Genomic DNA, 61192 nt, shown 5'->3' on the forward strand with positions numbered 1-61192 from the left:
TCCAATCATCCCGACGTCCAGGCGAGCCGAGCAGCCTTCTGAAGAATATCGAGTGAGAAACTCCACCCGCGCTCTCTACATTAGTACGTTTCAACTATACAACTCAGCGCAGATGAGCCTAACGTATGACTAGCAAGCATATATAAAGCACAAGAAGACCGTAGCAATAGCCACGATGCTTTCTCTGGATTCCAGACCTGTTGGGTCCCATATGCCCGCAATCCATAAACGCTGATTGCGCTCGCGAGCAATCAACGACCCTGGGAGCTCACCCGGCGATGCCTGTGCGGCTCCACGTGGCTGCACTGGGCGGGCGAGTCACGGAGCTCTCTCCTTGGTCCCCAGAGAGAGTCGGTGTCAGCGTGCCCATGGGCTGGGCTGGAGCGGGGAGCGGTGGTGCAGCGGTTAGCGCGCCGCGCTACGAACCCGGACACCCAAGTTCGATTCTCGCTCACGGCCCACATCGGTGATGGTAATGATCTGAACCGCTCCTGGGCCTCTCGTCGGTCGTCCCTGTTGTGGTGTGTATACATCGGTACTGGGGAGACAAAGGCGGCCGGGCGTGGTGTTGGCCACCCACCCTGCGTGTACCATGACGGCCTTCATCGCACTTGCCCCAACAGTCTGTCCAAGTCTATATGGGGAATCTTTGTCTTTCGTTCTGTATGGTACATTATTGATACAGTACTTAGTTTAGAAATTATACTGTGTGATTAGCCCCGTCTTGACGACTGCATTGCCACATCCCCCGTGTAATCTTGTAAATGTGTAGTACGCTGTACAGGACTACAAGTCCACGCTCCCACTCGATACGTGCTTAGACAGTGATGTGCTTCTACTGTAGCCTGAGGAGGGTGTGATGCTTAGTATTTTTCAATCAGGAGAGGCACAGATTATTACAATAATTCATTCTCCATTAGATAGAAACCTGTGGATGTTTAAACTCCTTGTGTGAACATGTGCAATGTACTGGTAATAATTCCCGATGCATAATGCTATGCTGAGTTAATATTTTCCAAGGGTTTCTAAGGGAGCTGTTATGTTATTTATTGGTGTCCATTACCCTGAAATTATGACGCATTTTCGAATTAACGACGCCCATTTCGCCTAAACTCCACGAACTCTCCCTCCCCCTGCTGGAGCCTCCCACTCGTCGTGGGGGCTGCTGCTGCTGCTGCCGCCGCGCGAATGGTCTCCAACTCCTCCTGAACGCCTTGCTGCTGCTGCTGCTGTACACTTAGCGTGGGATATAACTTTGCATCATGCACAAACAACTTCTAGACCGCTGAGCCGACTGCTGCTGTAAAACGTACAACACGATTTATACAATCTCATTTGCATCTCTATAGTTTTTTGTGTATAAAAAAACAAGTATGTACAAAAACGTGGGCTTTTTAAATATTCGGGCCAAGAAATTACATGAGGGCTTGACTTGAATGTGGAGAGGGGGTTGACAGCACGGACGGATGGGGAGAGGCAGTTTCAGACTCTGGGATCAGCAAAGGAGAATGAATGACCACCCACTGAGTGAAGATTGCCTGGGGGCTTCATTATAGTGGGGAGTGGAGTCGAGTGAGATGAGAGGGGAGAGGTAGGAGAGTGCGTGGAGGGGAGTCAAATGAGATGAGAGGAGAGAGGTAGGAGAGTGCGTGGAGGGGAGTAGAGTGAGATGAGAGGGGAGAGGTAGGAGAGTGCGTGGAGGGGAGTCGAATGAGATGAGAGGGGAGAGGTAGGAGAGTGCGAGGAGGGGAGTAGAGTGAGATGAGAGGGGAGAGGTAGGAGAGTGCGTGGAGGGGAGTGAAGTGAGATGAGAGGGGAGAGGTAGGAGAGTGCGTGGAGGGGAGTCGAGTGAGATGAGAGGGGAGAGGCAGGAGAGTGCGTGGAGGGGAGTGGAGTGAGATGAGAGGGGAGAGGTAGGAGAGTGCGTGGAGGGGAGTGGAGTGAGATGAGAGGGGAGAGGTAGGAGAGTGTGTGGAGGGGAGTGGAGTGAGATGAGAGGGGAGAGGTAGGAGAGTGTGTGGAGGGGAGTGGAGTGAGATGAGAGGGGAGAGGTAGGAGAGTGCGTGGAGGAGAGTGGAGTGAGATGAGAGGGGAGAGGTAGGAGAGTGCGTGGAGGGGAGTGGAGTGAGATGAGAGGGGAGAGGTAGGAGAGTGTGTGGAGGGGAGTGGAGTGAGATGAGAGGGGAGAGGTAGGAGAGTGTGTGGAGGGGAGTGGAGTGAGATGAGAGGGGAGAGGTAGGAGAGTGTGTGGAGGGGAGTGGAGTGAGATGAGAGGGGAGAGGTAGGAGAGTGGTGGTAAGTCAATAGAGGATTAACTGTATAAGACGACGGTGAAAGCTTACTAATATGAATTCCAAGAGCTGTATAATTTGTTGCAATACTGGAAATGAAATAAGTCTCAAATAAACAGTTTGCATTATGTTGTTTGTTTCATAATATGCTGTGAGTCGGTCCTCGCAGCGTGCACAGATTGCTTTGTGCGGTCAAAACAACCCCCAATCAACTGAAGCTCCCTCATTGTCCCGCGGCTTGTCCCCTCGTTATTTAGCAAGCCGGAGGAATGTGACGTCTCACGGGAAATATATTTGTAATCGAATCACAAAAATGTATAACGGCATATTGATCACCACAGTCACTCTGGGGCGAGATTTACGGTGAAGAGTTTTCATTAAAATAATAATGATGTGGCCAAACACAATCGTTTAAAAAACTAAACTAAACATTATTTTTATTAATCTACCAGGCAAGGCCCACTGAGCTATATAGTTCTTGTTCTCAGAAGCGACCTGGCTACACCAATGACAGCCAGATGACGTGGCTCGTGTGGAAATGTCCACATAGACGCGTGATGTTGATTCGAAACGTGGAGGGGAAAACCGTAGGACCCGGATAACAATCCACGCGACCACGGGGGGAGTGAGAGAGAGAGACACGAAACCTCAAACATACAGCAGCAGGCGTCAGGCTCGGGATTGAATCCACGACCTCCTGTAGACCAGGCGAGGGAGTCAACATCTCCCAGCCTTGAGAAAGCCACACACGAGGCGGCGAGATGGTGAGCCGACCTCGAGTGTGTGCCCGTGCGGCATTGCACTGTCATCACGTTCAGCCTGCCGCGCATCACTTATCACAATCCTTACGTGGGTATGGCTCGCTGTAAAGGAAAACTATGAATGTAAACTGCATTCTCTTATTGTTCTGCACACACGTAAACCGGATCAATACAAACCGCAAGTCGCAACAGTGAAATGCCGTGCGTCCGCGTGTCGGTTCGCTTCGAGGGTTTCCTGTCCCTTGCCCGAGTCGACTCGCGGTACCTCCACGACCCCCCAGACCGTGTCCACACACAGCGCGCAGCACGCAGACCACGCTGCTCCCCCGCACGGCCTCCAACACGCAGGACAAGTACCGGCGCAGGCCGGCACGGCACGCGAGGGGGCGGGTGGGGACAGGACCCCACCCAACCGCATTTGTCTCCCCAGTGCCAATGTCTACTACGCACCGCACCAGGTACTAATTTACGGCTGAGTCGACCTAAGGGAGGCCCATGACCGCTTCAGATGATCGTCACTAATATTGACCGTGAGCGGGAATCGAATTCGTGTCGCCGTTGCGCAGCACGCTAACCATTGCACCACCGCTCCTTAAAAGACAAATACAAAGATCCCCCTATAGCTTGCCACAGACGGTCACGGCAAGTGCAGTTAGTCAGCACCTTTGGAGGGCGGCCAGAGCCGCCCGCGGCCGCCTTCGTCCCGTGGCGACGTCTACGACGCATCGCGCCAAAGACCCATCCGCGGCTGAGTCAGCGCCGCTTCACATGCTCCTCACCGGTCGCCCGTCGCCGTGGGCGCGGGTCACGGACTCGCGCGCGTGTCCGCAGCGCAGCGCCCCAACCGCTGCGCCACCGCTCCCCCCCCCCACGCGGGGCTATTTAAGCGGCGCGGAGCGCCGTCGCGCGCGCAGAGAGCGGCAGCGTCGTGGACTCGAAGCGGCGTCGTGGGTCTCCACCACCAGCAGCGCCTCTGTCGGTGCGATGGCTGCGCACGCCGTGGGGAGATATCGGCCAGTGCTGTTGAACTAGACGCGAGTGCTGTGCTGTGTGCATGCACACGCGTGAGCACACACGCACACGCGTGAGCACACACATGCACAGACTCTGACATCGCGACGACCGTGCAAGGAAATCCGAGGATGGAGGCATCACTGAGCGATGTGTCGGTGACACCGTTGCCTTCGAGACCGGCGTCGTTGCAACTTTGATGCTGCTGCTGCTGGCGGTGATGCCGAAGATGATGACGAGAATGGCGATGATGATGATGATGAGAGTCCTGGATTCACCACTTACAAGTGAGTCCGTCGCTTCTAACCGCATCAACAACCCTCTCTCATCAACAACCCTCTCTCCTCAACAACCCTCTCTCATCAACAACCCTCTCTCGTCAACAACCCTCTCTCGTCACTCATCTCCATCCTCCTCCTCCTCCTGGAACGGAGCACTCCGCAGCGCGCGAGTCTCATGGTGCAGATCGACTCACGCAGCGCGTCGAGACGCCAGATCGCTCGATAGGTACACACAGTGAGTGTACACACACACAGTGTACACACACACACACAGTGTACACACACAGTGAGAGTACACACACACAGTGAGTGTACACACACACAGTGGTATACTGTGTGAGTGTGTGTACACACACACAGTGTTATACTGTGTGTGAGTGTACACATACACAGTGTTATACACACACACAGTGTTATACTGTGAGTGTACACACACACACAGTGTTACACTGTGTGTGTGTGTGTACTGTGTGTGTGAGTGAGTGTACACACACACTCCACACACACACAGTGTTACACTGTGTGTGTGTGTACTGTGTGTGTGAGTGTGTGTGTACACACACACTCACACACACGGGGCTATTCTGCGTGTCTCCTGCATCGCCTTCTTCTTGAGAGCGGCACGGGCCGTGGCTGCATCTCGCTCCCGCCGCGGTCTCCCACTCTGCCTCTTGTCACATCCACAGTCCACACGTCTCCTTCCACGCCACCACCATCCCACCACCACTACCACCACCACTACCACCATCCTATCACCACCACTACCACCACCACTACCACCATCCTATCACCACCACCACTACCACCACCACCACTACCACCACCACCACTACCACCATCCTATCACCACCACCACCACTACCACCACCACCACTACCACCATCCTATCACCACCACCACCACTACCACCACCACCACCATCTCACCCTCCCTCGGCCTCCCTCTGCTGATCCCTGCCCCGTCCCCGAGTAAGCTCGACAACCCGCAAAGTGGCTGCATCTTCATCACTTCTTCTAAAGTCCCGAAACCACATGCCGTAGCCCATCCTGTTGAAAGCAAGCTGCGCGTAAGATATGAAGAAACACATAACGCCGGCCAGCTGCCGGACTGGGTATAATGCACATCACTGGATGCCAGCTGATATCGCGGCATATGGTGGGCTCTGCGGACTCGCTATAGCGCGTCTGTCGAGGATGGCCAACGCGTCTCACCCGCATCGCTGTTGTCCCTCTTTGTGATTGCTCAGCCGCCGCCGTCAAGGACCCCGCGAGTTGCGTCACCCCGGGCGCTGGAGGCGCGCTGTGTCCGAGCTTCCGGGCGTCTCTACCCCGACGGCCGCGGTAGCCTCCGCCCCGAGGTCTGTGAGCAGCACGCTCCACCACTCGCCTGCGCGCTCGCTGAACACGCCCGCCGAGCGAGCCGCCGCCTGCCTGTCTGCCGGACGCGATGCTCCTGCTGCTGCTGCTGCCCAGCCTGGCCGCCGCGGTCGCTCTCCTCGCCGGCCGGGGCAGCCACGCGGCCGCCCCTCGCTCCTGCCCGGCTCCCTGCACGTGCGCGGGGGAGGTGGTGGATTGCAGTGGCCGAGCCATCGCCTCCTTGCGGCCGGGCAGCGTCTCCTTGCCTCGCTACGCCAGCGTGCTCGACCTGAGCCACAACCTGCTGCAGAAGCTGCAGCCTGGCTGGCTCTCGGGCTCGGCGGCTCTCAGCCGGCTCAGCGTGGCTCACTGCCGGCTCAACTTCATCGCGCAGGGCGCGTTCAGCGCGATGGGGCATCTGCAGCACCTGGACCTCTCCTCCAACCGGCTGGGCTCGCTGGAGGCGGACACGCTGGAGGGGCTGCCGGCGCTGGAGGTGCTGCTGCTCTACAACAACTCCATCTCGCGGCTCCACGCGGCGGCCTTCGCGCCCAGCCCGCTGCTGCGCGCCGTCTACCTGAGCCACAACGCGCTGCTCCGCGTGCCCGCGGACACCCTGGCGTCCATGCCGCGGCTGTCGCTCTTCGACGTCTCCTTCAACCGCGTCGCCTCCGTGCCCGTGCAGGAGCTCAACTCGCTGCCGGCTCCTCTGCGGGACGGGCTGCTCCTGCACGGCAACCCGCTCGAGTGCGAGTGCCAGCTCTACCTGCTGCTCGCCTCGTGGCGCAGGAGACGCTTCCGCTCGGTCACGGAGTTCGCGGACGGAGAGATGCGCTGCGCCAGGCGGCCCAACGGCACGGCGCCCGCCACGGCCGCCGTCGACCTCCTGCGAGCGCGCCCCGAGGAGCTGGGCTGCTCCCAGACCGGCGGCGACGTTTTCCGCGCCTCCTACAGAGCGCACCTCACCGACGTGCTCACCGTCCCGTGCGACGTCCTGGTCGTGGGCCAGAGCGGCACCGAGTACGAGTGGCTCACACCCTCCCGCACCCTCGACTCGGTCCGCATTCTCCCGGGGGGAGCTCTGGAAATCCGCGCCCTGGAGCCCGACAAGCTGTCGGGCGAGTACACGTGCCGGGCGTGGAACGCGCGCCTCCGCATCAACGACTCGGTGACGGTGAACGTCACCGTGCTGGACACCCCGCCGCCCGAGAGCTTCAGCACGGGCCTCACCACCCTGATCGCGTGCAGCGCCACGCTGCTCATGGTGCTCCTCTACCTCTACCTGACGCCCTGCGGCTGCAGGCGACACGCGCAGCACCGCAGGCGCGAGCACGCACAGCCGCGGCCACGCTGCTGCTGCAGCTGCTGCAGCTACTGCTGCTACAGCTGCTACAGCTGCTTGCGCTGCTGCGGTCACAACGATGACGACGCTGCTGCTGCTGGCTGTTATGGTCCGTGCAGTCACGGTGGTGGCGGCGGTGACGGTGGTGAAGGTGGCGGTGACTGTTGTCAATTTGGCCACTCGATGCACGCCGGTGGCAGCGGTGGTGGCGGCGCGCTCGCCGGTGGAGGCCGAATGCCGTCGCACGCCGCCAAGAGCCGGGCCCCCGGCCACTCGGCGTTGCTGGGGCCGGGGAGCTCGTGGCCCGGCACCGGGGCCAAGCACGTGGCCTTCCGGGAGCCGGCGGCCGCGTCGTCGCACAACGGGAGCGCGGGGGCGGCGCGCCTCGTGCGCACCAAACCCGACTCGGAGTCGGCGAGCTCCGAGCACTCGGACGCCGCCTCCGCCGCGCGCGACAGCTGAATCCTCCCGGGGCGCCGCCAGCTGCCGCCTGGCGCGCACGCGGCCCGCGCGTTCAACACGCGGTGACGTCGTCGTGGTGATGATGGTGGTGGTGGCAAGGCGGTGGTGGTGATGATGGCGGTGGCGGCAAGGCGTTGGTGGTGGTGGTGGTGGCAAGGCGTTGGTGGTGGTGGTGGTGGCAAGGCGTTGGTGGTGGTGGTGATGATGGCGGTGGTGGTGGCGGCAAGGCGTTGGTGGTGGTGGCAATGCGTGGGTGGTGATGATGGTGGTGGTGGTGGTGGCAAGGCGTTGGTGGTGGTGGCGGTGGTGGCGGTGGTGGTGGCAAGGCGTTGGTAAATGGCGCGGCGAGGCGCGCATCGCGCATTCATCAGCGGCTGCCTCGTGATGGAGAATGCGCAGTCGAGTGTGTACACTGGAGTGTGTACACTGGAGTGCGTACACTGGAGTGCGTACACTGGATCGACTTGCGTGTTGGGCAATGGCCACTGATTGGGGCTGTCTCGAAACGTCAGCCTGCCGTGTAAACTCCTCTTCTGGCATACGGCTGTGTTCATGACGAATGTGACGAGTTTACGGTGTGTGTGTGTGGTGTGTGTGTGGTGTGTGGTGTGGTGTGTGTGGTGTGTGTGGTGTGTGTGTGGTGTGTGGTGTATGTGTGGTGTGTATGTGTGGTGTGTGTGGTGAGTGTGTGGTGTGTATGTGTAGTGTGTGGTGTGTGTGTGTAGTGTGGGGTGTGTGTGTGGTGTGTGTGGTGTGTGTGTGGTGTGTATGTGTGGTGTGTGTGGTGTGTATGTGTGGTGTGTATGTGTGGTGTGTGGGGTGTTACGGAAGGCGCACGTGTGCTGGCGCACACGTGCCTGTAAATTCCGCGTCTTGAAGGCCAAGGGGTTGGTGGATCACCTCGGGATGTGAGGTGGGTAGGGGCTTGACAGGGAGCTGGCTGGACAGCCAGTGGCCTCGCGAGGCCGCCTGTGTGCAGCGGGTCACTGGAAGCGATTCCCCTTCGTGAGCGCAGTTTACAAACAACATTCATAATATCCATAAGAGTGTTTTGTTTGTTAGATCGCGTAAATATATAAATGCGTTGTTAAACCCGACACCGCCCGACACAGCTAACTAGTAAGGGTTGTCACGTCAACAGAACGTGGCAATTCGTCACCAGTACAGCATCACCGGTGTGTTGGAGAGCCAAGCCACGACATTTACAATCTGAGTACGACGTTTCGCCAGAAATTACAACCAGCTTCATCAGTTGGCATTTGCTCACCGCATTGGTCCCACCAGTCGACATCGGCTATACCGACATTGGGTGTTTGTCTATCGCCCCGAGTCAAGTCGAGTGTGTATGTATCAGAGAGCGCTAACTCGGAGTAAGCTCTCTCTCTCTACACATGGTATACACGTGTGAACTAGAGGTGTGTTTTGCAATCATCAGGTGCGTGCAGCGCGTAACGATGGGTTTCGATGAATCTTAATTTTAGAACTTTCGTGACTGCAGGAATTATTATTTGGTTCTTTCGGTTAAGTCACGTCTAAAGATAAAATAATAAATTAAATTAAATAATAGAATACGACGTTTCGATTGCGACTCGCGTTGATGCGGACAGCGCTGACAAGTCCTGCTCCCTCGCTGCCCCCTCCCAGTCCGCACTCACCGGGGCTTCATTCCTCACGGGTCGTCATACAGAGGAGGAGGGGTGCATTTACAGGGGCTCATGCTGAAATCAAGCCCTGGCATTAACCGCGCGGTTAGCATTGACAATCCGTTAGCGTGTAGCAGCGCAGCCCGCCAATTAGAGCGCCCGGGGACGGTCTGGTAATGGGGGAGCTCATCTCAATCAATACACCATTCCCTGCCATCTCATATTCATCTCATGGCCAAACAAAACACACACGCACACCGCGCGCGCCCGGACGTCCGGGCTCGCTGAACCCGCACCCTTCGCCACGGTTCGGCTCTCCGGGGCGACCAAACCAACCTCGCACCCTCCGGATGTGTGGAGGCCGCACCTCCGATGAGCATGGTTGGCTACGCACGGTGCGAAAGACGTTCAACGTGCACGCGCGCGTACTAAGCCACCCGGGGTTATTACAATCGAGTCACTTCATGTTACATTCCGCAAGGTGGGGCATCGTCATCATGATGGTGGTGCATGCCGGATGAGGGCTTCCCCACACCGTGCAGGTCGCGGCGGGAGGGGGGTCGTTTGACCATACTTCACCACGCTGGTCCTCGCGCAATCATGTTGCTGCACTGCCCCCTGCTGCCTGCAAAGCTGCCTGCAACACCTCTGATGTTGCCCCCTTCCACTCCCCGTGGAATCAGTGGCAAGAGTGGACGGCGACCCAGTCTCTTCTTGTACGACACTCGCTCATGATGACATCACGTCACTATCCGTTGTCCCCGTGCAGTTAGCTCTCCTGTCTAAATACAAGCATCATGAATACGCAGCAATGTCCTATGTGGGCGCGTGCACTGCATGGAGGCACGGCGCGGGGAGAGAGATTCACGGGAAATGTCGAGCAACGTTTCGCTGTGAACTGCGTTCGGCCGTGGTCCGATCTACAGATTCATTGACACGAGCGAAGACAGGACAATTGCCTTGGAGAAGACAGACCGTGTCCAGAGCCTTAAGATACGATGTGGAGATTCATGGGACACCGTCGGAAACCAGGGAATCACCCTGGCAGTCCATTCTCTCGCGTCTGTCAAGTAGCGCGCGCACAGCCATGAAGGATGTTTGGTCAGTATATCTAATTATCGGATTCATGGGACGCAAACACAAGAAGGCAGAGCCGCTATCCCGGTGCGATGGGCATCGTCCGGAGCCTGCCTCGCCCTCTCGTGTCGAACATCACCGCCGTTATCTCACCACTGACGTTCCAATTCGAGTGTTCTCTTTGCAAATCGGCGGCGCATAATGCTCGATTGGTAAACGTGAAATAGCGCGAATAGCTGGATGAGAGACGAGCTGTTAGGTTCTCAAAATCGCGAATATCCTCCCGTGCAAATGATAACATTGTACGTTGTGTGGCCGTGAGCGAGGTACGGTAGTCGCCAATGTGCGTTGTGTCGTAGCAGAGACATTGAGCAAGACGCATTAGTCACGCATTTGAAGAATGTTATTGATTACTTGTCTTTTCATGTGCCACGTGTTTGTGATGATGCTAATTTCGTAAGGAAGAGCAATTGACGAGAAACGCATCTCTAGCTCGTATATACCGAACAACGTTGGGATTGAGAACCAAACACACTTCATGACATTTGACACAATTCTTTATCAAGAGTGCCACGTCAGATACATTGTTCACATGGCCGCAAATTAAAATACAGCGAGTTCACAATTTAGTCACCATCCATTTTCAATGTGGCCATCTGTTCAAGACATTCGCAAGATTAACTACTTTTGTTAAAGTAACTACTTTATTAACTACTTTTATTAACTACTTTTATTGAAACTAGATTCGAAGCTTTTGCGACTGCAGGAATTACTCTTTGGTTATTTGGGTAAAGTCACGTAGAAAATAAAATCAAATAATAATAGATTACGACGTTTCGGTAGCAACACAAGCAACCATCATCAGGTAAGAATGAATGATAAACACAGACACGGGACAGCATAAGCAGACAACATGCAGAGAGAGAGACACACAAAGACACACCGAGCGAGACACACACCATGACACACAGAGAGAGACACACACCAAGACACAGAGAGAGACACACACCAAGACACACAGAGAGAGACACACACCAAGACATACAGAGAGAGACACACACAAAGACACACAGAGAGAGACACACACCAAGACACACAGAGAGAGACACACACAAAGACACACAGAGCGAGACACACACCAAGACACACAGAGCGAGACACACACCAAGACAAACCGAAACGTCGTATTCTATTATGATTTGATTTGATTTTCTACGTGACTTTACCGAAAGAACCAAAGAGCACTTTTATTCATAATAACAATGGCACAGGGTCTTCACGTGGAATCCACAGTTGACAGTGCACTCTGATCATTTACTGAAGCGAGTAGCTGGCCTTTCTCACCAGGGTGCAATCCCATTGAGAGAGGTGCAATCCCATTGAGAGAGGTGCAATCCCATTGAGACCGGTGCAATCCCATTTTCAAGGGAGACCCAGGATCCAAAAGCCAAACAAAGGAGAAGGTACAGCAAATAAGCAGGATACCAATTGCCAAGCAATACAAATGCCATGAACTCTTCAGTTTTGTGTGATATCAGTTCTAACATACTACAGTGGAATGTACTGACACAAGTGTAGCCTTGACGAGGTAGAAGGAATACGATTTATAAGAAGCATCACCATTCGTCGCAGGCTTATAGCCAATGACCGCACAAAAATCCCATTAGATTCAATTTTGGTTTTCACTTAATTTGCCTTTTTGCAGCTCTGGGACTTAACCGCGCTGCTTCCATTGACATTGCGATGCACAATCTCAGCAGGACATTACGAGGCGCCGCGATGGGGCGTATTGCACATCAAGAGAATACTCCACAAGTCGTTTTGGAACGTCATATTTCGGACCAATTCTCTGACACAACGTGCTTATAAATTAATCATAATCTCTTCAAATGACGGCGATAAAGCAATCACACTATACAATGGGGAAACAACAAAAGAAAAAGAGCCTTTCAAAATGCATCACGTGAGAAAGTGCAGGGCGACCTTGCGAACCCAACCGAAGACTGCCAAGCAAACTGGCCGAGTCGTGAGCGTACACAGAGCAACAACAACAACAACCATATTTCATATGGAGCCAACATTTCTCTCATTCCCATGTCGCTCAGCCAGGGGGCTCGATTCAGTTGCTAACGGAATCATTTTAACACGTGGGCGAACTGCCTGTTGAATGTTGTTCGCAAGGTTGTTGTCTGATCTGTTGACGTGGAATGTTTGGAGTTTGAGGACTCGAAGAAGCGAATCCAATTGGGACGCGGCCAGTGGGCGGATTTATTTGTCAGAGCTGCGTGCATTGTTGCACTCACCTATCGGAGCGCTGCGTGCGTGTGTGTGTGTGCACATGTGTGTGTGTGCGTGTGTGTGTGTGCACGTGTGTGTGTGTGTGTGTGCACGTCTGTCTGCGTGTGTGTGTGCACGTCTGTCTGCGTGTGTGTGTGTGGCCAGTCATCTCAGTCAACCCATGGCACCACCTGGTCTATCCCGTGACCTCTTGCCAGCGGGCCTTCGACACTTTCACGTGGCCTCACAGTGCACATGGCCTGGCGGAGACGTCGCCATACTTCATCACGCTGGTCAACGCGGGATGTTTTTTTTTTTTGGGGGGGGGGGATATCACAGAGTTGGCCTCGGCTGGGAATTGAACTCAGGTCTCCGGGTTCACAGTAGGCTCCGCCACTGCTTTACACCCCAGTCAGTGAAGAGCAACATGCAGAGCCGTCCCCAGAGTGCACGGCGAATCGGGGCGGCCGCCCCGGGCCCCGCGTTTTGCGGGGCCCGGCGCTTCGACGTCACGGTGGTGTCAGATGTGAGACTCGCGGTTTTAGTTTGAAGGCGCCGGGGGGGCCCACACGGTGGGGGGTTGCCCCCCCTCCCCCATGGACGGCCCTGCCGGCAGTATTCTGAACCCCTTTGACTGGCTCTTCGTATTCAGCACGAAGGATGACCGCGTGCTCAACATCCTGTAATGAGCACACCGCTGCAATGTGCACATTGATCGAATGCGCATCGGTGCACGTCCGCACCTTGTGTGCGACGCGAGTCAGCGCAGCGCACACCACATCCACGCGCAGGGTTTGTGTGCGGTCAAGAAGCATCTCTCGCCTCGATGTGAATATGCAGGCCGAGCCAAATAATACAATGCACACACCAACGGTAGCATATACATGGGGCACCAGTCTGTGTATGGTTATATCATCATCACGACTTAGGGCGCGTTGTCGATCTGTGGCTGGATGAAGGCTTCCCCACGCGCCGCCTGTCGTGTGCGGGGCTTGTTTGACCATTCTTCACCATTCCGTTCAGCAACGGGTCGGTGTCGAGGGTTTAGATGTCACTCGCCACTGATGTGAGTCGTGGCTGGGGATCGAGCTCAGGTCGCCGGGTTCGTAGCGCGGTGCGCTAACTACTGCGCCACTACTCCCACCCATATCTGTGTATATGTGTGAATATATACCCACAATGTAACAATGACAATGTCCACACGAAATAAATCAGTGATATACATCAGTCTGGCCTTGAACGTTTTTCTATTAAAGTCACAATGCTCACGCGTTTGGCTCTTGACGTCTGTACCTCCGTGTCCACTCACGGCACGCGTGCAGCTCGCTCGTTAACCCACGACGGGCGGTGAGCACTGCGCACTGCTCGGCCATTCTTCACCACACGGGTCCCGTGCGGGCCGCCTCGCACGCCGCTCGCCCCTGACCATCGCCGTTGCCTGGGGATCGAACACCGGAGTGTGGCTAACCGCTGCGCCACCGCTCCCTACACTCACACACACAATGTGCTAACCGCTGCACCACCGCTCCCCACACTCACAAACACAATGTGCTAACCACTGCGCTACCGCTCTACGATGATGTCCCGATTCGTTTAATGTGAGTCCAAGGGGATTCCATGCTTAAGGTGGCGCTAACGTCTTGTCGTCAATCAAATCCGCTGCTAGATGAGAACCACCCCCACCCCGCCCCACGCCGTGTAAGCAGCGAGGGTCGTTTGACCATACTTCACCCCGCTGGTCAATGCGGGCTCGTGGTGGTGGGGCTGGGCGACTGCACCGGGAGGGTCCCCGTGGTGGCCTCCACGCCGCCTGTGGCTGCCGAGGTGGGGGCGGGGGGCGGGGGGCGGGGGGCGGGGCGGGGGGCGGGGGGCGGGGGCGGGGGGCGGTGGCGGGGGGCGGGGGGCGGGGGGCGGGGGGCGGGGGCGGGGGGCGGGGGGGTGGGGGCGGCATTCCGTGCGAGCTGTTTGCAGGCTTCCTCTGTTCTCACGGGGGGTCACCTGGCGATGCTGTTTGTCCAGCGTATCGCTCGGCATCTCTTGCAGGCCAGGTGCGGTTATAATTGTGACACCTGAGCGTGCTACTGCTGCTGCTGCCACCTGACAGTGTGGCGCCTTCTCAGCTGGCGCGCATTTCTCACCACGCTCGCTCCCCCTCGCCGACACAGCGGCGTCTCCCTCACGCGACACTGGGACACGAAGCCATCGGTGGCGACAACTCAGAGAGAGAGCGCGCACGTGGGGCCTTGAAGCCCGTCACAGCGTCTGTGAACGTGTTCCGAGTTGATGGTGAAGGCGCAGCCTCGCAACTGCTCGCCTGTGGCACAGCTGGCGGAATGGCCTCGCTAGAGGGAGCCAGAGAGGTTCTCTCTCTCGCGGACATTCTTCTTCTTCGTTGGCCAAGGCGTCTTGGGAGAAGTGGGAGTCGCCACATTTTACCCCACTATAACCAGCACCTATCAATCGACTAACCCCATTAGGACTGCCGGGTGACCAGAGGCGGAGGGGGGTTAAGAAGACGACCCCCATTGTCGAGCAGCGAGAGCCACGTGCCCATGGCGGCAGTCGTCACGAGTCGGTGTGCGCCTCAACTCACTCGCTGGGCCCCGTGGGTCAATCACTAGCAACATCCTGCAGCGCTTTGGAAGTCGGCGGTGACGTCTGGACGAGGCTTCAGCTGGAATCCGGCGACACGCGCCTGCTGATCGTGCTCAAGTGCACAGACGAGCCGGTGAGTCGGCGATGCTCATTAAAAACAGATCCCGCCGATGAGTGAAGTGTGCTGACAGACGCGCGTTCTCTGTGTGCACTTAGATGAGTTCCCGGTGCGATGTTGTAAACATCAACAAACAGCGGAGAGACACAGGGGGCCGGGCAGGGTGCGAGTCGCACCAAGCCCTCGTGTGCCATGCCGGCCTGCATAGGTAGGCGCTCGCCCACAGCACTTGCCCTGCACGAACTGCGCGGGGGACATTTGTCTTTGCTTTGCAATGTGCGACATTCCGTAGTGGCACTGGCTACGTGTGCACGTGTTTACCCATTTTCATAAGGACATATTTAGGTTTGTCGATATCAGAAAGATCATTTTTTTGTCGGCCTTAAATAACCCCGTTAAGCTGGGCGCAATGGCCAGAGGCTTTGTAGTCCAGCGTCTCGCGGACGAGGGTTTGTCGATCTTCAGAGATGGGCAGTACAACCAGCGTCCTTACACGTTCTAAATCCATCTGTGCGCAGCCTCTCAGTGTCGATACGAGCTTGCATGCGTGGGTTCTCTCTGGGTATTTAGAGTTCCTGCAACAAGCCAAACACTCGTTAATGGAATTGGCCGCAGAATCCGAATGCGGAACCCTCCAGACAGAGTCTTGCGATGCAGCCAGCCCTTCTCCTGGATAAACAAGCGAGTTACTTATTTATATTATCCCCGCCGCTAGTTGCGAGCCAATTAGTGTGTTTGTAAAGTCAACAGATGGGCAAAGAGCACATTATGCAATTAGCATATGGATGTGGAAGACTGGTACGAAACAATCGCAGATGTTGAACTTGGGTGAGATATGGAATGTGAAACGGCGCACTTTAGACGGTATTTCATGTTGACTTTTGACAGTCGCCAACAGATGTAACAAATGTATGTTGGTTGGTGGAAAACAGAAAGCCGATACTTGCATGAGAAAATAAATTTAGTTCAAATCCTGGTTGAGAGTTTACTCGGGCGATCATCCACCCGAGGTCGATAAAGTCAAGAGTACCACTTTGCGTTGAAGTCAACAGTGGTTGTCCTGTGGATATACTTTCCCCTGTCATATTAATGTGGAATTTCCACCACTGCCTCAGGGCTGTAAATGGAAGATGAGCACTGTCTCAATACTCTATTGGAGCGAGAGATCACGTTTGACTCTGCTGCATCCTTTATGAACACAGAACAATCCTCAGATGGACCTCCACGAGTGGGGCTCGCGTGGGTGTGTGGGCTCACTCGCCATCTCGAGACTCGCGGTGTCGCATCCGATCGGTAATTATGCCCCATTAATTGCACGGTCGTGAGTGTGTTCGAGCAAGTATCTGCATCGTGACCGCCACACAGTGGTTACCACGGGGTAATGCGAATACCAACATCACGTGGACGCGACAAAAGACTGATCCACAATTGGAGAGTGAGGACACTCGCTACTCCACCGGTACGAATGTGGCGAACAACATCAAACAGTGGAACATCCAGGGAGAAATCTCTCGGAGATTCACGCCACGTGTGGAGAAGCTCCTTGACTTGAGATCAAAACCCGATGCCAGGCTGCAACAAGTTGCAGCCGTCCGCCCCTCTCCGCCATCCACGCCTCTCTCTTCCACAGCGAGGCGCCCCCATCACGACACCCAGAGCCGCACTCCTCTTGCTACCCACACCTCCTCGGCTACCCACGGCGCTTGCCAGGCACGTGCTGCAAATAACAACCGCGTGCTGGTGGAGTAACCTTCACTACGACAACTATCAGCATGCGCCCGTGTTCATAATAATCATCAAGATGACATTCACAGATATCTGTGGATGATAAAACCTTCACCATGCTTAGGTGGACATAGGTGGCCGGGGGGGGGGGGGGTGACCATACTTCACCTCGCTGTTAACGCTGGTTAGTAAAGGGGCGGTCATGGAGGGGCTGGGGGGGTGCAGGGCTGGTTGAGATGTCAGTCGCCACGGTTAGCCGGTCACTGGGTAACCCATTGCATCGCACACTAACCACCGCTCCACTGTACATCATCATCATTGACTGCTGCCATGCGATCACGGACATTCACAGACATTCACAGGCTGAGGACGAGCACCCAAGGTTGGTGGGTAGGCGTCTGGCTCATTTCTCATGGAGAGCCCCAACGGGGCTGCTGCTGCTGCTGCTTCTTCCCCCCGCGTGGTCAGCTCCAATCCAACAAATGGCTTCCAATTGCTCGTAAATATTTGTCTCAGTACGATGAAGAAAACAAAAACACCGAGAGTAATTTATATCGTGTCGTGTCTAAATGCAATTGCATCTCAACGTGAGTGCCGGTGAGACTCCAATGGTGTCGCGTGGGAGAGGGGGCTGAGAGTCTCACTCTGGATGAGAGGCTCTCACTCGAGAATGGCGACTCGTTTCCCGAGGTCGCCTTTGAGAGTTTCTTCTCGATTTGAAGAGTCGAGATCGCCGTCCTTCCTCCGCGCACCTCCAATTGGCGCGGCGAAATAAGTTCAACAGGAGTGGAGCACATTCCCAAAGGCGCAAAGACAAAAACAAACCGCCAGTAACAAACGGCACTCTGAAAGATGTAACAGATGAGAGTTGTGGCGCGTGTCTTGCGTTGGGCACGGTGTGTGGGAGCTTGCGGGAGTGACAGGGGCTGTGCATGCGCTCGGACAAAGCACTCCGCATGACGCGCTGGGGTGTCAGGGTGCCAGTGAAGAGGGTGACAGTGAACAGAGTGTAAATGAGCTCTCATCTGATTGAATGATAATAAATCACCGATTCAACCGCTCACACAGTCGTACTGCAGTGCACGGTTTTTATATTAGTTAAAATTCTCCACCACCGCCAGCATAGCCAAGAAGGTCATTATGATGATGATTATGCTCACTGTGTGGGCTATCATCAACATAATTGAGTTGCATTCCACGCCGGTGCCATTAAAATGCATTAGCCTACTTCGCCAGTGATATACCCCGAGTGAACCCAACGGTAATGCGCTCCACACAGCAGTGGAATCATCGCCAGCATCACTGCCTTGATCATCAATAACAAATCATGTGTGGACTACTAAATGAAAGTACAGCATCAGCATCCACTTCTTCACTAAAGAATTAAGGCCACACACCCATCATCACCACCACCATCATTATCAAATTCATTGTCTGCTATTGCTTGAAACCTCATCATTATCATCATCCAATCCCCTACTGGTGAAAGATCATGGTCGTGAGGGTTTCATTTCAGTCCGGTTTGTCTGGATCAGCGACCCAGAAACATATTCCCGCGACCGGCACACCACATCTAGTATCACTCTCACGATGGTTTAGGCTTCAACGAGTCACGTGCTCCGAGTTACCTCTCGCCCTGAGTCCAGCGGGTCGCTGTGTGACAGGAGTGTGGTGACTTCCATGCCACGCCTCCCACTGGAATATTCTAGAGCTGGGGACAATTAGTCTATCGAGTTGATTTACCGACCCAAAAATGTCATCGATTCAATCTTGATTTGAAGCTTTCGTGACTGCAGGAATCCATACTCTTTGGTTCTTTCGGTAAAGTCACGTGGGTAGACAAAATAATAGATCACAACGTTTCGATCGCAACACAAGCAATCGTCCTCAGGTGTGCTTCAGCAGTGTTCTTGCTGTGGTTGTCTCACCTGATGAAGATTGCTTGTGTTGCGATTGAAACGTCGTGATCTATTACTTTGTTTTATACCTACGTGACTTTACCGAAAGAACCAAAGAATATAGTTTAATCGATTTTTTTTTGGTCGATAGGACTCATTTTATAAACGTTGGACACGCCCACATTCCGCCTCCCGAAGGCAGAAAACCCCTACAAGCCACGCCCAGCGTGACGTGGGATGATGATACCGATGACATCAGCAAGCACTGCCCATCGACCGCCCATCCAGCGGCACGTCGATGACGCAGCAAAACTAAAATAAAACGAGAGGTTTCATTTTCCCCTCCGATTAGAATCGATCGAGTAATGGAAGTGGAGCCTTCCGAGTTGGGCTGCGTGTTGAGGAGTGGCCTTCTGCCAGGGGCACAGCGCAGGCCTGCACACAAAGTCCACGTGTTCACTTTAAGATGTATTTTGTTCATGTTTTTGTTTTTTGTTTGTTGCGGTTGCACCCGATTCAAGAGCCGAATGGCTCACAGGGCTATACCTAATAAATGAACTTGAACTTGCTTGGCTGCTGTGAAGACTGGCGCGGTAAATCGGTGGAGTCGCCAATTACTCTAATTCATTATCCGAGAGGCCAGCGCTGGGATCATTGCTGCTGAAAGTGATAAGTGCGCGTCGGGAGAGCGCCTGCGTCACGACCCCAGCTGGAGATTCAGCCCCGCAAAGATGACGATCTTGCTGCTTTGGGCGCCGCCGTTTTCAATAACCTCTCTGGCACGGGACGTTTTGTCCGGCAATAAAATGTCACCGCGCATTTGCTATCAACTCAAATAAGATGCCACGTGAAATGTATCGCTCGTGCGTCAAAAGGAAACATTTGCCTAGAATTGATTCATTTGATACGCATTTCAGAGTGATGGCGTCAGCCCAAAAACACGCTGAAAGACCTTGGTTTCAAATAGCTCATCTGTTATCTCTGACATATATACATATATCTGTATGTATGTATTTACGTATAAAACCTCTACATTAACCTTTTAAAAACGTCACACTCGTTTACTGACTTCCACGGTCGGACCAGGTTGATGAACATCGATATTCAGGATATCTCTGGGACATGCATTCACGGCACTCGTACCTTTGAGATGCGATGAACACGTAGAGCTCGGTGATTACACGGCATATGCTCATCATTTACAATGTTCAACAAGGCTAGGTGTGTTGAACAGAAGGATTGTATATATGTTGACCTTCTTTCGCACCGTAAGTAGCCAACCGTGCTAATCGGAGGTGCGGGGGAAGGACAACAACTCAACACAAAATGCAGTTCTCAAGAAATGAGCTTTCAATATAGATGTAAAAGTGCATAGCTCCAGTAGCTTGCTAACATCGGAAGGCAGAGCGTTCCAGACGGGCGCATGAATTGAGTTGTGCAGCAGCGCTTTGCGTGGTGCAGCAGTGAATCACGTGGTGCAGCAGCGCTTTGCGTGGTGCAGCAGTGAACCACGTGGTGCAGCAGTGAACCACGTGGTGCAGCAGCGCTTTGCGTGGTGCAGCAGTGAACCACGTGGTGCAGCAGCGCTTTGGGTGGTGCAGCAGTGAACCACGTGGTGCAACAGTGAATCACGTGGTGCAACAGCGCTTTGCGTGGTGCAGCAGTGAACCACGTGGTGCAGCAGCGCTTTGCGTGGTGCAGCAGTGAACCACGTGGTGCAGCAGCGCTTTGCGTGGTGCAGCAGTGAACCACGTGGTGCAGCAGCGCTTTGCGTGGTGCAGCAGTGAACCACGTGGTGCAGCAGCGCTTTGCGTGGTGCAGCAGCGCTTTGCGTGGTGCAGCAGCGCTTTGCGTGGTGCAGCAGCGCTTTGCTTTGCGCGCTGCGTTGTGAACCAGGCGACCGAGTTCCGTAGACTCCCAGCCACGGTGAACATCAGTAGCAAGTGGTCACGGCTGACCCGGTTCTGCATGCCATCTGCACTAAATCGCGTTGACCAGTGTGGTGAAGTATGGTCAGACAACCCCCGCGACTGACTCCGCATGGGGAAGACTTTAATCGAGCAGTGGATTGACAAGGTTGTGTAAACGATCTTTGTTATAAATCAACTCGTCACCGTTAGCAGGCTTGTTCTGCTTCATGGCATTAATGTAACACTTCACGGGAGGAAAATGACGCCCTTCACGAATAATGGGGGACCTGTGCTTGCAAGTGCTGGGCGTGGGGCTCGAGGTGACACTCCTCGGGGCTCTGAGCCTGCAACGCGGTGACCAACACCGACAGCGGCGGAGCTACGGAGGAGGAGGGGGCGGGGGGGCATTGGACCCCCTCCCCACGCCAAGCCACGAGGAATCAATCTCTGCGCTCTCCATTTGAGAGGGCCTCATTATTTGTGTAATGTATTTCGCTGGTAAGAACCATCAACTCGATGATATTGTGCTAATGTCATCTCTCTCTGGCCCTTTTAGAAGCTTGCCAACATGGACACGACTCGGCTAAATAGCACTTATAGAACATTGGCAGAATGTGTGCACATCGCCGACTCACGAGTTCGTACCCTTACGATCACCGGCCTCTTGGATGACAATGGCACAGGGCCGCACCCCGAGATATCGCCACGATCATCGTCACGAGCACAGCGGCACGACACCGCGCAGTGAAGCTCTCGGCATCCGCGCTCGTGCGTTGAGCGTCTTTCGCACCGTACGTAGCCAAACGCGCTAATCGGAGATGCGGGGGAAGGAACGTGTGGGAATACGTTCCAGTACGTTCCAGTAAAACTGACTGTGTGCGCACCACGAAACAACGACCGCGTGCACCAACAGTCCCCAACAAGCCGGTGCCTGTTGCTCGTTGAACCCCGGAGATCCCAGGAGACGAAGCGACGTGAAAACAAAGGTTGCTCGCGTCTCTGTGCTCGCGTCTCTGTGCTCGCGTCTCTGTGCTCGCGTCTCTGTGCTCGCGTCTCTGTGCTCGCGTCTCTGTGCTCGCGTCTCTGTGCTCGCGTCTCTGTGCTCGCGTCTCTGTGCTCGCGTCTCTGTGCTCGCGTCTCTGTGCTCGCGTCTCTGTGCTCGCGTCTCTGTGCTCGCGTCTCTGTGCTCGCGTCTCTGTGCTCGCGTCTCTGTGCTCGCGTCTCTGTGCTCGCGTCTCTGTGCTCGCGTCTCTGTGCTCGCGTCTCTGTGCTCGCGTCTCTGTGCTCGCGTCTCTGTGCTCGCGTCTCTGTGCTCGCGTCTCTGTGCTCGCGTCTCTGTGCTCGCGTCTCTGTGCTCGCGTCTCTGTGCTCGCGTCTCTGTGCTCGCGTCTCTGTGCTCGCGTCTCTGTGCTCGCGTCTCTGTGCTCGCGTCTCTGTGCTCGCGTCTCTGTGCTCGCGTCTCTGTGCTCGCGTCTCTGTGCTCGCGTCTCTGTGCTCGCGTCTCTGTGCTCGCGTCTCTGTGCTCGCGTCTCTGTGCTCGCGTCTCTGTGCTCGCGTCTCTGTGCTCGCGTCTCTGTGCTCGCGTCTCTGTGCTCGCGTCTCTGTGCTCGCGTCTCTGTGCTCGCGTCTCTGTGCTCGCGTCTCTGTGCTCGCGTCTCTGTGCTCGCGTCTCTGTGCTCGCGTCTCTGTGCTCGCGTCTCTGTGCTCGCGTCTCTGTGCTCGCGTCTCTGTGCTCGCGTCTCTGTGCTCGCGTCTCTGTGCTCGCGTCTCTGTGCTCGCGTCTCTGTGCTCGCGTCTCTGTGCTCGCGTTCTTCATCCTGCAACTCGCTGCCTTCCATTGGGCTCCCACCTCGTCCTTGGGCCGGTGTCGCCAGACGGACAAATGACGCACTGTACCGAGTGACAATATGTTGCACAACGCGGTTTATTCTCTACAGCCGCGGGGATGGAGACATCGCTCCTGCCTGTTAACACATGCATAAGTGGGCTTAGGGAGGGAAACGTCGCGCTTCCGATGAGCGGGGTTGGTTACGTACGGTACAAAAGAAATTCAATTTACGTACAGAAGAGGTGATGACCGGCGGTCGAGACTAATTAAGGAGTGGCAGCCAAAGGAGGGGAACACGCCTGAGAGGCAATGAGATTATCTCGTGTGCAGACGATAGGATGGTTGTATCAAGAGACGATCAGCGATGGTGATGGCTTTTGGGAGGCCTTCATTCACAAGTAGATAGAACATGACTAACAATGCTGCTGATCATTAGGGGATGGAAAAATGTATCCTCCCACCTCTGTCCCATCGGCGATTCATTGCCACGATTCAGGGTTGGTAATTGAATTCAATAACACAATTATATTAAACGAATGTAGCGCCACGAGGGCTGGCTGCAGGGGTGACACGAACTCCTTGCAACGGCTACAAAGCCCAACATCAAAAGTCACATATGATGCGCAAATTCATGCACGCATCACGAGTTCAAGGATGTATATGCATTGATGCTCTGTTCCACCACATCTGTTGGCCGATTACCGTCTACAATTGCATGATGCAGAATAAGCAGTCGGCGCATGCGTGCAGCTGATTAAGCAATCACGCACGAGACAGCTGCCTTCGCTTTTGCCTGCTCAAAATCCCACTCGTTTCATTTCCCGCATCGATTTTCATGACTGGTCCAATCAATTGTCCATTCAAAAAAATCGTTGCCTAGAAATAAATCTCGAGCGTGGGGGCATCGGTGGCACAATGGTTATCGCGCGTATCCTATAAACCTGGTCCTCGAGTTCGATTCCCGGCCACAGCTGGCATCGGTGGGGATCGATATCTGAACCGGTCCTGGGACCCCCACTTCACCAACCCGCACTGTCCAATGTGTGGGGGAGTATGGCCAGAGAACCCGTGCCCACCGGCACAGTATGAGGGTCTCATTCAGTCGTGGACTGACAAAGGGACTTTGCTTGTGCAAGCAGACCATGCAACAGGGTTTTGAGAATGATGTGCTTTTTTTCCTGGAAGATCTATTATTAAAATGATTTTTTTTAAACATTCCTTTCATTCTCCAACATGCTGTGTGTGTGCCTCTGGCAGGGTTAAATTGTAGGCCTGAACCCGCATTGTCAGATAAGCCTTTGCCTTTAGGAGGAGCTAATTTAAATTCCACGTGAATACAGGTGCGGTATATACAGGCCCTTCAGGTTAATGGCGGTCACGCCCACCCTGTTGCGAATTCTTCGTGGAAGGACGTTGCACGTGTGAACGTGTCGATGAGCAAAGATTACAAAAATTCAAACCAACAAAAGTGAAACTATATCCCGCTCAAGCAAACACTGAGGCGGCGTTCCTCTCTTGTTTACAGCCCAAGGCCGGTGGTGGACATTCCATATTTCTTTGGCAGGGGCAAGTCAATCCATAGGCCAACCACTGTCGACTTCCCCATGAGGCGGTGCTCAAGGAGACTTGTCTGAATTCTAGACCCAATACGAGGCAAAGGTGTAGCCCTGAAAGAGCCTTGCTCGCTCCGCTGCTGGCGGAAGGGCATCTTCGTCGCGATGATTTTGGTGAAAATTACGGAGCGATTGGGGCCTGGTAGCCGCTGCTGCTGCTATTTGTGCCACTTCTGATTTTGTTTGTTCTCCAGTGGACGGCAGACGCATCATGTGTCCAGATAGCAGCCCCCTTACACAACTGTGTCAACGTAGTAGTGTAGTAGACATGGACAGCCCATTTGTTTAGTGCACTGCTGGATGAGGCCGTCCCTCCGCCGTGCGGCTCGTCAGGGCGATTGGACGAAGGACGGCCACCGATGTTGTACTGTACTGCCCCTTGCTGAACACCGCGTCGCTTGGTGCGTACAGCTCGGCCCCACAGCTGCCTGTGGCAGCCTGGCGTGCACGCTGGTCACCCATCAGACGCGTGAGTTGTGCTGGAGGAGTCAGATGAGCTCCGAAGCTCTTCTTCACAGATGTCCACGCACCACGCAGACTCCGTCGTGCTCAACTCGCGAGATCTCCTCGTGACACCAGATTGACCACATCGCGGGCGATCCTGCCCAGAGGCCGACACGGATTGTGTCAATCCCTGCTGCTTGACAGTCTCCCCACGCTACCATCGGTCATGGTGGTTGTTTGGCCGTGTTTTGTTATTTTCTTTGAACATATCTACGTGACTTTACCAAAAGACCCAGAGAATATGTTTGACCGTACTTTAACCTGGCCACCCGCTATGGCGTGGATCAAACACGTGAACGCAGACAGCACGATGAACAAATACTGAAAAAACACAGAGCAACGTGGAGAGAGATACGTGTTGAGAATTTACGTTGAGAAAAAGCATGAATTTGAGAACGGACACAAACCAAGAGGCAATGGTATCTGCTAGTAAAGTTTGCTCGCTGGCGAGACAGATGGCTGGCGGGGAGGGCTGATCGTCGATGGACGAGGCTGGTGACGGAATAGCAGCGCAATGAGGGCTCATGTCTGACAGATTGTCTGCCATTGACATGGAGTGGTGATGGTAGGCGATGCACGAAGTCCGCAGTGAGACGGCGATGGTGCGTGGTTCGCATCCAGTCGCGGGTGATGATGATGGCTCTTGATTGCACGTGTGCACACATACTGTGCACAGCAAGATGAATGTAAACATGCATTATGTAATATCGTCGTCACGTGGTCATCACGCCATACGGTTGTGACGAGTTTCTAATTTCATGGTAATCTAGACATGCCAAGATATGTCAAGAAAATTGCTGTCTTATGCAAAAACACGCAACACTTTGTCAGCACATTTCAGACGTTATTACAAATCACGCCACGCTCGCGTTCCCATTCCTCATCAACGGGAACACGCGCTCGGTCCCTTGGCTGGCAATACCCACTATAACCACCCAGGAATGTCCTTAACGCTCGTGACGTCACTCCACATCGAACAGCCTCCTCATTAATACTCATGAGCAGGTGACTGTGTTACATTGCGTTATATTGCCAAGTTTACTAGGTTTGTTTTCTCATTCATTTGTACCTGATGATGGTTGCTTGTGTTGCAATCGAAACGTCGTATTCTATTATTATTTAATTTCTTTCTACGTGACATTACCGAAAGAACCAAAGAGTAATTCCTGCAGTCACGGAAGCTTCGAATCAGTTGTATCCGTGTTGCTGACGTGTGGACAGATGAAGCTGATGGCCCGGCTCTCGGACCATGTCCGTGACGCAGTCACGTCGAGCCTGTTGATGGTGGCCGACGCGGCAGTCGACTCGTGTGGACGAGCTGTGCACCACGATGCTGCACCACCACCACCACGTGGTGTACACGATGCACCACCACCACCGTGGTGTACACGATGCACCACCACCACCACCACCGTGGTGTACACGATGCACCACCACCACCACGTGGTGTACACGATGCACCACCACCACCACCATGGTGTACACGATGCACCACCACCACCTCTCAGCGCAGTCGTCGTCCTCGCTGCGTGTCGACATCGCGGAGTGGCACCGATGTCGGAGCGAAGTAAACCCCTGGACAAAATTAGTGTCCCAGAAATAAAGTATTTAATTGCCTCGGTCATTTAGCATTATGTGGTACCCCGGGGTAACGCCATGAGGATCAAATGTGAAAAAAGAGCTTAATCACTCATCTGATTCCTCCAGTATAAATACATTCTGATTCTGACATGCATGTTTGTGCTCTATGTAGCATGCACGGAACGTCCATTTCATGAACCTAGAAAGACTTCACATCCCAGTGGCGTAGTACAGCAAGCGTGGCGTGGCTAGCGTGAGTGGGATGGTGGGTGGGGGGGATGGTGGGGGATGGTGGGTGGGAGGGATGGAGTGGGATGGTGGGTGGGAGGGATGGAGGGGGATGGTGGGTGGGAGGGATGGAGTGGGTGGGAGGGATGGATGGAGGGGGATGGAGTGGGATGTTGGGTGGGAGGGATGGAGGGTAGACCGTCCACTCACGGCTCATTAGAATCATTATCCGACCTGATTACTGCCATTTAATCGCCTCTTGAGAAAGGGTGTGGGTGGAAAGGCATTCGCGGTGGCTAATTATAAAAACACAGACAGGAAGCTCGCAAGCAAACGCACCACCACCACTATCCCCACCTCGCCAGTGAATGCAAAATATCTCTGGGGTTCACGTCTACTCTCTCGCACATTTCCATCAATTTGTGTTCCATTCTACGATATGTTCTAAAACTTGTGGTCGTCTTTTGGTATTCGTTCCTTGTGACATATGAGATGTGCTCACCGATGGGCAGATACGATTGCGTGTGGTGGGGTACAGTGTGCGTACTCCCGTTCTTCCGAGATGTCTTACCAGCGTGGAAGAGTAGACCAATACAGTACAGTGCACCTTTTACAGGAGCTCTCCAGAGCTCCCTCCCGTGGAGGCCCTTCCACCAGCAGTGGCGTGAGCCAGCTATTGCAGGGACTGCGCCTTCACCTTCATCGAGTTCACATCTTCCAAGTTGTAAATCCCCAGCACGCCATCCAGCAGTAGACGTTCATGCGAAAGCCAAGAGAAGCTAAGTGCCTGGGAGGGATGTCGACTGCGGAGACGGTGGAATTCTCCCTAAATATTAACGCCTCTGAAATCTCGCTACATAAGGTGTTGCAATTTGCACTGTGAAACTATCAAGGGAGCTTAGTGTTCACATCCCTCACTGGTTTATCCGTAAAATCGACTGAGTAATTCAAATATCATTATTTATGTTTATTATTATTTGTACAAACCTGAAGTTAGCTTTGCACGTGAATTGGCAGCATTTGCTCATCTGTTGCACAAACGAAATCAAGCGACTTGAGACCCAGAGGCGAACAGCAGCTCTCTGCTGCTGCCACCTGCCTATCGCGAGCGGAGCAACGTGGAAGTTAAACGCGCAATGCAACACCCGGGGTGCTGTCATGCTCTATGATGAGAATAATTCACTGGTCAACACACTTTTTCTGGCATAAGGTATTCCAACGGTTTTAAGGTAATTTTGGGGTACTGATTCCAAATCTGGCATCAATTTTTGTCTATCACATTAGGTTTTTGAGATATCAAATATTGCATTTTCAATAACTGCAGAAGAAAAATATTAATTAAATGTGGATATCTACATAAAATGATATTATAAACACACTATCCTAAAAATACAGCACCATATTTTAACACTAAAGAAGTCACTGACTCGCAACAACTTGCAATCATAAGTGACAGAGTTAATTTCGGGTAAAATCAATGAAAATGTGGTATGCCGATAGCATAAAAATGAGATGTGATAGAGCTAATCTGAGATCAGATTTGGAATCAGCACCATTAAATTAGTCTAAAACAGCTGCAAAAGTCCAGGCCAGAAAAAAAGTTTTATTGTTGACCAAATAATCTGTCTTGAATGTCATAAAAAGCACGACTTCCCACCAGCGGTGACGTCACCGCCACTTAGTGGTGAACGGCGGTTGATGTTGTTGTGAAACTCATCTCTGTCATGATCTGTACATCATGTTACAAACAAGTTGTTAGTCACGCACACTAAGCAATCCACAGACCTTCCTATTATCCGTACATTACATTCCTAATTATCCGAGCCATCGCACGGACATGCGGGAGAGACGTGGAAGTGACGACATCTTCCCACGTTTGTTGCGCTTCGCCGCATTATATTGCTGTTCACTTTCACACATCTTGCCCAATCCCCTACCGATGTTCTCAAGAGGTGCACTCGGGGGAGAGGAGGGAAGCCTTTGGCCCCCTCCATACGTCTTGAGAAGGCCGTTGTTATGCAATAGGCCATTTTTAAGACAATTCACAAATGTGAAAATTGCAAAGACACAATGAATAATTCTTCACGTGCATTTAATTTTAGATGCATTTTGTACAACATTTTAAAAATGCTTACGCCATCAATTTCTCTTCCCAAATTTTTAAATCGCCTTCTCGGAAATTTTAAAATTGATACGCCACCACCGAAATTTACGGGCTTCTGAAAAAATTGACCCCCTCTGAATTGCCACTGCGCCAGAGCGCGTGCCAACCGGCCACACGCCCCACGAGCGCCGGCCCCGCCGCCCCGCCGGCCCCGCCGCCCCGCCTACATCATGCTGTTGCCCTCAAAGGGCTTGCAGCGCTCGGAGCGAAAGTAGGCGGCGAGGCGAGGGCGCGCCGACACGCGCGCCTGGAACGCTCGCAGCAGCGCCGTGACCTCCGCCGCCGCCGCCCACTCCTCGGGGAACTGCGCCGCGGTGGCACGCAGGGCGTGCAGCAGCGCCAGGTCCACGTACGTCAGCGAGTCGCCCACCAGGAACCTGCAGCGCGACAACGACAACGATGGCAGGTGAAGGTGTCGCCATCACTTGATCGCACGGCTGCTGGCGCAAGGAACTCCACTTGGGGGAGCTCCAAAGAGCCCCTGTGGAGGGTATTTGGCCTCCTCTTTCATGCTGGCTAGACATCTTTGACGAGGTGGGAGTAGCCCACACGAGACGTGCCCACCGACTACCTGGGGTGTACACATTTACACCGCGAGGTGGACAGAGGTGAAGGAGATTCTAAAAAACACTTGCACCATTGTTTCAAGTGTCGACCTCGGGATTGAAAGTCTAGTGTGCTAACCTTAAGCCATGGCAGCATTCCAAATTATTTTTGAAAATGCCAACAGTCGCACAGCCTCATTTGTACAACCTGTGCACAGCCGAGGTGCAACGCCTGGCACTTTCATCGTGTGCTGGACAGGTCAGTCTAGCTTACCCACCTGGTTTGGCCACGCTGGAATCCAGCGGGTAGCGTCAATACGGCTACCGAGTCTCAAGATTCGTTCTCATGAGGGGCCTGCATTGGGATGCTTTGCCAGTTCCACCAATGGCAGGAAACCAAAGTACCCGGAGAAAACGCTCGCACACGAAGAGGGTGACAATCAGCGCTGCCATCTCCCGGCCACGACGTCGCCCCACCCATACAACACCTCACGGTCTAGGCCGTGGTCGCCCAGGTTTAAGCCTGCTTAGCTTCCCACACCTCACGAGGTGCACTCACAGTGCAGTGCGCTAATCGCTGCACCACTGTGCAGTGTGCTAATCGCTGCACCGCCATTCACCATATGTGAACACAAAAAAATAATTCTTGCACCACTTGATGAATGCACATCGAGCAGAAGGCTCAATTTCAATCAATGCAACAATATACCGTGACATGCCTAACGGCTAAATCACACGCCCCTATTATTGTCGCAGATTGTCAACGAGTACTCGTTGACAATCTGGCGAGACAAAAGGTGACCAGGTCGAGCATAATTCTATCCTTGCCATCCCACCGTCATGTTCCTCGGGACGTACTTAATAAATGGTCACGAACTGCGCTTGCATAGGCAGTCTGTAGCACAGAACGGCTTGTCTCTGTGTACACATATGACCAGGAATGTGCCCAATCTCACCACATCTCAGAAGTTGAGCAGATTTCAACTTGCACAGTGCTGGGATGGGTGACCACCATGCACAAAAGACGGTGCAGCATGCAGCGGGCAGTGCCGCAAAATCCGTTCTTCCGCCCTTATCCCCGCTTCGCCAACCTGCGCGAACCAGCGTGGTGAAGTATGGTCAAATACCCGCCACGGCTTGCCGGGCGTGGGGAGGTGTCCTCCTCCGGCACGCACACGTTGACAGTGACAAGTCAAATACACACCCTTGGCCTCCATCGTTGGCCTTGAGGGTGGCCTCAAAGTGTCCGAGAAAGCGGAGCAGCCGTTCCTTCACGAATTTCTCGATGTACGGCTTCGTCTCCTCCTGCTGCGTGAAGTACGACGCATGGAAGTCCTTTCCGTGGAAAGCCAGACGCCCTGTGTGAGACACGGAGGGGTAAAAAATTAAACGAGAAAAAAGCCTTCAAATGACACCTGCAAATTATGGGTTGACCTTAAAAAAATACTTGCACAGCGTGCATGTTTAGGTACATTGTAACCTGGCGTAATGAGTGGGGCACACTCTAGAGAGTCTTTAATCGGTTACCTTCTGGCTATTTAATTCGACCAAGCCGTGCAGTTTCTCTTGCTTGCGCATCAGTTGGGTTTTTTTTATTTTGCAATCACAAAACTGCATCGGTTTCTTATCGTCGAATTTTAACGGACAATCACTGGAAAAATGTAACGATTATATCCCACGGCACACATCTCGCGACATCATTACGTGGCCTCACCCCAAGAAATCTTTAACAAATCATATTGGCCGTGAACCTCCACGCTAAGTGTAACGATTGTCACATCGTCACACGATCCCCGCAGCCCCACCGAGGCACGGCTCTCGTGAAGACAGAGACGGCCGTGGCGACGCTGCCGGGGCCAGCGTTGGTGGTGTTGCGGGAGGACGCACCCTCTGCGATGAAGTCGTGGATCGTGGCGTTGACCTGATCCGCGTGCCACTCGTCCTCCTCGCTCTGCGGCCACAGGCCCAGGCGTCGGCCCAGGTAGCGGCAGATGACGGGCGTCTGCGACAGCGTGAACGATCCTGTGGGACAGCAGGTGCGAGGACACCCATTGACAAGATACAGTACTGCGTTCATATCTACTTTAGATCGCGTAAGAAGGGCTCACAAGTGATGTCATCACATCTATCCCTCTAATATAAGGAACGATACAGGAGGATTTCTTCAAAAATCTGGCTATCGCCTGATGAAGCTAGTTGTAATTACTGGTGAACGTCGTACTCAGATGGTAAATGTTGTGGCTTTACCCTCCAACACACAACCGGTGTGCTGTACTAGTGACGAATTGGCCACGTTCTGTTTACGTGACAACCCTTACTAGTTGGCTGTGTCGGGTGGTGGCGGGTTTAACGACACATTTATATATTTACGCGATCTAACCAAAAAAAACCTCCATTATGGATAAACCATTTAAACTAAACCCAGTTTCCAAAGTTCAATTCTTGGCCACAGCTAACGTGGCAGTGTCACTGAAATCTGTACCGATCTTGGTTCCCACCGCATCTTGATCAACCTGCACTGACCTGTACCGTAGGTCAAACAACCTCCATCGCCGTCACGGCAAGGGGAGGCCTTCACCTAGCAGCGGGTTGGCAATGCGCCGTGTGCACAGCGCTGTACTGCGTCCACTCGAAGGGTCGGGGAGGTGAGCGCTGCGGGTTTGATGACCACCGGACCTTTGCGGATGAGCGGGGGCGCAAGCGCAGGGTATTCTTGGTGCTTGCCCTGAAAGAACATGGCCTCAATGCCATCGTTGACCTCGGTGTAAGGTTCACCGGCCTCCTCCAGCACAAGGCGAACGAACTCGGCACGGCCCGCCAGCTTGGGCCAGTAGTAGAGCACCCATCCCTCGTCCTGTGCAGCCATGGCAGTGCAGACAACGATGGAGTTCCCCCTAGGGCACGGGTCGACAGCCAAAACCACAAGAGACGTTTTTCTTCTCGAAATACGTGAAAAACGAGTCTTCTTCAAGAGCCCCAATGCACTGCGTGGTGAATACGAGACGGCGCATCACCATCACCACCACCACCTAATGCAGTGCTGCTCATCATCATCATCATGCAGTCATGCTGCATCACCGCATGCGGCATACAGTCTACATGGCCAACGCACTGGCTGGACTCTCGTCTCTGACTTGAGAAGCTACGCCGGCTTCGGCCTGGATAGGTGTCTGGATAACGAGTGAACAGGTGCTATAGGCGTTGTTGGCTGTGCTGTGTTGTGTTGGGGCCCTTGGGGGTGAGGCACCGCGTGAGGTCAGACGCTGCAGGATGTTGGACTCTGCACGGCGCCGTAACTCGAGTGTCGAGCGACACGGAACACGCGACAATACGATCATTAACCCACGTGACGAGTTGAGGCGAGGCCTGGCGAGTTGGAGACTCTGCAGCAGCCGCGTGAACCTTCCTGCTGCTGCTCTTAGAGTCTAAACCGTGGCGGGCAGACAACCACCGACACCCCCGTGGCATGCGGCAGTGCTGCTGCTGCTGCTGGGGCAAGTGCTGTTGGCGAGCCGACACGGCACACGAGGGAGTGGGTGGTCAGCACCACGCCCGGCCGCCTTTGTCTCCCCAGTGGCGATGTTTACACTGCACCGGGTACTCAATTGAGGCCGAGTCGACCTAGGGGTAGACGGAGCCCTGCCTGCCGTGCTCGCAGACTCTGTCGGGACAGCGACACGATGCACGCGAGAGACAGCCAAGAAGCACTAAACTCTGTACTCATACAAACATCGTCGTGTTTTGCCTTTTGTTTCATAATAAGTGTTATTTATACAACCCATTTGCTGACTTGTAAAGTGTTACATCAACAGGACAGGTGTTAACATGTAAAGCAACCACAAACACAAGACCTCGGTTTACAATCTGTGAGTAAAACTATCCACGCAATATGCACAGACGTGGACTGTAAAAACTTCACTATCTTAGGAACAGTAGCAATCAGCACATTTCATCTCTGAAGCGGACGACGACTAAAACATCGTGGAGCTGCGTGGTCGGCAACGGGAATCGAACCCAGGTTCGTAGCGCACACACACACACACGTGTACTCACACACACACACGTGTACACACTCACACACACGTGTACACACACACACGTGTACACACTCACACACACGTGTACACACACACACGTGTACACACTCACACACACGTGTACACACACACACGTGTACTCACACACACGTGTACTCACACACACACACGTGTACTCACACACACACACGTGTACTCACACACACACACACGTGTACACACACACGTGTACTCACACACACACACGTGTACTCACACACACGTGTACTCACACACACGTGTACTCACACACACGTGTACTCACACACACGTGTACTCACACACACACACGTGTACACACTCACACACACGTGTACACACACACACGTGTACTCACACACACACGTGTACTCACACGCTACTACTGCTCGATGCCAATGAGGCTCAGTTGACGCAGCACGAGAGAGCAGGAGACCTCCTTCTCCTACTACTCCTACTACCCCTACTACTACTCCTACTACCCCTACTACTCCTACTACACTACTACTCCTACTACTACCCCTACTACTCCTACTACTACACTACTACTACTAGACTACTACTACTCCTACTACCCCTACTACTACACTACTACTACCCCTACTACTCCTACTACACTACTACTCCTACTACTACTACACCAATACTACTACTGCCCCTATTACTACTACTACTCCTCCTTGCCGCGCTCCTCGCGACTCCTCCACTCGGCACGGGCGGCGTGTGGTGGTGGTGGTCACCGTGTGTGGTGGTGGAAAACATGGTGGTGGTGGTCACGGCAGGGGCGGGCTGCCAGCTCACGCCCAGCCCCCTCGCACTGCCCACACAAACTCTTCTGGACACGCACACACACACAACACACACCACACACACACAGCACACACACACTATGTACACACACACACACCACACACTATGTACACACAAACCACACACACACACTATGTACACACACTATCTACACACACTATGTACACACCACACACTATGTACACACTCACTATGTACACACACACAACACACTATGTACACACTCACTATGTACACACACAACACACTCACTATGTACACACACTATGTACACACTCACTATGTACACACACAACACACACACTATGTACACACACAACACGTGCGTTTGCTATGGACAGCTCATAATTCGTGTGACCGTCGCCCCGTGCAGAGCTCGCGTCCCTCGTCATGCGAAGAAGAAGAAGAGGGCTCTTTGGTGAATGTGGCTCCCCTGGGCTTCACGAGACGTGCCGCTGCTGCTGCTACCGCTGCATTTACAGTGGAGACGATATCAGCCGCGGTGTGGCGAGTGCGCACGTGGCTCCCTGGTGGTCTAGTGGTTAGGATTCGGCGCTCTCACCGCCGCGGCCCGGGTTCGATTCCCGGTCAGGGAACTCGTTTTTTTTTTTATAAATTTCAGTTTGGATAATGATGAACCAGGACAAAACTGACACCTTTATTCAAGGCATCATGTTTGCAATAACCACAACACAAGTAGTCAAAAAAGCAAACAAAAAGAAGCAACTCTGATAATGATAATAATATGCACTGTCCTTGAAGTTGATTGGTCCACACCCGAGACGGCTTTCTTTAGAGCCTAGTCCCCATTGGTGTTGGACCAGATGACACCAGAAGGCGTACAACTCAAACACAGTGCAATATCAGAGTATTGAGAGCTCAGGGTAAGCATTTACACTATCAGTTTTGTACCAGTTTAAAAGGGTAAAAACCTACTACTAGATGAACCAGGAGTCGCACTGAGGTTGCCCCGGTTCATGGTGCTATTTGCGTAATCGCTTTGGCGCATAGAAACCACTTTGTATGCATGGTAATGTATTACTCATTGAGGGAAAACGTGCTTTGATGTTATTGCTCGCGTGTTCGTTTTAGTTGGGTTATTCATTTTTTTTACCCAAGTGTTATGAAGAAGGTCCACTTGAACGAAACGTCGCCTATTGCATATACTGTTTTCATTTAAGGGACAGTCTTATTGATGAATGCGATTAGTTTATTTTCATTTCACTGGGGGTTTAGCTTCGTAATGATAATTGCAGGCATTAGAGGCCGCTATTTTTACGATATTGTATTGACAGTACTATACTGTAGTCGTTTTTTGTAACATTTTAATAAAAACTTGACATTTGTGAACTTGCGGGAAGATTGGGTGACTCGTGACGCAGATGGCTTCGTTTTCCATTGAATATTTTCCGGTTAAAACGAGGCCCTGCCGTCTCCTCACCGAAGCATTGTTAGACGGTAGATTGTGTCTATAGTTCATAAGGAAGATGTTTTATGAACTAGACCTGTTCATCATCTTTACTCAGAGTTCAGTATTTCCACTTCCAGGAGAAAAGTAGCGAACCAAAGAAGAGGGGGACAAAAATCAAACTTTTAAATAGAACAGCCACCTTCTTGCTGTACTGCCTCCATGCGGGCAGCCCTCTGCTGGCCCTGCGTGTGGAGGTGATTCTCTTGCGTGATCTGATACCCAACCAACACCTCTGCCAAGTTGCTTTATCACAGATGTGCAAACATGTTTAGCTCCACGATTAATGTGTGTACGTTGACAGTATGAATGAAGCACGTCCACTCGTTCTGCTGACGGAGGCTTCCCCACATCATGCCCGTCACGGAAGCCCTTTGACCATACTTCACCATACTTCACCATATTTCACCATACTTCCCCATATTTCACCATACTTCACCATCATCAGCGTCGACGATAGCAGCTGTTGTGTGGCGACTGCGCACGTGGCTCCCTGGTGGTCTAGTGGTTAGGATTCGGCGCTCTCACCGCCGCGGCCCGGGTTCGATTCCCGGTCAGGGAACTCAATTTTTTTTATTTTTTTTTCAGTTGGGTTAATGGTGAACCAGAAATCGAACTGAGCTCGCCCCGGTTCATGGTGCTATTTGCTTTATCGCTTTGCACATAGAAAGCACTTTTAATCATGGATAATGTATTACTCATTGAGGGTCTCTGCAGTTTACAGAGATGGCACGGCTACCCTCTCTATCAACAAAGGGTTTGAACCCTCGGTTGCTGGCTTGGGGTTGAGAATACAGGACAGTAAATCATTGTATTGGTGCCACAACAGTGTGAAACGTGAGCCCTGCTGGGCGAAAGGCGGCCAAAGGCGCGGCCATGCAATGTGTTGCTCCCACCACTGCTGGCGGAAGGGCCACCACTGGAGGGCGCTCTGGAGACCCCCCAGACTCCTAGAGGACGCGTTGACTCTTCTCGCACGCGGGCCAGATGGCTTGAAGCCGCGCTCTACCCCCACCACACACGCCACCTGCCGATCGAAGGTGGAGTTACACGCCGTTCACGATGCTGTGTGGACAAGGAGCTTTCCGATCATTCTCAGAAAACGTTTCCATGGCCCTGAACAGAACCGGCGACCTCTGAACTTGCGATTCTATTTGCGCAATATTCGGAGTGTGAAAGTGGCTCCTGCTGGGGATTTCAACGAAACCAAAAAGAATGCAGCACTGTGCTCTTACTGGTACATTGGGAATTTTATCATTTGATATTATACACCACTCGATATGTGCACACTCCCTGTAGATTGTATCATCTGTGTAAATATCGTGCTCAATGTTGCATTTTTACATGTTTGCCTTCCGCTAGAACTTGAAACCTATTTTGGGGTTTTAAGAGACAAATATTTAAACCAAGAACACTGGCATCATTACTCGACGTCGCCTTTTCACATTTGCGAACTTGTCCTGACATATCGGTTGGATGTGTCAAGCATCATACATGTTGTCATTTGCCGATTTCACGTTCATGACTGTTGCCTGCTTTCCATGGGCAGTGCAAAGCATGCCGACCCCCAGTGCCTGCCTCAGGCTGCATGTCGAGCTGATGATTGATGATGTCTCCACACACCAACCCAGTGGGCTACACCAACCTCTTTGCGTTCCAAAACGAGCTCCCCAAGGCAATGCCGTGGTTTGTGTTCCCACGACCTTCACTCACCCACGCACCCACGTCTCCACCCATGGTGATTACTGTCGACGAGACCGGCACGCTAATAGTGGCACGTGTTCCCTTTTAGCAACAGGCAAACGGTTAAGACGATTCTATAACAAATTTAAATACGAAATGCTTCGACAAGCTTAACACACCAACCATAAATAAGTTTACAAAGTACTTATATACGATGAATTATGGACAAGAATCGATATTAATCCCATAATTGACGCATCGTTAGGTGCCTAAAATATACATGGTAACTATATAAATACATGGGATGCTGCCACAATGTAATGGTTAGCACGCTGAATTGCATTACAGAGGTTGCTCCTTCAATATCCTGGCAGAGCATTTAAAACAATGAATACGTTTCTTAAATCCTCCCGCCTCGATCCACCGAGCACTATAAATAGGCCCACGAGTCCAGTGGTTGTATGTTGGGTCCACTCATCTCTTCTGAGACACCAGGCCAGTGTGAGGTAGGGCAACGTACCCGATAGAGCAACTCTCTACAGATCCCTTTGCACATCCGATTACACGCTTGGCTACGTACGGTGCGAAAGAAAGTCAACATACAGTGGAGGCCCTTCTGCCAGCAGTGGCGTGAGCAAGCAATTGCAAGGCTCCACCTTTACCTAGCTTTTACAATGTAACACGTAAGCATGTTTGAGCTGAAATAAATGTTCATGGTGCATCCACTGCAGTGTTTTCTTTGAAACTTTACCTGAAAGCCAGCGATTAAATCGTCAACCATGTTCTATTACCACCGATGTTATATTTTCCAGCACCAGAGAGTAATTTAAAACTTCAATGAACATAACTTGAGCTGCAGTACAAAGTAACCGTAGCTTAATAGAATATACAAAATGCACATTTAAAAGACCCCTGGTGCTATGTCACGCAGTTTAAAAATCACGATATACAGTCTGAATTAAATGCATTTATTAATGGATTTGGATATGCTTACAGAACATCACCAGCGCTAGTGCTAAATGTGTTAGATAATAGGCAAACAGTAATGGCTACAGCAAACACAGCAACGTACATGTGAAATAAAACTTCTAAAAATAGACAATACATTGCATTAATTATACTGCAATAGACAATACATTGCATTATTTTTAAACTTTGTCCCATCAAATGCATTGCAAATGGAATTGATGACCACTTTGTGCTAATGAAATTCATAAAATACCATGTTTTCTTTTTCTACATACACGTTCAAAAGTATACATTAGAATCTGCATTTTTACATATGATACAATCACATCAGACTTGCCCATTCAGCTCGGTGCCTTTGGGAATTTAAATGCTACTCCATCACAGTATACGATTATTGTTTTTCTCAATATGTACAATGGTGACGGATATTTTGAACTATATTTAAATGGGGCCGTCTAATTTATCAACAAATTGAAATGTTCACAAGTTTGCTGAATTTGTTGAAATGGTGACACATTTGAATTTTAACTCCAGTGTATAACACGAGTTATACTATTTATGTAAGTGATGTTTTCACTGGAAAATTAGCTTGCATGCCAGTTTCCCACATTCACAATCTCGAGTGACAAGGCAGGAAGTAAACAGGCAATCATTTGTGCATTATACAGATCGTAATTGATACTCCAACCAGTTACTCGATTTCCATTCCTTAAATCCCTCCGTAGAGTCCAACACTTGTTAATGGCTTGCGGTTGAGGAACCAATTGCTTAAATATTGCAAACTTACAACACAAGACTTGTGATTTTTTAAGCTTTTAAACTGTGTTCAGTGCTCACTACACCAACCGATAAAACACTTGATAAATTGTATTTAATAAATAACAAACGTGATAACTTGTGTTTTAAGTGCACAAAGCTTGAAGTGAACTAGTGGATTTGAACTTTGGGATCCGGTAGTTAGTGGCTGCATGTGACAATGTTGTTGTCACCAGAGCTGACTGCAGTGCAAAATTCCAAGAAACTTTGTGCATTGTTGTTGTCAGTGGCATGTCTGATATCTAAGCACACATCCATAGACCAGCAATGGTTCAGTGGGATAAAAATACATTACTGCAAATATATTTATATGTATATACACACATATACATATAAAACACAAAACACACACATCAGCGATTACATATTTTATATATTCAAATCAATGCCAGCACACTGAAATACACAAGATATGTTCTGCATAAACAACACGCTTGTATAGGCCACAAATGTGCAGTAAAATATTCTGGGGTTTACCATCAGTGTGTAAATAGACGAGAGAAATTAAGGAAGATTTATTATCAGATTAATCAAGGGCTACATATGCTGTATGTACCTATAGCTAAAGGAAGTGAAATTAGCTACTGCATGTTTTAAACTATGCAGATATTTTACAAGTGTTACAATTAATTGCAAGGTTAACCCCAATAATGTGATACACTTCTTAGGGTTGAAAATGCTGATAATTTGCTTTCGTCTTACAGGAAGTGTAACAATATGTAACAATGCACTTAATGTTTTTAGATCGTAAAGTATGTTGTAGGCAACACTTGTTTCGTAACACGAGTGCAAAATGATCATGTATATAAACCACACCAGTCAAAACGAGAGCCATTAAGAGTAACGAGTCAACGGGAAGAGAAGAGAATAAAAGCATTCCACAGCTCGATATTTGTAGATTGGTCCTTGCGTGGCCCCCCTCTGAGGGGCTCTGACATGAAGCCAAGACGACGCGGCACGCTCACGAGAAGAGTCTCAACACGGAGGGCTCGGACACTACGCCACGTGACGTCCGGCTGGATTGGCCTCGATTTACGATTCACAATCGCTTCAACAGTAATTGACAATCAATTTCTACAACCAATATACATCGAGCGAAACATATCAAAGTAACACTATTTCATAAATCATACACATCTAAAATTGTTTTTACCAAAAGCATAAAAAAACACGTATATACTTTCTTAATTTCCGTCATTCAATAATCATTCGAGAAATGCTCCTTAGAATGAATTGCATTTGTATAGTACACCCCAGCAGCTAAGACAACATCCACGTCTGCTGATACTTTGAATGCGACAGATCCGTTTCGACTTTCGGGGCTATTTCTAGAGAATGAAATGTCCAACGAAGCCACGAATTCAAGTGAACGCATCTATTTCGAAAGGGAGAGTGAAGAAATTACACGCACAAAAGTAATCAATTGCAAAATGTAAGCGTAACAACTCAGACTCAAGAGACAGGACCGTTTGGTGAAATGAATGCTGTGCCTCCATGTTGACACGCCCATGAGACAGACGCTCATCTTCCAGCATTCTCAAGTCATTCAATAAAATGTAGAATATGAATAAGTGTACTCTCCTTAGTCTCCCGACAGACTTTGAGCGTTTTCTCCAGGTCGTGAAGAAAGCTGCACCATTGTAGAACACGTTAGATATATATACGGATGTAGTTTCCTTGGTCCATTACATTTTTCCCCACCCAACTTGTCCTCTGAGTGATATAAATATTGCGCATTCCGTACGATGATGTAGGCTCTGAGTGGTGCCAAGAAGCGCGTTGGAAATATACATAACCACTAAACACTTACAGTTACTGTATTCTTAAGTTGCAACACTGCATACGTTTCACTTCAGTTGAAGACGTCCGCCAAAAAATTATTCAAAGCATTGTCGTCATTCTTCTCGCGTTTTAAAATTAAATCAACTCAATGGTGTCTGGCAGTACAATGATTCAAATGCCCTTTGAATTATGATCAAAATATATAAATTACCCATTACAGGATAAACAGGTTCCTTCTACACTGATGTTCTTGAATATTTTGAAACTCAAGAGTAGGCATTTAATAGTGCATAACATTTTAACGTAAAGCTCAACAGCACATATTGGCCTGGAAAAAAAGCATAAAAACTACTTAAAAGACCTCTTAATAAAACCCAACAGTTAACGCTTAGCAGTTTATATATTTAATCCAATGAACATTTCACCTTTTCAACGATGATATAAAAATGATTGATTTACCAGGAAATGTGGCACACAAAACATTTCCATACTTTGGACCGTAAAGAAAAAAATCCCTTGTAAACGGGGAATTTTTTTAGCAAAAAGTTCAGCTTAATCTTAATACATAATTATTTTTAGAAACTTACAAGTGATGTCACACGTAGCTAAAGCAAAACTACATGACAGTGCGTGTTATAAGAAAATAATCCAGTGAAGCACTTGAACGAAACTAGTCAATCAATTAACAAGCCTGCAAGAGGACACGTGGCCCACCTGCTATTGGCCACATGTACAATGCACTCCACGACAACTTTGCCAATCAAATTACCAGGTCACCATTGTGTCAACCATTCGCCGACTTACACAAACGCCTTCAATGCGAGCTGAAATTGACTTATACGCGTTTTAGATTCGTCAGCACCGCAGAAGATATTCTAAACACAATGGACGCGTTATCCTTATGGCCAGTTAGGATGTATGGATGTTGAACTTATTTCGCACCGTACGTAGGCAACCGAGCAAATCGGAGATAATACATTTCATATTTACCAGGCGCAATACATGTTGGGTCAATTACAGTAGAGTACGTGCCAATAATATAGTTTAATAATCGCACAAACTAACTGGGTTAATGAGAATGCAGGGGAATCTTGACTACAATCGTGATGTTTCATTAATCAACACATTGTGGCATACAGCATGACGTGGAAAAGTCCCCAAGAGGAAAAGTTAACAGCCAAATTTCAAATCAGCTTATTCATTGACCGAAAAAATTGTAAATTTTTGGCCGGGAGTGGCAGTCAAACCATAAGAGGGGGGTGTAGTACACCAAGGACATTCCGTTCTAGGTTGAAGTGTGAGATGCTTGCAACTCAGCTATTGAACTTTACACTCAGGGTTAATTGAGATCTATATACGGTAATATCTCTGTTAAAGGGAAGCAGAATGGGCTAACCCAGGCACCACGTTCTAATGCCATTATTTAGGCATTTCAAAGAACGTGTGTCATCTTATTGGTGGCTCCTAAGCAATAATTGTTTGTGTGCCAGTCTCTGGGTGAACCGTCAGACACAATCCGTGTGCCACTGGATCATTTAGAACTCAATGGTTTAGAGAACATAACGACCCTACACACTAAACCCGTGATGTCATCATGAAATGCACTCCCTACAGGTGAGCTTGAAGTATAAAAAAAACAGCTATGCACTTGCTTTTCACAAACACTGCACACTTAAACATTAACATTGTCATGCAGACATTCTCATTTGTATTCCGATTGTCTAAATGCTTTTCTAATAGGTGCATGATCAAAGTAAAACGTTTAAACAATTGTGAAATACTATACGAGTGCAGGTGAACGAGAGCTTGTGCATTGGCACGTGCAAAGTGCCTTGCAAATACTCTCAAGCATCGCAGTTCTGAACACACACAGGAACTAATCACTCCTCACTTCGAATAACAGACTGGGTATTCAAATGCTTGCATCATTCCTACATCAAAATAAACCACTTCAATATGAACTACCCCACACATTGTACAGCCACTCCAACATCTGCATATTAGCATTTCAGTGAAAAAGTGCATATGAACCAGAACATTTACAACATATGGCCATAGCACAATCTGTATTTATACAGATGCCTATTTTTTATTCAAACAACACCCATCCAGAGTGAAATTGTGAATTTGCAATGATCAAGGTGGACAATGATCAAGGTACCTTCAGATTTTAACTAAGGTCCAGCAATGTCATAAAAAGTAAATTAATACCTGAACCTCCATCTACCTACCACCAATGGGCAGGTGCTTAAAGCTGTCATTCAGATACACTTATTATGACTTGTTATTCCTGAGCATGACAATTGTGTTGCACTGCTAGTTCACAAGAACAGCTAATATGATATTGCTTACAATAACCACATCACCCACACCGGTGCATACTCTTATACTTGCCAAGTACAGTACTAGACAACGCAAAATGTGTGCGGTGACATGACGCTCCGTGAAGATGCTCAACACTTTTACCAGTGGGTTGAGACTTCCATAACAATCAGAAAAGAGCATCTGTTGCCTAAAACAAATATGCGAAACAGTTAATGAGGGGTTGGCTGCATACATTTAGAAACAGTGTCAATAATTGCATTAAAATAAACTTGACTATGATGGCAGTGGTGTATACGTACACGCAGAGAGCACACACAATTAACACTGCCTTGCAACTGAAAGTAAAAACACACAGCTCATAATTCGGGCAACAGCCCTCAAGAAGGAACAATGCCAGAAACTTTACAGTTAAAAAGCAGTGTTTATGACAATGGTGAGATTAATTGTTTTAAACGCCTATCAACGTTCTAATCTGTAAAGCGAAACTAATGTTTGAAGCAATCTGCCAGAATAACACTTGGGCTGCGGTTGACAACTGCTATAAAAAATGTCTTGGAGAAGTCATGCATTGCCAAAGCAGATGTTCTTTTGGGAACCATTACATTTACACAAGCCAGATATGTCAGCTAAATACGTTTTGAGCCACACAGCCCATCTTCACAATGTGACTTAACCAGTGCGCAAAGCTCGTCAATCCCAATGTATAAAAACTTCTGTTATGTCCATAGCTGGTACAAAGGAAACAATGTTTGGTAAACCTCATCTGTAGTGACGATCAACACGTTTTGACATCAGACACCTTCTTCTAGTGCTTTGATTGATAACAGGGAGGTAAATGTTTACAGATGAGTTTCAATACAGTTTGCTTGTGTTGCGAACGAAACGTAGTGATATTGTTATTATTTAGAAAAAAGATTATATCTACGTGGCTTTACCGAAAGACCCAAAGAATAGTTTATAAGATGTATTTTATGAAATTGGCCAGGGCTAAAACACTGCCATTTTTGCAGCTGAATAATTATTTGGCAGTAAAAAAGAAGACATGCCTTCAAATAGAAATAACCTTTTGGGTAAAGGTTACTGAAACTCTTCAGTTAATTTAAAGTAAAGTTTATTACTTTAAATTGCTTGGCAGATAACACAACCGAGAATTCGAAGGTCATTCCCATCCGTGCTGCAAATATTGGGGGGAAATGCAACAAATATTGTTTTTATGCCAAGTGGAAAGGTACTCACATGGAAAAACATTTTTGCGAGTGTTGTCCATGGTAGTTATTATGGATATGCATATTGAGGATGTGCTTACCATTTTAGAATATGAAAAAACCCGAGATTTTTAGGGGCATACATAGCAAATGTCAGGTGATTGAGTTTTTATTCTGATTCCAAAACGTAAAGTGATGACACCAAGGTGCCACTTCTGCCAACTGCCACCAGCGTTGAGTGAAATCACTTTGTGTGGCTGTGAAGATACACATACAAAACAAGGTATATGATCCAGAAAAGCCAAAGAGATCAGAGAATGTCCTTAAAAATCCAGACATTTATATCCTAAACGCATCCCGAATGCATATGGCCGGCATGTTCACAAAAATGTAATTCAATGGGAAAGCTGGTCAAGAACTACAGAAAATCCTGTTGCCTGCTTACCCAAATATCGTGTAGCATTTCAGCCAAAGTTGTGCAGACTCGACATCAAAAATAATGAAATACATCTTATACTAATGATTTCAATAATGAATGTAAAATCAAGATTGATATGTATGCAAATCTAATGCTCATATAATTTTAGGATAACAAAATAACCAAGAACAGGCAGATCACAAAAACGAGTGGGTCCACGAGAATCATTACATGCAAAGGACAGCGGGGGGGCAGCACGAATCACAAGCAATACTGCAGCGCTGACCTTTGTGGGAACAAAGCACAGACCAATAGCTGCATAGCAATACTTTGCCCTATTGTATCCAATTAGGACTGTGTTGTAATTTCCATTTTGTACGGTTCACAATTCTCACAGCATTGAATGTGTGTATCTTCAGAGATCACAAATGCATGAATTTTGTTTATACTTAGCCTTGTATTGAGGACATTTTAGGATGGTTCATACTTTCTTGTAAATTACACAAACATGTACACAGATCAATAAAAGGTCCTGTGAATGACTTGATTAAAATAGGCTTGTTATTAAATTCCTTGTAATCATGTCTAGGTACGCAATAATTTTGAAAACATTTGGCAATTTAAAGGTATTTTTATTGCAGACCGACCAATTTTACAATATTAACACTTTGCTGTGCCAATGTTATAGTTATTATGTCGTTATATTTTGCCTCCTAATTCTTTTCAGAAAACCCATTGGGGCTTTTGATGATGTAAGTTCTCTTGGTAACGATTCCAGTCAATTCCAGAAAGCTCCACCAGTCCTTACCCTTGTACTTGCCGTTTAATATTGGTACGCTGGCAAATAATCTTTAGCAAAATGTTGTAGTATTAAAATGCATGGCTAGTGAAGTGATTTGTTCCTGTCTCCAAAATAGTAGTTCGTACCTATCCAGCATTCTTGCAGCATATATCCAAGGATGTTCCACATTGAAAAATGACCAAGTGAATTAACATTTTATATCCAAACCTAACTTTAAAAAAACAAAGTTGGTATTGTAATTCTGCCAATTTCTATTACACAATTAATTGGGTAATAAAGTTGGTGATGAAGTCCCCTGCTTGCTGGCCTGCAAGGATTGTTACAGCCTTCTAACACACATTGTTTCTGGCCTTTCAAACATGTCAAAAATACTTTCACACGCATTCAGCTATATATGTATGTTGAACTTCTTTCGCACCGTACGTAGCCAACCGTGCTAATCGGAGGTCCTGAGTGAAAATTTCCTGAAACACATTTGCTTCAGTGAGACAAAGTGAAAAAATTGTCAACTTGGAATCCATAAATGCCAGCATTTCAAGTGTCTGGGCACACATAAAATCAAAGATGTGGGCATCACAATAAACATCTAGGCATTACAAACAGCAAATCAAAGATATTTTTTTATGACGTGAATAGATGGAATATTTTTAATATTTTAACATTTTGTTTCATTTTTCTCTTTTTTAGTCACCTGTCTGTAGCTATTGAAACCCTGTTGATACCTAATGACAAACTCAACGTGCTAAAATTTCAACTGAAGACATCTTGCGGAAAGAAAATAACCATCCCCCACGGGAGTCCTTACGCTGCCATCGCACAAGTGCTCAACGTGCAAACACTCACTCAGGGTGGTCGAGGGTGACGATTACAGAGCTACTGTGCGCCCGCCTGCTTGACAAAGACAGCGTTCGGCAGACAGGGCCGTGGCGCAGACTGACAAAACGTACAATTGCTTCGCGTGCTCAAGACGACTGCCGTTGGCTCTGCCAAGACGACAGACGAAGCGCTGTCCCCCGCCCCAGCGGACAAGGGGAGGGGGGGGGTCGAGGTTCTCGGCCCATCAGGCGTTCTCATCCCGGATCTCCGTCAGGATCTTGAGCAGGCTCTCCAGGCCAAACACGTAGCCGCGGTCGTGCCCGTCGTGGATGGTCTGGTCGTCGCGGAAACCCTTGAAGGTGGAGTGCGCAAAGTCGATCATGCGAACGTCCACCTTGGTGTTGAGGCCGCCTCCGTTCCCGCCGGCGCCGCCTCCGCCCGCGGCGGTGGTCGCGACGGCGACGTCCTGCTGGTTGCCCTGCCCTGTCGCCTCCAAAAGCTGGCGCCGCAACTCGACCTTGCGCTCCTTTCCGTCGTAGATGATGAGCAGCGAACTGGAGTAGAAGCGGTAGGACACCTGCCGCTCCAGCACGGCCTTGAGCGTGCGCAGCTTGCCGATTATGGGATCAAGGAGGTCGCGACGGAGGTGGCGCCCGTTAAACAGGAACTGGAAGAGGGTTTCGCGGAAGCCCTCCTCGGACAGCCCCCGTCCGTAGTACTTGTTCCGGCACAGAAAGTGCCCCGTGTCCGTGTGGTACACCTGCAGCGTACGCAGCGGGAGAGATTCACGCAAAGACCAAACTGTTCCTGCGTTCGCAACACAGCCAGTCCGCACGCAGCGATTTGATTCCTGAAGGTGCCCAGCATGGAAGTGTTCTCCAAGGATAATGCGAGTGACTCGCTGATGCCATTATAAAATAGAGTCATAAGTGCATTTCTACTGCATGATAAATATCACCTTCAATTCTATTATAAAATGTTTACAACTTTGTACAAAATAATCATTTCACTTTAAATATATATTTAAAAATAATTGTAACTAAAGTATCAAAATCTGGCTCTCATAACACTAGCCCTGAATGTGCCACGAGTTACAACGCTGTTATGCTGTTGATATCAAAACCAAGACCTCTGAAATCACACACTAGTGTAACAACTGCTACCAATGCGTCTGCTCATCGATTAATCTTGAACCCTCAGGCTCATGATACATGTGTTGAGTGTAATAAGTCATGTTTTTCAATTGGTATATGTAGACGGTGTATGTAATGGGTTCAGGTCACCCCCACCGATACATTCACCACAATGTTAATAAAAAATAATCTATTCTCAAACCATGGGCCAGAATTACAAAATTCAGCAGTGGGGACGTAAGAAGTCTGAATCGTTCCACTCGCAAACCACCAAAGCAATGTGCAAATGACGATCCAGAAGCCCTGCCAGTGTAACACATCATCCCTACAACAATCACCCTCTGTAGTTTTTCAAACAAGGTTAGGCTCACAAGTTTGAGTCATTAAACATATCTATATACAATTGTGACACCAAATAGCTGACCCTGGAAGAATGACGATATGAGGTTTCAGATTCTCCTTATTTGATCAATTTCACAATTGACTACTGCAAGACAAAAATGACACACCAATAGCTTATGTTTATTCTGCACATTGGCCACCACCAGAGGATGAACTTAAACAAAGCCAACGAGAAGGACGTTGCCACTAACAGTTTAATGCCAAGCGACGTGACGCACAACTGCAATCCAGCTACTTGGAGGTGCTGCTAGTGGCTCATCTACTGATGAGAATTGCGTGACACGTGCAGCTGAAAGGCAAATAATGCCTACAGGATAATTCATTGACATGTACAAACGTAGACAGCCACTGGCCAAATGATTTGTTGAATCGCCACGATTCAGTGTCACAATTCTTGTCTCGTGACTTGTTTTTTGTCTGAATAGTGCATTCTTGTTCACTCCATTTTCCTAAATATTGCATGAGCATATCAAGAGGACATTTGGCATGAGGGCAATTATTAATCACACAAATCGTGGCATATGATCCTTATAGTGTTACCCCGGGGTACCAAATAATACAAAATGGCTGAGGCAATTAAATACTTTATTTCTGGAACACTATTTTTTCCAAGAGTGTACTTCATTCCGCGACTGGGGTACCAATCAATCCGAAATCAGTGCTACTCCGCGATGTTGAAACACCAAAAATCAGCATAAAAAATCCGTTATCAAAAAATTCAACTTTAAATAGTGCATCATGTACATTATTTTTGGCGACTCTGTCCCACCGCGCACATAAACGCCACGATCCACCTGGCGCGGATCATTCTGTTGTCATGTCGTTCAAGCGCAGCGAGGACGAATGAGCAGAAGAGCTCAACAAGCGAATGCACTCCATGTCCGGATATGGGCAGGATCATAAGTCTTATCCAAAGCTGCTCAACCTGCCTACATGACTTAAGTCCTTAATTTGTCATAACAGTATGCACAATGCAGTGAAACTGCTCTTATCTTCATTATTGTGACCTACCAATGTCTGCAGCCAGGATCAATCGATGACAATCCTATTACCTGCAGATATTTAAGAGATGAGATGCGTTGCACCGCTAATTCCTCCTGTTTGATAATACTTCTCTTGTCCGTATGCATCTGTGTAGATAGGCTTTTTTTGCGGTTAAGCCATAGTCCCCACATACCGCTCGTATCAATGTGGATAAGAGCAGCGGCGACCGACTACTCTGTCATGTAACCTTGGTATAAACGCTTGTTGCAATAAAAACAGCGCATTGAAAACGCATACTATTTTATGTACTGTTTACAAAGTGTGTTCACAAATCCACACTATAAGAAACACGATGATTAACAGAGGGGTGTAAATAATTTTTTCGATAGTGGATTTAAATACATGTACTACAGGTAAGTAGTTTTCAGTTTTAAAGGCATAGTTTAACAAGACAACACTTGCCACCATCATTCAAACCCGTTGGTGAAAAAGAGCTAAGTTTTTGTTCACATTATAATATGTTTATGCGAGTGCTGGTGGCTTATGGGACCCCGGGGTCTCCCCCGCCATAAGGTTCAAATGTACAAACGACGTGACGATTCTACAGGCACCGTTGCTTCTGCCTCTGCGGCGGGAGCGCACGTGAGACCACCTGCCTGCATGCCGCACACACGCACGCCCAGCTGGGCGGACGTGCTCTGCTGGCACTTGCGTGTCTGCCGGGCCGCCTTCTCCTCGGACGCGTCATCGCCGTGCTGCCGCGTGCCCATCTTGAGGTCCAGGATGCAGGGCAGCTTGAACTGGGACACGACGTTCTCCAGCAGCAGGAACTCTGCGAGTGCCGCCGTCAAAGGAACCAGCCGCCTTCAGCGCAATTTACACGGGACGGTTATTCCTCGCACCGTCTCAAGTCTCATGTTGGTGGAAAAACCGTTTGCGCCCAATTTTTAAGTCACTGTGCCAATCGCTTTTTAGGAAACAAGGGTTTCATTCGTAAGTTTCATTCCAATATTAAGTGCTTTTTATATTTGTTTGCTTATTGCAATACCTTTAAAACCTTAAACCTCTACATCCACTGAATCAAAACGACTTAAAAAATCACACCAGGCTCAAAAGAAAGCTGTCTCTGGTGTGGACCAATCAGTTTCAAAGCCAATGCATATATTGCTTTGAAGCTTTCGTGACTGCAGGAATGCGTACTCTTTGGTTCTTCCGGTAAAGTCACGTGGGTAGAAAATAAAATAAATCACGACGTTTCGGGAGCAGCACAAGCGTCTACCCAAGGACGACCGATTGTGTTGCGATTTATTTTATTTTATAAATATGTGACTTTACCGAAAGAACCAAATACAATGCATATATTATCAGAATAAGTTTTTTATTTGCATTCTGACCGCAAGTATTGTGGTTAATGCAGACATGATTCCTTGTAAAAAGGTTTAAGTTTGGTGTTTTAACATCTTAACACCTGTGTTGTTGACAGAAAAAAAGGGGAAAATCTATTCTCATATGTTAGTACTGGCAAAGGAGGTCCCATAGATAGCTGCTTGTGATTTAACTGGGATCTGCACAAGAAAAACATCACCTAACATTTTGTTCCGGACTCATTTGGCTAAATTCCAGCTCTGATAATGAAAATATCAGTTTGACTGCCCTACGATGAAAATGATCTCATATGGCCGAGCAGCGGAGAAAGTGCTGCCCCTACTATACGGTTCATAGGTCACTTGAGGAGAACTTAAGAGGTAACTCTGCAATATCCGCGTCCATAAGCCATTCGCGAATGCTCAGGTTTGCACTGCTCTACGAGAGAGACCCCCCAATGGATACTCCGTCTCATGAAAGCATAACGGGGATCCAATTGGGACGTTCATAAAATGAACACCGATGACACATTCTGCACGGCTGCATAGGGGAGGATACTGAACATCTTGCGGTCCTTGGACTCGGAGCGCATGCGGTTCAGCTGCTTCTTGTGGCAGCGCAGGCTCCACGGGTTGAAGCTGATCTTCTCGGAAGAGGAGCTGCACCCTCCATCGAGCATTTGGAAGGGAGCCTCCGACTGGATGTGCAGCTCAACCTTTGGGCTCTTGAGGTCTTGCATTCTGTATATACGCGCATATACAAACACGGCATGAACTTGGGATCATTTATTTCAATTCATTTGTAAGTGGCAGGAAGAAAGGGAACTGACACAGTGGTTAGTGTACTGCATTCTAAACCCGGTGAACTGAGTTCAATTCTCAGCCATGGCTGATATCAGTGATGAGTGATGTGTGAACAGCTCCTAGGGCCTCCACAACCCTGCACTCGCCAGCATGATGAAGTATCGTAAAAAAAACAGACGGCTGATAGCCATGAAGAGGCCTTCATCCAGCAGTGGAGTGACAAAGCACCATAGTTATTACGCACATGAAGCCCTACAAGAATCCTATTGGTAATAATTAGTAATTGTTGACAATTTCTGACTCAAACTCGGATAAAAATGCCAGTAATGATGCATGCAGTATTGCTGCTGCAAACTGCAATATGTATACTGCCACCACAAACTTGGCTCCCTAATTCAATCGCACTAGGGTCCAATTTTTTGGGAACGATAACAGAAGGGGACTGCTGATCAACGTTAATATGGCCAAGTAAAAAAACTGCAATTAATTTGCAGCCAACTCAGTATTGAGCCAAAACAATCTAAAACTTAGAAAATGCAGAGCAACGCAGTTACTTTTCCAATGCAGCAAAATTTATTGAATTGGTAAAAAAACGAATTGCTGCATTAGTATTAAATATAAAGGCAATGCCATCACCTGGATATGGTAAAGAACTCCACAATGCACATTAGATATGGCAGGAAAAGGGCGATACAAAAAAATCGGGTTACGTTTCCATGAGACAACTATGCACTGGATCAACGCAAGCCACCCACACACAGCGTGGCTGACGAAGCAAGATATTGTACAGGAGAGACGTGGACCCTATTAATAACACATTCTCAGGAAGGTCAAAACAATGTTAACAATAAACGACGCTTAAAATAAACTCAGTCGACTGGTTTAACTTACAGGGCTGCTGAAATGATGCAAGTATTCTGGAAACAAGTTGGCATGCTCGCGATGTGTGGAATGGCACCCCCTCCGTTTCATTTGATTCATTGGCAAGAATTTTCTTGAATGTTCTGAAGCCTACAAATGTGGGTGGTGTACCTGCGGGACTCGGTGGGAAACGATTCACATCCCAGCGATTCAATTGTTATCATGGTCCAGGGTAATGGTAAAAACTAGTTTTATTTAATTCGTTCCATCTAATTTTTGCCGTCTCTTTCATCTGTAAAGTTTGTTGTTTCTCATCTGATGCTGGCTCATTTGTTCGGTCTCATTTGTTTTGTCTGTCTCCCTTGCGTTGTCTATTTTACATTGCTTGCCTTGTTTAAATTGTCAATCTCCATTGTCGGGTCTTGCTTGCAGTGAATGTCTGTCATGTTTAGGCTCACTTGTGATATCTAAACAGCTTGCACTGCGTCTGATTTGTAATGTCCGGCTCATTTGTTTTATATTTGCACGGTGGTAATTAACACATTAGCATATCATTTGAATATACATTTTATACATAAATGAGTCAATGCATGTATTGCAAGCAAAAGTACAGTAAAACCTTGGATTGCACGTAACTTGGTCTGCGAGTGTTTTGCAAGACGAGCTAATTTTTTTTATACATTTTTACTTGATAAACGAGCGAGGTCTTGAATTACGAGTAGTACGTACAGTATACGCTTTGTCTGCCGAGCGTCACGTGATCACAACTGAGCCGATTGTTCTTCTCTCTCTCTCGCTGCGGGATTGTGGGTAATCGTCCCCCATGCTCAATCTCAGTCGGCGTGCCTCGCTCGTATAGTCAACATCCGTGCGAGCGTAGACTGTTTACTATAGTGTTGTGACCACGTGTGTGTGCGTAAAGCATTGTTTTTATTTTGTGTCCAAGTGGAGTGACTGTTCTTTAGTAACTGTACTGGAACAATGGCCCCCTCCTCCTCTCCTCTCTCTCGTCTCCCTCACATCAGCCACGATTAAATGTATTTATAAATTTGATTACTTTATATTAAATTGAAATAATAAAAATATAAAAAGGTATTTTGTATTAAACATTTTTACATGAATATTTTTGGGTTGTGGAACGAATAATCTGAATTTCCACTATTTCTTACGGGGAAATTCGCTTTGATATACGAGTGCTTTGGATTACAAGCACGTTTCTGGAACGAATTATGCTCGCAATCCAAGGTTTTACTGTATTCGTTTTAAAGAACAAATCTATGCACAGTAACTTGCTACAGTAGATTTGCCACAAAAGTAGCTGATATCCCATTAAGTGACATCTCACACTGAAATGCATAGTGAAGAAGCCACCTTTAACCAACAGTGCAACTCCTGGGGAAATAATAGCAGCCTATTTTTATAAATATCTCGACAAGGCATTACAAAGACTGAGTAAATATTGCCACAGCACTAATTTTAATCCTTAAATATGTAAAACCGTACGTGAACACAAATTAAACGCACACAAACACATGCCATGAATACCAATGAGATACAGGGGCACACTTGTAAGCAGTATTTCCTTCATCGCTGAACATGTAAATGTATTTGTGAAGGCACACAGCTCGAAAGTGGAATTCCAATAGAGCTCCATGGACGTGAAACGGTGCATTGAATGTATTTGTTTAAGCGTCAACAGGTTGCTCAATTCACCATAACTGTTTTTATATATCTATACTTATATATAGACACACAATGGAATATAATAACCAAAATCTAACTACCACAATATCGGAACTGTTCAATAAAAAAACAAGGGATTTGCAAGTTACGTTCTGCTTAATAAGAACATCTGTGTGTAATCCAGAGGGCTTAAGGACCCCACAGACAAAGCATTGCATTGCCCAATCAAAATAAAATGTTGTCCAAGAAGAAGCTTGCAAAAACAGATATCGTTTGTAGACCATTTCGAAATAAAGTTACAGGGTTGAATCTGACACGCGAGGGATAAGATCCCGGTGCACTCGCCTGCCCAAAAATGTAAAACTCTCCAGTAGTGCGCGCCTGTGGTGATCCAGAAGAGACCACACAACGTATAACGGCGCAAGGTTCGAAGGAGACATCACAGCGACACACTCCTCCCGCTGCTCTCGACGCGGTCGTCCTACTGCCTGAATGTGAAATTGTAGTTGTTTGCTCTGCATCGACATCAGCCGTACGACAAGAAGAAGACTCACCCGCTAGTGGTGAACACGGAGCATTCGCTCGTGTCGCTGCCGTCGGGCGCCGACGAGGCCCTGTCGGAGCCGTGCTCGCTGCCGCTGGTCGAGCGCCGCAAGCTACGGCGCGAGTGCTTGCGGCGCGGCTGCTCGCTGGTGGCGCCGGCGTCGGCCTCGCCCGCGGGCTCCGACTCGGCGCACAGGTGGGCGACGAGCGTGAAGTAGCCGTCGCTGTCCTCCTCAAAGTGCACCGACACCACGCCTGCGGGAACGCGAGATGGCGGGGGGAGGAGATGTTTAGCGGTGCTGAGCAAACGGGTCGGCAACCTGCTTAGGTTTGGCAATTTGGGTCCCACCTGCATCGCTCCTATTTCTCAGGAGTAAGGCATCGTGGACAGGCGTTATGAATGTTAATTTGTTTTACTTTTTTGGCTTGCAGAACTGTAATGGTGACTTGCATATTAAAATTATTAGTTTGTTTTATTTGCATTATTTTACTTCCTTTGATGCTTTCTCTGCACTGCCAATCTCAATAATACTAAAACCCAACACCTCAATTATCCCATTGAAAGTTCATTACTCCATCTAATATTCCCTCATTAGAACATAAGGGTACAATCCATGGAATTGACTAAGTGTCTCGTGCACATCAGAGGCAAACATTTTAACATTTAAAGTGCAGGAGTAGATATCAGGCAAAACAGCTGCATTCGTGTGCTTCATTCTCACGTTTATAATGAACATTGAAATTGCAAGATGTGTGGAAAACAAAGAATGATTCATCAGCTTCTCCTCTTGCTCACAAATGTATTTGAATGACTATCCAAGCTGGTAGGGAGTAACATTGCTGATACATACTTTATGAAGTATTCTGTACTGTGACAGTCAATATCCACTCGCTCTGAAAAATAACAATCGTTCAAGAGACTTCTTGTTCCTTCAACGTCACCAGAACAATTGTCAAAATGCCAAATATTTACAGAATAAAAGTCTTGAAAGCGTATGACCTGTGAAGGACAATGCCCGATGACTGAGGCACTATATTTCTACCTGCATAATGGAAGAAGCAACCCGAAAGCAAACAGTGGTGATTGATAAATCCCGAGGCTGTGTGTCCCAGACAAACACAAGCTTCAAACTTCATGAGACAAAGGACATGAATATCAGGGTCAAGTTCAGTGCTATATCGCTCTGGCGAAGCCTCTGCATTCACGATGTATTTAGACTCATCGGTGACATCATTCGTGTGCGCAACAATTCATGTAAACTGAAGAGAATTAAAAGCTTGCAATGTGTGACACAAGTGCCATAATGACACTCTAAACTCTAAATTAAAAGTCATTTTTTTCCATTAACAAATCCAGCCAAAGTATGTTCGAGATTTTTATTTTTGGTTTTGCGTTTCTTGCGTGAAGGAGCACAGCCTTCGAAGGACTAACCACATTCCAGCAGGACTCCATTTGTTAAATAAAGGACCTCAGGTTATCAACCAATGACCAAAACTGTTGAAGGCATCACTTAAAATAAGGACCACCTTCACATTCTTATAACTGCTCCCCTCAAAAGTCTGTCCAACACGCTTAGTGCACAAGCCACACTGAGCTCGTAAAATAATTTGACTCGCTCTTAATCAGTACGCACAGTGCTATGTGCGATTTAATCACGTACATGCTGTTCAGCTTCACCCTTTCGACACTGTTCCCTGGGGGCAGTAGGTGTTGTATTTAAAAGACAACTATTACCTGAACATTCAGAACTGAATTTGAAAAACGAAAAACCTTCTGTTTCCTGTAGTTCAAAGAAATAATTGGGAACAAATTCAAAGTTTGGTTCGCGCATCCAGAGCATGTTTCACTCGTTGGTAGCACATATTTTGCAATGCGCATAGAAAATAAATCACAAGACACAGCAGCTCAAGTGTCCATCTCAGGTATGTACCAAAAGCCTATACACTGTATTTAAAAACCGAAGAAAATGAAAAGCTTGCGATTCTGTTGTTCTCAGCTCGTGTAACCATTGAGAGGAAATCGGGGACCATTTAAACTACAAAATGTGTTTTTTGAGTCGGCAACGATTTTACAAAGCCCCGTTAATGAACCGCATTCCACTCGTAACAATTGATGGAGCAAAATACACTAACCATGCGGTATTTTGCTAAATGGATTGGTCCCCCCCCCATTATTTGGTGCTGTAGACAAGCACCATGGCCTGGCGTCTCAGTGAAATCACAAGCATCATTTAACAGAAATCAACCTCGAGAGAACATAACTCAACGTGAATTTCAAATATTCATGTTGACATTCAAGTCCTCCTCCAAGAGTAACTGTATCAAACATTTACGAACGGCAGGTTATATTACCCCACAAATATTCCCACAAACACGGCATGTCATTTTAATAGTAAACATACAAAATGCACATAGGACCCATTATTCGCGGCCTAATACCATATTGCATACAGCTGGAAATCAAATGCAGTAGAATTTACTGCATCAAATTTCACTTTAATCGGAGTAGCATTCAAACGCATAATAAATCTTACGATAAATTAAAAACATTTATTTTTTCCCCCAATTAGCTTATGGAAAAGCACATACTGCACATACCTGTCAAATGTTGAAGTTTTGTTTTGGTACTAAATATTTTATACAAAGCAATTTAGATTTCTTTTTTCATGTTGTGTACAGTAATGATTGCTGGGTATTCATAAAGGGAGTGAATCGAAGTTCTCGCCAATATGATTTTTTTTTACAAAGTGTCCCACCGCAATTTATCTGGATTAGCGAGTCTCCACTGGATTGCGTGCTATGGCACTAACTGGGAATTGCTGGCCCTCAGCAAATGAAAAGATTAACGTTTCTAAAAATATGCCACACTGTAACTGCATTACACAAAGCATAGCTTAATCCTGGTTAAACGAAATCTGTGATTCTCTTCAATAAACAGATGATGTTTAAAAGTGTGCTGATTTGTTAGCCTGTGACCTGAAATGCAACACAGTCAGCAAAGCCATTTTTATTCAAGCCAAAGTAGTTTTTTAATCAAACAACTTGGCAATGTGCATCACATAGGATGATAATTAAGCATAGCAAACATACAAGTATACTTATAAACATATATACACGCAGAATGACGGTGAATTTAACAATGGCTCAGTCGACCATTGTACGAAGAGAAACATTTCACTGCCTGGTTCTCTTCACGGTTCACAGCATGAGCAACCGGTGCAGCGAAGTAAATGATTCAGTCGTAACCCTCCACCACCCCACACAGCCAGTCAGGTTCGTCACGTAAACAAAACGTGCAAGTTAGTTACTACTTCAGCCCACCAGTGTGTTGGAGAGTAAATCCACCTTACTGACATTGATAATTACGTGATCTAACCCAAAAACCTTCATTATGAATAATATTGGTCGCGAAACCCCATGTGGTAAAATAAATGACGGTGTTTCCCCACAATTGATAAGTATATTGTAAATGTGGGACTGGTGATCTATAAAATGTGAGCATTCCTTTAGATACAAAATTTGATCCAGAAGGTAGTGTAAGTGGAATATAGGCGGGGAAGCAAAGTACAGCACAACAGTGGATTGCGCTGCACTACCCTCAGCCATTCACCACGTAGCCCCGCAACCCGTAACAGCTGCATGGCGGCCGCACCGTCCAAGCACTATCCACAGGCTCAACCCCGCTGAGCTTCCCACATCTGCGATGACGAGGAGCCCCGTTACCTTTGTATAGCGGCGTGAACTCATTCATCTCCTGCGGCAGCGACTCGTAGAAGCGTTGCTCGCGCGCGATCAGCGGCTTGCAGATGGTGTCGTCGTCAAACTTCATCATGCTTGAGTGGCCGCCCACCTGGTGCACGAAGGGCTCCAGCAGCACTTCCCTGCGCGTGCTCCCCGTGCCCGACATGGCCCCCGGCGCCGCCCCCCCCCGGCACATCGCGCTCTACGCCGCCATGCGCCGCCCGGGAGCATGGGCCGGTGTCCCGGGCGACCGGCACTAGTCGCGGTGGCACGCCCGGCGCAAGGGCACCGGATCGTGTTCCGGCTCGCGGTGGCGGCGTTGGGACGACGATAAACGCCTCCAAACCGGTGTGCACTGCCGGCCTCGAGCACCACGCCACGCACATCAAAACCGCAGCGGCGACACTTCACGCTCCGGCGGGCTGCGAGTTAAGCGCCTGCGTGCCCCGCCGGCGCCCTGCACGTAACGGGAAAGCGGAGAGCGATGTTATTGCCGTGCCCGTCCGCGACGGCTGGTAAATCTTATGTGTTGTACTTTATCCAGTGCCTGTGATCAACAATAACAAGCACCGGTGCATAGGTGTTTTTGCGGTTGTGCATATGGCCCTCCAATGTGTTTTTAGGTTGTACCACGTATTGGTCGGCATGGTGTCTGACGGCTCACTCCACGTGCGAAAGATGTTCCCAGCACGTGAAGAAACTCCAGTTATAAACCACAAACACAACACATATCTTACCTAGACTTGTCACGATTACTTGGAATGCCTTTCTTTCAAATGACATGAGTTTTGTTTAAATGGACACACATGCTAAATGACCATAAATTCGGAGATTAAAGTGAACAAAACATACCCCGTCTAAACGCCAAGCAGTTACCTTAAACGCCTAATGCATGTCCTCTTTAAATGCTACAACTCAGTTAAGACCCACAAGTAATCCGTTTAAATCACCCAGGCAGAGAGCTTTTTAAATGACCTCCATTTAGCACCGTTAAAGGGACAGACTGTCATTTTTAAGGGTACCAACTTACATTTTTTACGACGGTGCGTTGTCAAAACACTCATGTAGAGAAACACCTCCCGAAGGTTAACGTGTAGAGCGTTTACCACGGAGTCAATATTATGAGACAAAAAAACCTCCTTGAAAGGCACACGTGATTGCTGATGAGGATCTGAAAGTTAAAACCGGCCCGTAGTTGTCTTGCTTTGACAGTTGCTGCTGGAAAACGTACACACACATAGGGCAATGACTAATACTGCCGTCATAATTGTATACACTGGATGTTGACGTGATTAGCAGCAGAGGGTAGTGCAGCAAAATGTCAATGTTGTACCGACCTCCTATGCTCCCACTTCTATGCTCCCCTGCTTAACTAACCCAAACTGCTCAGTGTGGTGAAGTATCGTAAAATAAAAATAACTCAATCCGGTTGCAGCAACGTTTAATTATATACTTGTGGTTTATAAGTTTGAAACAATGCATTTAAAATCAAACCTTTGCCGTTTAAAAAGATTCTACATCCTGTGGTTCATCACGTGATGAACCATAGCGTAAACACTCCACAATAGCGTGTCTCCTAAAGTACCATCTAACTTCAACCAAAATTTAATAACTAAATAACTCGTTAGATTACCCTACAGTGAATTGTAATATTTAACCCAGTAATATCACCAATAAGTGAAAACTTTGACTAAATAGAATTGCAATTTGGTACAAGTGAACTACACTATTTAATAACCATAACACTGTAATAACAGTGAACTGCAAGAATGTTTAGAACAAATAACACCATAAACAATTGATTAGAATAAGTTAATTGCAGTAACGTTGATGTCATTTAATCAAAATCACCTTTGCTGCAAGACGTTTGGTCAGCGTGAGAGTCGGCCAAACCACCGCCTAGAGCCCCCCCTCTTGTGGAAGCCCTTCCACCACGAGAGGCGAGCGAGCCCTTGCAGGGCTGCGCCTTTACATCGTCCCCGTAATCACATTGCGTAATCAGCGAGGTGTTATAATACACATCACGTGACCCAGTCGGCACAGTGATGCACTGTGTAGCAGACAACAGCTCGTCACTGCCAGAGAATAAAGCCGGAAAACTCGCGTTATGCTCCTTAACTCTGCAAGGAATTCCTATATGTAACTACAATAACGCTATAAATGCAGGCATAATGCATATTTCACATAGTTGTATATCCACGTAATAACAATATCGTGTACACATTCCATCAGCCACACCGCACACACGTCACTGCTGGGGAGCGAATCTTATCAGCAGGATTTGGCTCAACATGTACAGGCAGTCAGTCTCTTAATCAGTATCGCTGTCTGTTTGGCTGCCGCCGCCGTGAGGAGCCGGGCCCCGGGTCACGGCACGCAGTGGGCGCGCAGGAGCGGGCCGGCCTACACGGACTCAAACGGCTGAAATAATGACGACGATGATGATGATGATTTACAAACCGAACAAAACTGTCAACACACACCGACATGACTACAGGAAACTGTAAATGGAATTGAAACTTGATGGACGTGGGCAAAGAGTTCATTATAAACCGCTAGGCCTCGGCCAATGCGAACCCACCTCGTTACTCCAGCCGGGGGCGGGGGGGCAATGGCATTGACAAACTGCTGCTGCTGCGGCTGCGGCTGCTGCTGCTGCGGCTGTCGTCGTCGTCGTTGTGGCACAACGGGCGAGTGTCGTGGCTGGGGTCGCGAGGCGGCGCCGCCTCCTGCTGCTGCTGCTGCTGCTCGTGAGTTGGGGCACGGCAAAACAACATGGCGTAAACAAGCCCCGCGGCGCCACGTCATCGCGTGGTGACGTCATCGCGTGCTGACGTCACCGGCACGCCGCATTTGCATAGCGACACAACAAAGATGCCCCCCCCCCACCCCCGTGTCGCCTGTGACAGAGAGCAGCGCCTGTGAATGCCGGCACGGCACACGAGGGGTGGGTGAGCAACACCACGCCCGGCCGCCTTTGTCCCCCCCTCCCCCCCCAGTGAGGATGTTCACGCACCGCGCGCCAGGTGCTCGTTTGAGGCCTCAAGTCCACCTGGCCTGGCACTGGCGACGTGGTGACGTCACCGTCACTCGGTGGCTAATGACGGTTGTATTGATATTGGGAGGCCCATGTGACCGGTTCAGATAACGGTCACTGGTGTGGGCCTGTGAGCGGGAATCGAACTCGGGTGGCCAGGTTCGTGGCGCTACCGCTCCCCACCGACACATTTTGCATCCACTCGCATTTACGGCCGCGCGTGCGCGATGACGTCATCGGCGAGTGTTTGCGTCTTGTGCAGCGGAGCGGCGCGCGAGGCGT

The 61192-nt window shown here is 49.1% G+C and overlaps 3 protein-coding genes, 1 long non-coding RNA gene and 2 other non-coding genes across 8 annotated transcripts; 4 read left to right on the forward strand and 2 right to left on the reverse strand.

Moving 5' to 3' along the window:
* The first annotated feature begins 5790 nt into the window (after positions 1 to 5790).
* LOC144729509 (uncharacterized) lies at positions 5791 to 7503 on the forward strand. The gene has a single exon (XM_078609845.1). The coding sequence runs from the start codon at positions 5791 to 5793 to the stop codon at positions 7501 to 7503; it is 1713 nt and encodes a 570-aa protein (XP_078465971.1).
* Positions 7504 to 28083: 20580 nt separating this feature from the next.
* LOC144729481 (glutathione S-transferase P-like) lies at positions 28084 to 34038 on the reverse strand. The gene is made up of 5 exons (XM_078609811.1): positions 33641 to 34038; positions 31886 to 32103; positions 31097 to 31231; positions 30414 to 30567; positions 28084 to 29041 (listed from the first exon to the last, which is right to left on the reverse strand). The coding sequence occupies exons 2-5, from the start codon at positions 32073 to 32075 to the stop codon at positions 28828 to 28830; spliced, it is 693 nt and encodes a 230-aa protein (XP_078465937.1). The 5' UTR covers positions 32076 to 32103; positions 33641 to 34038; the 3' UTR covers positions 28084 to 28827.
* LOC144729482 (uncharacterized) lies at positions 30177 to 37408 on the forward strand. Its single transcript, XR_013587709.1, has 2 exons — positions 30177 to 33227; positions 34448 to 37408. It is a non-coding gene; the product is annotated as an uncharacterized LOC144729482 (long non-coding RNA).
* On the forward strand, positions 34599 to 34670 carry TRNAE-CUC (transfer RNA glutamic acid (anticodon CUC)). The gene has a single exon. It is a non-coding gene; the product is annotated as a tRNA-Glu (tRNA).
* On the forward strand, positions 36033 to 36104 carry TRNAE-CUC (transfer RNA glutamic acid (anticodon CUC)). Its single transcript has one exon. It is a non-coding gene; the product is annotated as a tRNA-Glu (tRNA).
* Positions 37409 to 38179: 771 nt separating the features above from the next.
* On the reverse strand, positions 38180 to 60663 carry LOC144729480 (inositol hexakisphosphate kinase 1-like). 3 transcript variants are annotated; one of them, XM_078609809.1, is made up of 7 exons: positions 60455 to 60663; positions 58904 to 59091; positions 57856 to 58330; positions 54144 to 54387; positions 50801 to 50982; positions 49534 to 49709; positions 38180 to 47118 (listed from the first exon to the last, which is right to left on the reverse strand). In XM_078609809.1, the coding sequence occupies exons 3-7, from the start codon at positions 58067 to 58069 to the stop codon at positions 46603 to 46605; spliced, it is 1332 nt and encodes a 443-aa protein (XP_078465935.1). In that variant the 5' UTR covers positions 58070 to 58330; positions 58904 to 59091; positions 60455 to 60663; the 3' UTR covers positions 38180 to 46602. The 3 variants fall into 3 exon arrangements, with proteins under 3 accessions (XP_078465935.1, XP_078465936.1, XP_078465933.1); XM_078609810.1 differs by lacking the exon at positions 60455 to 60663 and adding an exon at positions 59725 to 60443; XM_078609807.1 differs by lacking the exon at positions 58904 to 59091.
* Between the last annotated feature and the right edge of the window lie 529 nt (positions 60664 to 61192).

This window comes from Lampetra planeri, chromosome 32 (genome assembly GCF_965212315.1).
Source record: "Lampetra planeri chromosome 32, kcLamPlan1.2.h2, whole genome shotgun sequence".
NCBI classification, from domain to species: domain Eukaryota; kingdom Metazoa; phylum Chordata; class Hyperoartia; order Petromyzontiformes; family Petromyzontidae; genus Lampetra; species Lampetra planeri.

What these genes read in the sequence shown, in the direction of transcription:
- LOC144729509 (XM_078609845.1), top strand. Translation starts at nt 5,791, where the DNA reads ATGCTCCTGCTGCTGCTGCTGCCCAGCCTGGCCGCCGCGGTCGCTCTC.
- LOC144729481 (XM_078609811.1), bottom strand. Translation starts at nt 32,075, where the DNA reads ATGGCTGCACAGGACGAGGGATGGGTGCTCTACTACTGGCCCAAGCTG. An exon ending in GCCCCCGCTCATCCGCAAAG is followed by an intron (nt 31,232 to 31,885) that starts GTCCGGTGGTCA and finishes GCTGTCCCACAG; the next exon opens with GATCGTTCACGCTGTCGCAG. An exon ending in GCCAACGATGGAGGCCAAGG is followed by an intron (nt 29,042 to 30,413) that starts GTGTGTATTTGA and finishes GTCGCGCTGCAG; the next exon opens with GTTCCTGGTGGGCGACTCGC.
- LOC144729480 (XM_078609807.1), bottom strand. Translation starts at nt 58,069, where the DNA reads ATGTGCCGGGGGGGGGCGGCGCCGGGGGCCATGTCGGGCACGGGGAGC. An exon ending in GTTCACGCCGCTATACAAAG is followed by an intron (nt 54,388 to 57,855) that starts GTAACGGGGCTC and finishes GCGTTCCCGCAG; the next exon opens with GCGTGGTGTCGGTGCACTTT. An exon ending in CAAGGACCGCAAGATGTTCA is followed by an intron (nt 49,710 to 50,800) that starts GTATCCTCCCCT and finishes CGGCACTCGCAG; the next exon opens with AGTTCCTGCTGCTGGAGAAC.